Source organism: Geotrypetes seraphini, chromosome 12, assembly GCF_902459505.1.
Source record: "Geotrypetes seraphini chromosome 12, aGeoSer1.1, whole genome shotgun sequence".
NCBI classification, from domain to species: Eukaryota; Metazoa; Chordata; class Amphibia; order Gymnophiona; family Dermophiidae; genus Geotrypetes; species Geotrypetes seraphini.
In genome coordinates, this window is record NC_047095.1 from 107,793,344 (window position 1) to 107,865,432 (window position 72,089).

At 40.5% G+C, this 72,089-nt stretch overlaps 2 protein-coding genes across 2 annotated transcripts; one reads left to right on the forward strand and one right to left on the reverse strand.

The window, feature by feature from the left end:
• The first annotated feature begins 5,359 nt into the window (after window positions 1-5,359).
• On the forward strand, window positions 5,360-11,568 carry LOC117346266 (vomeronasal type-2 receptor 26-like). Its single transcript, XM_033915666.1, has 3 exons — window positions 5,360-5,536; window positions 6,493-6,619; window positions 10,673-11,568. Exons 1-3 carry the CDS (start codon window positions 5,360-5,362, stop codon window positions 11,566-11,568), a joined length of 1,200 nt encoding a protein of 399 aa, XP_033771557.1.
• A 16,572-nt stretch (window positions 11,569-28,140) lies between these two features.
• Window positions 28,141-52,361, reverse strand: LOC117346267 (vomeronasal type-2 receptor 116-like). Its single transcript, XM_033915667.1, has 5 exons — window positions 52,239-52,361; window positions 49,287-49,595; window positions 46,193-46,420; window positions 33,336-33,462; window positions 28,141-29,045 (listed from the first exon to the last, which is right to left on the reverse strand). Exons 1-5 carry the CDS (start codon window positions 52,359-52,361, stop codon window positions 28,141-28,143), a joined length of 1,692 nt encoding a protein of 563 aa, XP_033771558.1.
• Between the last annotated feature and the right edge of the window lie 19,728 nt (window positions 52,362-72,089).

The following is a 72,089-nucleotide window of genomic DNA, read 5'->3' on the forward strand; positions in this document are numbered from 1 at the left end:
GAAAGCCAGATGAGCTCCTGCTGAACTGGAACATACGCAGGCAGGGCTAGTCCCAGGGCACTGGTCTTTGACCAGAGGGCCGCTACGCAAGCGGAATGCTGGGCACGCTGGACCACTGGTCTGACCCAGCAGCAGCAAATCTTATGTTCTTTTAACTTCGGTACTAAATTAATAAATGAAAACATACATATGTGTGAAAACAATAAAAGGCAGTTGAGTGAGGAAACAAAGTTAACATGAGTCCAGATTTTTTTTTTTTTAAATCCTTAATATAGGGCTCCTTTTAGAATGTCATAGTAGAAGTTTGTACCGCGGGCCGTAGCAGCGGCGGCTTCAACTGGCCACCGGCACTGTGGCCCCACACACCTCCCAGCCATGGGGACTCTCCCTAGCCACGTGTACCATATGGTTTAAATCTGGTGCTCTGACCCTGGGACGGTAGGCCACGAGGCCGTCGCCATTCTGCAAGGCAGTCATGTGTTAGCTGCCTGTTGTATTCGGTCCTTCTTGCTGGCTGCCTCTAGCTACCCTCTCCCTGATTTTAACTGGCCGTGTATGGAAGTGAAACAGATGGCTGGTACAAACAAAACTTATTTTCAATGAGCTCAGATGCAAGCATGGAAGTATGTAATTTATCTTACCATATGCCACCCATAAGACATTGGAGCATACCAAACACGAGCCATCCCCTCTCTAGCAATCTTCAACACTCATCAAGAACTGCCCTCAAGAAGTGACCACCCTTCCTCGCCTGCTCCCCCATCCCTCGACCCTCCCAATTCTTTTTTCTTTTAAACCTCAATGTATTCCTCGAACCCTTCTTGCTCTCAGCACCCTCCGATCAATCCCACCCGCCCTGGCCAGATGGGGTGCGGCGATCAACGGTGGAGACGTCCCCCAGCTGCGTGTGCCGCTGCACCAACCCCCGTCAGCGGTGGAGATATCGGGTTGTGCCGCTTGGCGCCAGAGATCCACCGCTGGGATCGCCGCTCTCACCTAGGGCAACTGCCTCGGCAGGCCCAGGTGAACCCACCCTGCACCCGATAGCTCCCCTCCCCAGGCTTGTCTGCCATGAGTTGTTTGCCGTGCATCGAGAGTGCACACCGGTGGCTGGGCCAGTGACGCATTGCGCTGTGTGCGGCTCCGTTGCCAAAGCATGTCAGGACCACGCACACTGTGACCCACCTCCAGGCCACGTTGGGGCCAGCGGCTCATGGCACAGACTGTACCCGGCTGGCTCTCTGGGCCGGCGACGCCCCCTGGTCGTGTGTGCAGCGGCCCAACCCCCTCTCCGCGTGGACTCACCTCCCGGGGCATCGGACACCCAGCGGGCAGCTGCATCAGCGTCCCAGTGGGACACACCGGTCCCAGACACACCAGCGTGCACCCGTCGGAGAGAGGAAGCAGGAGAGGATTGTTTGCTGCTGGAGCCGGAGTCGCCTGCAAAGGTGAGGGAACAGACAGCAGTCAAGGGTAGGAGGAAGGGAAGCCGCGTCTATCTCCCGGGATCGCCGTATCGAAAGGGCGACCTCCCTTCCGCTCACCACTATCCCCTAACCCCCCCTCCTGCTTCTTCTGCTGATTGGCCCTTCCTTCTCCTCCCTTCCCCCTCCCCTTTCCCATCATTTTCGCTCCAGCTTCGGCCGATATGGCTGCGCTCCTCCCTATACGGGATCGGAGCTTGTTCTTAGTGCTTGCTAAACATGCACTAAGGGCTCCTTTTACAAAAGTGTGTTAGGGCCTTAACGCATGGAATAGCACACACTAAAATGCACGCACACTAGCCGCTTCCGCCTCCTCTTGAGCAGGCGGTACTTTTTTAGGTTGCGCACGCTATAATGCATGTTAATCCGGTGTGCACACTAAAAACGCTAGTACACCTTTGTAAAAGGAGCCTTAAATGCTAACACATGCATGTTATCCTATGGACATGTTAGCAGTTAATGCACACATTGATTTAGCATGCGCTAAAACACTTAGGGGTCCTTTTATCAAGCCGCGCTAGCGGGGTTAGCACGTCGGACATTTCATCATGCGCTAACCCCTAGGGACGGCTAAAAAACTAATGTCTGCTCAATGCAGGCATTAGCGGCTAGTGCGGCAGGTGATTTAATGCGCAGTATTACGTGCGTCAAACCCCTACCATAGCTTGATAAAAGGACCCCTTAGTGCGCCTTTGTAAAATAGGGGGGTTAGTATAAGTCACTTGTGAGAACTCATTTAGAGTACTATATCCAGTTCAAGAGATCACGCTTTCAAAAAGATATTGACAAAATGGAGTTAGTCCATAGAGCAGCTACCAAAACAGTTATATTTATATTTATAAATTGGGAGAAAAGTGTGAGCAGGAGATAGGATAGAGACATGGCATTAATGCACAGGATCCAAATTCTCATACCTCAAATAATCTGTCCTATTCAAAATGCTCTCATTTTACCCTCCTAGTTTGGAGGAAATACAAAGATGTATCAATTCAGTTAATCTAAAAAGGACTAGCACAGAGGTTATTCCCCCCTCCCTTTTAAAATGATTTTTTTCCATCTTTGGTCCCTACATTAAAGACATGATCACATCAAGTTTATCTGCTGGATCCCTACCTAAGATTTGGAAACAATCAATTAACTATCTAATCATCAAGGATCAAAACATTAGCACCCACGTTTTGTCCAACTATCATCCCATAGCAAACATACCTTTCATGGCAAAACTCACCAAAAAAATAGTTTTCCAACAAATTTCCGACTTCAACGAAAAAACTAACGTACTCCATCCCATTCAAACAGGTTTCCGTCAGTGTCATTCTACAGAACTTTCCCTGCTAGGTCTTATCACTAAAATACTATACCACCTCAACCATCATCAATCTGTGCTGCTCATTTCCTTAGATCTTTCTTCCGCTTTCGATACCATTGATCATAGTCTACTCCAAGAAATTGGCATATCTGACCAGGTCATGGACTGGTTTATCTCTTACTTTACAGACAGATCTTCAAAAGTCATCTTTAATGGCACATCTTCTGAATCCTTCTCTTCTAAACACAGAATATCGTAGGGATCCATTCTATCACCATTGCTTTTTAACATTTTCTTATCATCACTTCTGACGGTTGGCCAATCCATCAGCTTCACCACATATGCTTATGCAGACAACGTGCAACTAATTCATCCCATCGATCTCAATAATATAGAAGTAGCCTCCATCAACGATAAATTAGGAAAAATCAAAACTTGGTTAGATTTGAATAAACTGTCACTTAATATAAACAAATCAAAACTTATGATTTTTCCATTTAAAGAAAGAACATCACTCCAGGCTCCCATGAAGTTTGATTTACTCCCTATCAAAATTGTCCCAACATTAAAATTATTAGGAGTTAACCTTCGATGTTAAATTTTCTTATCATTCTCATATTAGCACAGTTGTTCAAAAATGCTTTTACTGACTTAGAATGATACGTTCTCTTGCTAAGTTGTTTGAACCGGCCTCTCTAAACACGCTGATCAATTCTTTAGTAATCTCCTGTATAGACTACTGCAATGCCCTATATAAGGGCATCAAAAAAAGGAAATCAGATGTCTTCAGTTTGTGCAAAACACAGCTATCAAGATCATTTGTAGCACAAAAAAATACGATCACGTTTCACCTCTTCTGTTTAACGCACATTGGTTACCAGTTGAACACAGAATCAGTTATAAAATTCTACTTTTAGCATTCACGACTAAATCAACCTGATTTTATTAACATACTTTTAATTCCTTATAATACATCAAAATCTCTATGTTCGTCGTTTCAGAATCTCCTTGTTATACCTTCTCTAAAACTAATTAATACATTGCGCTCCAACAACTTTGCTGTCACAGCCCCCTCTCTTTGGAATTCGATGCCTATTTGCGTAGTGAACCAGACTTAAAACAATTTAAAGCAAAACTGAAAAAATTATTGTACCAAGACGCCTTTGGATAACTACTATCCTTTTAAGGGCATATTTTAATACTCTATATTTTAATATTTTAATACTTTAATATTCTATCTTGTTAAAGTTTTATAATTTAATATTTTGAAATTTAGAAAGTTTAAAATTTTTTTAAAAATTTCAAAAAACTAAATATATAAAGTAAATTGTTAATCTTTTACCCCAGCCTATCGTACTTTCCCTTTATGTTGAATCTTTTCTATAAAAATTGTAGTTCTCTCCCACTCCCCTATTGTTGGCAGTTGGTCCATATGTCTTGTGCTTTTAATAATCAGATTGTCTTCCAGTTCCCCGTGTTTTATTTGTTTTTTATAAAGTTATATGTTTTTATGTAATTCTACATTGTAAACCGCTTAGATATTTGATTAAGCGGTCTAAACAATCTTTTAATAACATTGAAACTTGAAACTTTCTTGCAACTAGAATGAGGGAGCATAAGATGAAGGTGAATGGGGTCAGACTCAGGAATAACTTGAGGAAATACTTCTTCACAGAAAGGGGATTGTAGATGGTATGGCTGGGCAGACTGTTCATTTTCAGAGATATCTTCTCAAAGCTTCTGCTCCTTCTGAGGTATCCACTCTATTGGCTATCTTCTTGTCAACCACAAAAAGACAAATGTTTCTTACTAACCCATCAGCAATGTCTCACACAAATATATTGAACAGAATTGGCCCCATTGCTGATCCCTGTGGCATTCCACTACCCTCCTTCCTTTCCTCTAAGAAAATAAGAATAGCCTTACTGGGTCATCAAGCCCAGTAGCCCATTCTCCAGGTGGACAATCCAGGTCCCTAGTACCTGACCAAAACCCAAGGAGTAGCAACACTCCATCTGACTGTCTAGGGCAAGACATGTTTTTCTGAGTGAATTCTAATTACCACTAACCTCTATCTAACTAGTTTTGAATTCAGTTCACCGCTTTTGGTCCTAATTCAATCCTCTCAGGTAATTTCAGCTTTGTTGAAATCCAAGCAGATTACATCTGGCATATGTCCTTTATCCATTTCTTTGGACACCCTGTCAAAGAAATCAATCAGATTAATTTGCCAGAATTTTTCTTTGGTAAAATCATGTTGCCTTGGGACCTGAGACCCTTTGGATTCTAGAAAGTAAGCTATCTTTCCATTCCAAGTTTCCAAGTTTATTTAATCTTTGATATATCAAATATATGCCATTCCTATAAATGGAGAGGAAAAATGCCTTATTGGACCTACAGAAATGGTTTTGGATTTTGTTCTCCTTTGTTCTTTATAATTTGTTCTTTATAATTATAAAGAAAAGAAATTGTTTTGTAACCTGGCACTAATGAAAATTTACACCTCACTCTTTAGCTTCATCATTATTTGAGGAACCTCCACTTTAAGAATGGATTGGGGGAAGAGATGTATATGGATGAAAATGGAGATCTTGCCATTGGATACGATATTGTGAACTTGTTCTTCCTGCCTGATAAGACATGGAAATATGAAATTGTTGGAAGTTATAACCCTCTCGCTCCTCCAGGGCAGGATTTCACCATTGATGAGAAGGCAATTGTGTGGGAGAGTTCATTTATCCAGGTCAGATTTAAGTGATATTAGGACATGTTGAGAGGTGTTGTTCCACATAGGTATCAAGAATCTTGTTATAGAAAGGTCAAAAGGATGACTGTCAGTCATTGGCTGCTACAGATTTGGCCCCATCAGTAACATGTTCTCAAGTAAATTGTGTATGCTTTGTGCATTCTGACCTACTGGCCAAAAACATGGTAAGGTAGGATAGAACTGAAAGTTCAAGTTTACTATCTATTCTGCCATAGTGCAAACATGTCCCTTAAACTTCTACTCTAAAACAAAACTAGACAGTGATAATTAGCTGTTGCATGAGGATTTTTTTCAGCCAGTTTGATCAAACCATATCTCATCCCTATGTAACTGAATGTATTTTTAAAAATATCTTTTTATACGTATATCACATTGTAGTAGTGTGAATGAAGGTTGAACCTGGTCCTTTACAGATACAGATATGGAGCAAGACTCTTTATGAACTCAAAATATGGTGAAGCTCAATACTTATTCACAAGTGCAGTCATTTAGAAGTCTCTTAAGATACAGTTGCAATCTTTATACACAGTAGCATAGTAAGGTACCATCCTGGTGGGGTCACTGACATCACTCCTCCTCTATGCCCCCCAATCCTTCCATCTTTTCTCCTGCTGCACTCTCATATTCACTTATATCACTCTACCTCTTGCTCTTCACTAGTGTGAGCATCAAACCTGCTGTTCATGCTAGCATCAGCTCTCCTTCTGATGTCACTTCTGCATCCTGTGCCTAAGAAGTGATGTCATAGGGAAAGCTCTCAAGGAACAGGATTGCTATAAGATTATAAGTTTAAGTTTGGCCTATCTTAGCCAGACTGAAAATAAAGTGTTGCGGTATTCAAAGAAAATGGTAATCGGAAAAGGATCACTGCATTTTAGAAACAATCATCCAGGGTCAAATAAAGTTACATAACTTGTTTTCATAATCTTCAGACACCACCACAGCCCAGATGCAGCCCAAGATGCCATCCTGGTTACAGGAAATTACCCAGGGAAGGAGAGCCCGTCTGCTGCTATGACTGCATTCCATGTGCAGAGGGAGAATTCTCCAACCAAACTGGTGGGTGATATCATGGAAAACATGGAGTGAACATAGATATGGGTTATTCATTGTGGTGGGAAATAAAAACAAAAAAAATCAGCAAAAGAGTATATAAACCAAGAAATGGGTAACTGTGGGGGGAAAGGACTTCATATAACCAAACCGAAGACAAATTCTGAAGTGTAGTTATATTGGTTTAGTTGTCATTCATTATCCCAGAAAACCCATTTTATTATATTATTTTTTTTCTGCTTTTTGTGAAAATTTTTATCTTTAACTTGGGTCACATCTTTGAAATATCAAAAACTATGCTTTTAAATCAAAATCCTATGGGGCTCAAAATAAACCAAAAACATTCAAAAAGTGGCCTAAATTGGTACTTGGATGATCAAAAAGACAGATTATCCAAGTACCAATAATCAAAGTATCTAAATCCAGCTTAGGGCTTTATCCTGCCTCTGAATGCCTAGAGTGAAAATAGGCATTTTTGGAGGATTGGAAAGGGCAGGAGGTGGGCCCACCTAGACTTAATCATACTGCACGTATAAACAAATGTTTAATGAGATTGTAATGGGAAAGTGCAGGCCCACCATTCCGAGGATGGCAGGCCTGCTGGCCGGCTGGACAGGGGACTTGGCCGGCATGCCAACTTATAGGTTAGTGGGGTGTGTGTCTTAGGTAGTGGGAGGTCATGGTAGTGGGGGGTGTTTGGGGGGTCAGGGGTATAAGGGGTTTCACAGAGGTAGGGGTGCATCTTAGCAGGATGGCTTGGAGGCCCTCCTGCCAGTATTCAAGGGGAGTGAGGGGTTCAGGAGTATATCTTAGGCAGGAGGGTTTGGGGTCCTTCCTGCCAATTTTTATGATGGGGGTTCAGGGGTGCATCTTTGGCAGGATGGTTTGGGTTCCCTCCTGCTGATTCGGAGTTCTGGGGATGGGGAGTGCTAGCAGGAGGATTTGTAATCACTCATGCCAGTTCATGCCAGTTCAGAAGGGATCACGATCATTGCAGGATAGACTAGGCATCTCTCCTGCCACGATCATTGCAGTGGGGAGACAGTTACAGGATTCTGTAGCCAGTGTTGTTTTTTGACAGACACCGGTTACAAAATCCTGCTTTTAAATGAAGGACTAGCCTCTCCTTCACCAAAAAGGTCTGTGTTTGGGCATTTGGGACGTGGGTGATTTTTTGGGGGTTGGGAATGTAGGGATAGATGTAGTGGCAGTCTGGGTGAGCAGATTGTTGAACATGGAGGTAGGCCACTCTAAAAAAAACCCTCATTTTGGATGTTTTTTTTGAGAATGGATATATCCCTGCTACCAACATCAGCATCTACTGATTTAGGCCAAAAGGGGACTTAGACATTTTTTTTTATTATTATGTCTGTCCACATTATAAAGAGAGCAATAATTGTATATGTGTTGGAAATTTTATACTGAAAAAGGATCTACGGTTTTTAATGAAATGGGGAGAAGATACATTTTAGGGGCTCAGAAAGTGATTTAGATAGGTGTCAAGTTTGGGAAAGTTCATTAGGGGGTCTTTACGGGTTTAAAAAGACATTTGAGGCACCAGAATGAGGCTTGCAGTATACTGAGAAAGGCTATTGGAATACAAGAATGAGGCTTGGAATGCACATGACTACTGGAGCACCAGACTAAGACTTAAAAGTATATTGGAGCACTGAGAAAGATTTTATAACACAACATGAGGGAAAACACAGGAGGGAAGTTTAGTTCATAAAACCATGAGGTTGAGCTCTTCATACAAAACACACAGCTCACAAACACAAAGGAGGGAAGGTAGGTTCATAAAAGCATGATTTCAAGACACAACCTGGGTGCTTCACAAACATACAGGAGGGCAGTTATACTGTTAAAAGCATGATTTGAAGACATAATTAATAATACTTCCCCGAGTGAAGCTCAATCTTTCAGGTACTGGTCTCAAACCTCAATTGATTTGAATGTCCATATAGAAAATTCACTTAGCTTAAAGTGTAGCCAATGGGGCCCCTTTCACCATATTATTGCAAATATATTTTATTGAGCCAACAGAATAGCAATAAAGCAATGATACATAGAACCAAAACAGCTCAGCAGTTTATAGAACACCCCCCAAAGAACCCCCCACCCCCCCATCCCAACCCAAGCAACCCCCCCACCCCCGGATCCTCCCTTTCACCATATAAGTAGGCTTCATCAGGGCGGGTATAAGTGCAGATTCCAAATTTTCAACAAAATCTTTCCAAGTGTTCCTCCACAGTTTATGTGATTACATGGCTGCTCTGTCTCAGCCATTTAAGTGGTTTTCAGGACTAATGAACCAACATAACCACTAGACTTCAGATTTAGTCTATGGTTTGGTTTTCTGAAGGCTTTCCCCTCCCCACAGAGTTACCCACTTGTTGGTTTATATAAGCATTTCCTGGCTTAGTTTGTTGGTTTTTTTCACTGTTGTATAGTTTTGCACGTAGCCATTTTTTTAATCCAAGTTTCAAGTTCAAGTTTATTTAATTTTTGATGAATCGCCTATTACAATTTCTAGGCGATGTACATATTATAATTAAGATAGAAGAAACTTACAAAATAAATTAAAATATAAATTAAAACAATTCAGACATGAGTTTGAGGAATAGGGTTAAAAGTTACAATATTTGGGATTGGTTAGAAAAAGAGGAAAAAACAAAAGGAAGGGATTTATAAAACCAAAGCACAATGTAATAAAATAATCATGTTTTTTAAATTAGGTTAAAATAAACTAATGTTAAGAATCATAGGCATCTTTAAATAAGTGGGTTTTTAACAGTATTTTAAATTTTATAATATCTTGTTCAGATCGAATATACTGGGGCAGAGTATTCCACCATTGTGGTCCCATAACTGTAAACATATCCAATCATATCTGTGCAATTATGGAGGGAATCCAATCCCCAGGAAGTGTGATTGATTATTCCACAGGTTATTGGCAAAATGAGAAAAAAATAATCCATGTTCCCTATTTACAGTCAATTGGCCCACCCACTATGATGATGGCTCAGGATTATTAGTTAAAGTGATATATGGGCCTGGGTCCCCCTCTCCATAGTCCACTACACTGACCACTAGGCTACTATCCAGGAACCTACTTTCTACTCTACAAGGATAGGTCATAACATCTGGAAATACCATACAGGCAAGTATGTACTGTTTATTTCACATATTTGAGGGGTGAGGGGTTGAATGACCATGAGGGGTTGTGCCTTCACCCCATCAGTGGTCATGTGATCAGTTTCAGCATCTTTTGTTCCAGTGATTCAAGGCTACATTGGAGAAGGCTTGTTGGTGGGTGTCACACCATGTGATTTCTTTGGAGAGGGTATGGTTGGGATACTCCTTAGGAGGACTTTAGCAACCATGGAGGTGCAAAGAGAAAGATCCAATTCTTCAGGTCCTCAGGCTCTTTTTCTTTAAAGACATTAAAGATCAGAGATACAGTTTTAAATTTCCCTTATTGACTAGGCTCCTACAATGTGCCCTGTTACCAAATTGTCCTACATTTGAAGGTGTACATCAACTGAATTTTAAGGTGTCCATCATGGGTTAGTATTCAGAAGAAATGATCCCCCAAAGGATCCTGCATTTTTGCCAGCACAGATTCAAAAGAGTGATTCTGACTGAACCATCAGAGACACTCTAATAAGTACTTGGGGACCAGGATGAATGAGAAGATGGTCTAAGATCTCATCAGGGAAGGTGGTCTGGAATTTCATCAGGATTTGAGAAAAGGGTTGGGAATCTCATCAGTGGAATGAAAAGGGATAGGATTCAGATTGAGGAAAAAGTGAATGTACTTTAACAGTTGGCTGTGGCAAGTATTTGCTGTTCTTAAATGCAGTCACTTTATTTTCAGGCCTGAGTGTTAAAGTTTGAAAATACCATGTGTAAACTCTACCCATTCTGGTAGCAGGAAAATTAGAGTGTTCTGTCTTGGCTGAGTGGTGACAGTTACAAGGCTTGTGATATCTCAGTGTACTTTAGTAAACAGATCCCATGGCATTGGTAAGATAATCAGACAATAATCTTCCTTCTCAGATATGGATACCTGTACAACATGCCCAGAAGACCAATGGCCCAATAAGAAGAGAGATGCCTGTATTCCAAAAGTGAAAATATTCCTGTCTTATGAAGAGCCTCTAGGGATAGCTTTGACTTCAATTGGCCTTTTTCTCTTTCTAGTCACTGCTGTCATACTGGGAATCTTTATTTATTACCGAGACACTCCTATAGTGAGAGCCAACAACCGAGACCTCAGCTACATTTTCCTCATCTCCCTCATGCTCTGCTTCCTCTGTTCATTGTTATTCATTGGGCACCCTGAGGATGTCACCTGCATTCTCAGACAGACTACCTTTGGGATTACTTTCTCCATCACTCTGTCCTCCATACTAGCAAAAACGATTACTGTGGTCATGGCCTTTCATGCCACCAAACCTGGAAGCAAGTTCCGGAAATGGATGGGATCCAGGGTCTCTAACTCTATCATTCTTTCTAGTTCCTTTATTGAAACAGTTTTGTGTCTTTCCTGGTTTTTCTCTGCTCCCCCATTTGCATATCTTAATATGAAATCAGAAACTGGAACAATACTAATTGAATGTAATGAAGGGTCAGTAATTGCATTTTACTGTGTTCTGGGTTACCTGGGATTTCTGGCTGGTGTCAGCTTCATCATAGCTTTCCTAGCAAGAAATCTACCTGACAGTTTCAATGAGGCAAAATACATCACCTTCAGCATGCTGGTCTTCTGCAGCGTCTGGATCTCCTTCATCCCAACATACTTGAGCACCAAAGGCAAGTACATGGTAGCAGTGGAAATATTTGCTATTCTGGCCTCCAGTGCTGGACTGTTGGGTTGTATCTTATTCCCTAAATGCTATATTATTCTGCTGAGGCCTGAAAGGAACAGCAAGAAGTATCTATCAAAAACATAATAACTTAAAGGCCTAAAAATGATTGTAGTAACATTTTCTTTTAAAGGGAGAACAATAAATCCTATAGTAAAGAGAAGAATTGGAGTATTGTGTTACTGTTATATTTGATTGCATACAGAATAGAAATCCATTTGAACATGTACAGAATATATGTAAAAGTTCAAATGATTAAATGATTTCTTTGTATGAATTAAAGGAAGAGTTGGAAAATAAGAACAATTTGGCATTTTCTCTGTCTAACCGACCTATAAAATTTTGAAACATAAACACAGAACCAGAGAAAATTATGGCAGATAAATATTAATAATTATTATTATTTTATATTTATATACCGCCAAAGCCATAGTAGTTCGAGGCAGTTTACAACAGGAATTGCTGGACAGTCAGCGAGAAAAAATAACAATGAAGTCTTTGGTTACATAAAATCACAATGTAGGGATATCGAGTACATGTGATAAGAGTACAGGGGAAGGTTTAAGAGTTCTTGGTTACAAATCAGTTAAACAGGTTGGTTTTAACTAGTTTTCTGAAGTTAAGATAGGATAAGGAGTGCTTGGTGATGTTGCCTAGCCATAAAGACCATCTTGCCTATCCATTCTTCCCAAGTTGATGAAATTAAGGGGTAAGTGCCCCTACGCTGACTACCTTAAGTGACAGTGTACATTAAGTAAGCTAACTGCAGGCAGTGGCATAGTAAGGGGTGAAGGGGAGTGGTCTACCCCAGAATCATCTTCATTGGGGCAGGGCACCCATCCTCCTCTCTGTCCCCTTCTCCTTCTCTCCATTACTGTGTGCATGTACCCACTTCCCTTCCCTGTACCTCTTTAACATTCCAGGCACAAGCTGCAACAACCCCAAATTGCTGCTCATGCCAGAGTTGGCTCTTCCTCTGATATCACTTCCTGGACCCACACTTAGTGGTTCTGAGGTACATCCTTCTTCCACAGAAGTACTTTATTAATTTAAATAATTAATTAACTAAAGTAATATTTTAGCATTGCAAATACATTGAGTTTTAGAGAACATTTAAAGTTAAAGGGGGGTATTATTTTATGATTTATTTTACTGCTAAAGGGGCTAAATGATTTGCATTATTATACTGTTTAATTAAATATTCAATGCTTAATAACATTATTGGAATAGTGTTATAGTTAAATAATTGGAAATCATAACTTAGGGCTCCTTTTACAAACGTGCGCTAGTGGTTTTAGCGTGTGCTTAGCGCATGCTAAAATGTCGAACATGCTAGCCTCTACCACCTCCTTTTAAGGAGGTGGTATTTTTTTGGCTAGCGTGCGCTATAGCGCACACTAATCCTGTGCGTGTGCTAAAAACACTAGCACGCCTTTGTAAAAGGATCCCTTAGTTAATAATATGAATTATTAAATAGGAGGTTTAATTTTGGTAAAATGTCAAAGTGCCTGGGGGGTTTGTAGTTGCTAGTCATTATGCGTGCACCCAAGTTTAAGAGATGCTTCATGGGTGGGGGTAGGGGTAGGATGGGGTTAGTTTTGGGCCTGGATATGGGGTGAAATACTATATATTTATTTGTTCAAAGGGAAATGGAGGGACTATTTAATAGTATGTTATAATTATTCAGAATGGCTTTAAAAGTATATTCGTTAAATGTTAATGGACTTAACCATCCTATTAAAAGGAAAAAATTCTCAATTTTTTTAAACAACAGGAGGCAGATATTTGTCTTTTACAAGAAACACATTTATCACACATTAAGGATGCCAAGTTGGTTGGGGGTTGTTTAAGTATTGTTTTTGTGCTCCAGCGGTGGCAAAAAAGGCTGGTGTGGCTATCTTGGTCAATAAAAGATGTTCTGCGGTATTTGGTAATGTCCAAGCTGATCCTATGAGTAGATGGCTTCATGTAGATTTTACTTAAGGAAGAGCTGCCCTGACGGTATTTAATATTTATGCTCCTAATTCAGGCCGAGTTCTTTAAAAAATTCCAGCAAATAATTCTGTTACTGGCTACATCTAATTTAATTGTAGCTGGAGATTTCAATGCTGTCATGGATCCATTACTAGATAAGCAGCCTAGTAAGCAGATGAAATCACTAACTGCATCTTTTACAAAGCCGCGCTAGTGGCTGCTGCGCGACAACAGCCCTGAAGCCCTTTAAATATCTATGGGCTTCAGGGCCATTAGCGCAGGGCAGCCGCTAGCGCAGCTATGTAAAAGAGGCCCTTGGTCTAGACAATCTTGTGCAAACCTGTGGATTGACGGATATATGGTGGATTATTCATTTTAATGCTTGTGAATTTTCCTTCTGCTCACATGTTCATAAATCATTTTCAAGAATTGATTACATTTTTGTCTCAGATCATTTAATTCAACAGGTTATAAAAGCCAGCATAGATCCGATGCTTTTGACGGATCATGCTGGAATGTGGATAGAGTTTCAGTTTGCTGAAAAAGATTCTGTTAAACCTGTTTGGAGATTTAATAATATATTGCTTGCAGATTCAAACTTTTTGATGAAATTCAAATAAAAATGAGTATTTTCAGCTCAACTCCTCAGAGGAAATCTCTTTGGAAATTTTATGGGATGCTTTCAAGGCTACAATGAGAGGGCAAATAATTTCTTATTCAGCACACATTAGGAAACAACTAAAATTAAAATTTTCTAATTTGGAACAAAATATTTTGACTTTAGAGTCACAATTGGCTTCAAAATAGGAACAAAATACTTTGCAGGCCCTGTTGAAAGCTAAATATAGATATAACGAGATTTCCTCACAATTGGCTAGGAAAGATTTGTTTTCTCTGCAAGCTCTATATTATGGAAACTCGAATATAGTGGGGAGATTATTGGCTAACTATCTCAAAGCCCAAAAAAGAAAAGTAAAGATTGAAGCTATTAAAGATGAGAAAGGTAAAACTCATTCTCAAATTGGAAATATTTTAAAATAATATTTGGATTATTACAAAGCTTTATATTCTTCTGAGCTTTATTCAAATAAAGAAATTGAGGGATTAGAATTTTTAAAGTTAATTTAAGGACCAAAAATTCCAGAGCATATAAAAGAAAATCTTGAAGCACCTATATCACTTGAGGAACTCTAAGCAGCGTTGAAATCCCTCAGAGTAGGATCTGCTCTAGATAGTGACAGATTCACTGTGGAGTTTTTCAAATCATTTCAAATTACATTTTTAAATTATCTTCTAAATTTATATCAATCACAACTAACTAAAGGTTATATTTCAGGTACTATGGCAGAATCTTTAACTATTGTTTTGCCAAAGCCAAATATAGATCCCATTCTGGTTTCAAACTACAGGCCTATTTCTTTAATTACTGTGGATGGAAAACTCCTGGCTAAGCTACTGGCTCTAAGATTAGCGAAAGCTCTCTCTTATATGATCAGTATGCACCAAACAGGTTTTGTTGCTCAAAGACATTCTTCAAATAATACTAGATTGGCATTTCATATACTAAATTTATCAAAAACAATGAATGATCCAGCTTTCTCTGTCTCCTTGGATGTAGAGAAGGCCTTTGATCATGCAGAATGGACTTTCAGGTATCAAGCAATGGATTGGTTTGGGATAGGATCCGGATTTATTCAAATGATTCAAACCTTGTATAGTTCCCCTTCTGTCAGATTATATATTAACAATACTGTCTCAGAGTGTTTTTGTCTGGAAAAAGGAGTTAGACAAGAATGTTCCTTGTCTCCTTTGCTTTTTGATATTGTTCTGGAACCCTTTTTGGTTATACAGCAGGCAAAGGCGATACAAGTGATTTCTTATACAGGTTGGGAATATAAGATATCTGCTTATGTAAATGTTATCTTGCTGCAGTTGAAGAATTCTGAATCTACCATCCCATATTTACTGGAATTTATAGATCGATTTGGCAAATTTTCTGGATATAAAATAAATTGAAGGAAATCGGAGGTTCTTCTGTTAAATGTGCATCGTGTGAAAGGATTGTTTGATTCATTCCCTTTCCTTTGGAAGGAAGAAGTTATAAAATATTTAGGTATTATGATTCAGAAAACATTAGAAGACACGATGACAGTAAAAGAAAAATCTTTATTGCTGAAAATCAAAGAAATGTGTGAGCATTGGAACCCCTTACATCTTTCTTGGTGGGGGAGAGTCCAAACCATTAAAATGATGATTTTGCCTGTAGTTTGCTACCAAATGAGTATGTTGCCAGTTTATTTTCAAGGGTCCTTCTATAAAAAATTAAATAGTATTCTTACTAAAGTTATGTGGCTGGATAAAACTGCTAGAATTGCTTTAGTATGTTTGCAAAAAACAATTGTGGTGGGGGTAAATTTTACAAATTTCTATAGATACCATCAAGCTTTTATAATGTGGCAGGATATGTATTGGATCCTTCCTGAAGTCTTGGAGCATCTTCCAGATTGGCTTTATTTAGAATGGCAACTCATGTCCCCATTACGATTATGCCATGTGTTGAGTATCAAATTACCCAGAATTTATAAGGACATTAACATTCTTTTTACCACATGGAAAACCTTAAAGTTCATCAATAACCTAACATCTGTACAGGTACAACAGTCCACGTGTCAATCCTTATGGTTGAACTCCAAGTTTCAAATTGGTGAGTCTAAGATCCTCTGGAAGAATTGGCTGCATGCAGGCATACATACATTAGATGATGTATTATCAAACGGGACAATGCTTGATTTTTTATGACTGCAACAAACATTTGGCATTACAAAGTCTAAAGCATATAAGTGGTTACAGTTGAAGCAGGCCATTCAGAAAGGATTCCCTGATTGGCAAAATTTAAAGGATCAGTATAGCTAGCCGGGCCTGTGCTTCCAGACAGATGTGCTAGGGCATCAGGCAGCCAAGTGGTATAAATTAATATCTGAATATTTGCAAAAAAAAAAAAACAACAACAACCTAAAACTAGTCTTAAAGACATTTGGAGCATTGAGATAAAGCAGCAGATTCTGCATTTCAATGGTCACAAATTTAGACTTGGAGGATGAGATGTACAGCATCTGCATCTATGAGACAAACATGTTTTGTTTTTTTTGCATAGAAGTTTTTGGACCCCTGTTAGATAACAAAAGCTAGATATTTCAAAACCTAATAGATGCTGGACATGGGGTTGAACATCTTAAATGGCGAGTCATTGACTGTATAGATGAAGTTGAGCCGGAAGGAGATTGGGAGGGTAGACTTAATGTATTAGAACAACGATGGATCTACCATTTGAATACAGTGGTCCTGAATGGATTAAACAACGAGCTTGAGTGGGCCTCACTCATATAGAAGTTTGTTCCTGGGTATTCTCCATATCATCCTTGAAATTATATGAATAAATTAATTGAATATAACTTAAAAAGAAAAATTCTGCTGTACGTTCTGACGTCAGACTTCAACGTCCCTGTTTTGTCTGGGACGTTGACGTCGGGGGAGCATATGTATAAAATAGCTGATTAAGAGCGGGACCGCCATTTTGTTTCTGATGCAATGGCTAGAGTTAATGGTTTGAGAGGTAAGAAGAAAATAAGGGGTAATGTTGAAGGGTTTAAACCTTGTATAGTTGAAAAAGATATATGTTAGAGTGAGTGACATATTATGGAGACTCAGGGCTTCTTTTTCTCATTAGGGAGTGGGAACCTTGATAAAGCCCTCTGAAGTAAACGGGCGAAACATGTTGGCGACTGGTGATTCTACCCCCCCTGAATAGCGTCGGTGCACAAGCTAAGTACTTTTAGCATATATTACCTAAAAAGTTTAAATTATTTCTTAAAAATATTAAAAATATTTATAGCATTATATAATATCGGGTCCGATGACGAGTGGGAGCATAAAGCCCTGCACAATGAAATGGTTTGAGTGTGTGGTGGCCCGCTGAGGACCTGTAAAACGTGATAAGAATACAGAATGAAGTATTGCAAAACTGTGAGATAACATCTTGCAGTTGCTGTTTGAGGCACTGTCATCTTGACAAATGGACACTGGATCATCTGTTGTTCTATTGTCCTTTGATACTCAATTTTTGGAAGTCTATATGGGGACATATTAATTTGATTCTGGAGAGTGTGGTTCCGCTGTCATATGAAGCACTAATCTGTGAGATGTTGTTATCTCCTACTCCGCCAATAGATAGACACAAGAGCAGATTACTAGGTATAATGACCGGAGTAGCCATGCAAATGGTCACTAAAAATTGAAAGAATTTTGACCGATTAAATTTTATTTTTTGGTGGAATTCATTATGCTTGTGTTAGAAATACAAGAATATGAATTCTGAACTAATGGATAATAACAAGTTGTTCCCGATCCAAGATGGCTGCTGCATCTCTGCTGCAGTGAGGACGCTGTCGAGATTTACTCACAAGCAACAATGCCGAAGAGACGGGGCAGGAACGTTGGAGGAGCCTCCCGGCGACCCTTAGCCCCTGTTGTTACCATTGATGACTTTCTTTGGCGCCTACAGCAGGACAGGAAGAGTCGGGAGCAGCTCGCTAGGGACACCGCTGGAGAGTAGTGCGGTGGTGAGATCCTCTGGGCTTGATGTTACCCTTAGCCCCGACGTCAGGACGCCACCCCTTCAACCGACGCCTCAGGCAGCTAGCTCTCCACGGGACCAGAATGCACCCGAAGAGGTAGCTTCTTTGTCTCCAGAGGCTGTTATGGAAGGCTTGCTGAATAGAACAACGCAGAGTGACACGCTCTCTCTGCTAGGACCTGCGACCGGAACAACGGAGGTTGGGGGAGTACAAGACCTCACTGAGGTAAAACTAATTTCAGAACAGTCTTATACTACACCATTACAACTTTTTTCTCCTTCCAAACCCCCAAAAGTTACACTTGAAGCACTATGGGACTTGGTAGTGAATTTGGGGAATTCCTTAAATCCTCAAATAAAAAGTTTGGATAAAGAATTAAAAGAACAGAAAGGAGAAATAAAATTGATAAAACAGGACATATCTCAGTTAAAAACAGAGACACAAAATACAAATAAGAAGCTAATATCATTAAAACAAAATCAAGATTTGTTGGTTAAAGATAATATAATACTCAGGAGGAAGCTGGAAGCTCTGGAAAATAATGGCCGTGCTAACAATTTGAGATTTATAAATTTTCCTAAGATCTTATCAACTTCCCCTAGAAAAATGGTGAAAAGGTATTTTATGGAAATATTGGAAATTCCCAAAAGCTCTTTACCTCCTCTTACAAGAGTGTATTATCTTCCCGCCAAGCCCCAATCCAAAGAAGAAGAAAAAATTGAGGAATCCCGGGATAGACCATTGAACATTTCCGCAATTTTGGAACAATCGGATAGAGAATTGGCTGTTTCAGCCACTCTCTTGCTGTCTGTGGCCTTGGCTCCAGACAAGGATTGGATATTAAAAATTTTCTTTAAAAATAGGTCCAAGGACTTCCTGGGATATCATATTCAGATTTTTCCTGATGTCTCTAGAGAGACTCAAAAGAGAAGAAAAGAATTTCTACTTCTGAAACCTGGAGTGACTCAAATAGGGGGTATTTTCTTTTTGAGATATCCATGTAAATGTGTAGTTAGATATTTATCCTTGAAGTATATTTTTACAGAGCTATCTCATCTGATAAGTTTTCTCTCAGGGAAACGTCTTGAGAAAGGAATAACAGCGCCCAAGGAAGGTTAAAAGCTCCCTGCACTGTAGTAGACATGGTTTTCCTGTTACCTCATTTGACTTATTTTGTTCTACTCTTTAAATCTTGGATCCAATTATTGAGGACTAGTGTGTGATCAAATTAGATCATTATTATTTCATTTATGTATTTTTATTTTTAAATTTAACTACGTATTATGGTATATTTCAACTTTGGAAACTTAGTTTATTATGTTATTGATCTCACTTTACTGTACAAGATGCATATGCTTGGTAATATTATAAAAATCTATAAATAAATAATAATAATTAAAAAAAGATAATAACAAGTTGTTTAATCTGACATAGGGTCCATTGACCAATTTTATTAATTTTAATTAAATGGTTTATTCCTCTATTACTGGTTTGATTTGCACATCCATTGAAAGGGATTGGGTGGGAGGGAGAGGGATCTTATATTAGGATTTGTTTATTAATTACATGTATATACTGGTGTAAGGTTTTATTGAATACTTGGAATTAGGGTGGATGAGAGGGGGTGAAAATGATTTTGCATGTATTTATTGATAAATGTAAGTGCTATTTTTCAAACTACTTGTATGTATTTCTTTAGGCACTGTTTTTAGACTGAATAAAGATTAAAAAATAAAATAAAATTGTCTGAGCATGGTTATGGGCAAAGTGGGACCTCAGTGCCTTTAGGTGTGATATATCAAATAACTTAGATGTCTACAATATAGGCCAGTAAAATGCTGGACACCATGGACAACATTGCAGGTGTCATTAGCCATGATCCTCCTAATGGTGTCTAAATGTGATCGACACATGGCCGCTGTACAATTTTTGTAGGCGCTAACAGATTTAGGCGCTGTTTAAAGAATCAAGAACACATTAAGTAATTTAAGTAAATATCAGTGTGCTGTCATTCAACTCTAAAAGTGGCTTAGTAATGGGAGGGTAATGGGTGATTCGGAGAATTCCCCAAATTTTGGCACAGGATTATAGAATAAAGTCATGGACGAGCCCAGACGCCATTGGTTATTTGCCAGCCTTTACATCAAATTTCCTCAAGCATAAGCCTTCTCTCAAGGTTCATGGTGCTTAACTTTGGGCATCATTTTTAGAATTCTCCCCTAAGTGCCCTCCCCCCCCCCTGGTGTTAACTGCACAAAGAAACTATGGAGCTTTGGAGAGCAAAATTTGGACATCTGAGGCTAGACCTCTTTCTATAATGAATAAGTGCCAAAAAAAGGTGGCCAAACTGACTGGATAACCACTGGAGGAATGAAGGCATTACTCACCCCCCCTCCCATCCCCAAAAGATGTAAATGAAACAGTACATACCAGCCTGACAGCTTCAGATGTTATGGCCAGTCCTAGTAGATTTAGTAGTCAGATAGAAACTGTCCCTCTTTCTTAGGGAAGTAATGTGTGTTAACTGTAGTGTACACAGTCCAACCCCATTCTCTTCCCACAACTCACCCAGTTCCACTCCCCAAACACAGCTTGGACTTTACCCTCAAATTAAAGCGTGCTGTCTTAACAGAGCAGTAACAGTGATTAAGCTGGGCAGTATCTGTGGAGACAAATTCACTTGAAAACTACAAGTTGCACTTAAGTTCTCTAGATTGCTTTGCAAGAGAGAAAGATGAAAAGAAAAGTAGTTGTGGAGGCTGCTGATGTTATTTCAGTATAATTAGGAGGAATATGAGTACTGAAAGATCTTTCTCAAATCTAGTATTATTTTAATTAAATCAAGTCTAAAAGAAAAGAAGCACAATTTCCTTTCAATATGGGATGAATTCCCTATACACTTGTCTCTGCTAAGTGGGTCAGCAATCACATATTCCTTTGGTTTTGAGTTGACTTTCATAAATCTGGCTCTATATACAGTGGCCTTTTCTATTTTTAACTTTATTTTCTTTTTCTCGAACTTCTCACCATGCACCAAAGCTTCTGTAAAATCATATTTATATAAACAACTTGTTTTTAATATTAACTGCACAGAGAAGGGACAATATCCCTTGAGTATGATCCTTTCAGGAGTAGAGTCCTATAAAGATCACAGGGTGTCCACATAGTTGCTGGAAATTCGGTCAGATAAGGGTTCACATTAGAGAATTACATGGGGAAAAAAATTGTCCTGCGAGCACTGTCCCTGCCCTGTCCCAGTCCCCATGACTACTGTCCCCACAGCATCCATACAAGCCTCAGTAGTGCAATATTTAGTTTATTCCTTCCTTATAAATCAAAGTTCTGGCTGATGAACTAGAGAAAGAGATGTTCAGCTGGAAGGGCTTTGTATATAAATTTTTATCAACACAACTAATATATTACTTTATCCTAAAACAAAAAAAATAAATAAATATAAATTTTTTTTAACCTTTGTTGTCTGGTTTCTACTTTCCTCATCTTCTTCTCATTCAATTCCTTCCATCCACTGTCTGCCTTCTCTCTGCATCTTCCATTTGCTCTATTACTGTACCTATCCCTTCCATCTCTCTCTCCACCCCCCCCCCCCAATTGGTCTGGTACCCATATTCTTACCTCCACTCCCTCCATAGTCTGGCATCTCTGCCGTTTTCCCTTCAAGCATCTTCTCCCCAGTCTCTCTTCCCCATTTCCCTTCAACATCTTCTCCCCACTCTCTCTTCCCCATTTCCCTTCCAGTGTCTTCTCCATTCTTGAGGTCAATCTTGCTGTACCTTCAGACCTCCCACAAAGATTGAAAATTTAATGGAACAAGTTCATACAAACTTTGATGCATCACTGAGAGCACCTTAAAACAGACCCTTTGGGCCACTGGGAGCCAGTGAAACTGTTTTAGCATTGGAGTAATATGCTCTCTGTGTGGGATTCCCAAGATCAACATTGCCACAGAGTTCATCAATTGCTGCAAGGCTTTACATTTGATCGCCAATACCACTGTGTCAGGATCAATGCCTATACTACTCATTGAAAATCATATGGAAGGAGCATTGGCTTCAATCAATAAAGTTTCCACAACTGCGAATATTCCCCCCCCCCCCCCGGAAGCACCTTGAGAACCTGTTTCCCTATTGAGAGCCTATAATCTAAACATACATCCAAGATCACCATCTCCTTTTTTACTTGCAGGTTCATACCTTGGACCTGAATTTCATTTGGAAGATTCTCATTCTGCTCATCACTCACTATCATCACCTCAGATTTTCCAACATTTTATTTGTAATCCATGGTCATTCATCCAGTCATTCACTGATTTCATGTACTCATTCAATTCTTTACCAACTTCCATCATTCCTTTTCCAATAGGGAAAAATAAGAGAATATTGTCAGCATATAACCTGTAATGGACCCCTAACTCACAGAATTTCTTCCCTAATGTAGCCACATATAAATTGAACAGCAGGGCCAACAAAGCAGACCTCGTGGGGCACTCCCTTTTTGACTTATTTTATCCCATAAACCATTTGTCCTCTCCATACTACAAACAAACTATTCAGTAAATAAGATGAAATCATGACATAACCTCACCACTAATTCCCAACTTATACATTTTCAACAGCAGCAGATCTAAATTTATAGTATCGAATGCCCCTGAAATATCGAGTGATACTATATAATACAAAATATGTCTATCAAGGCCCTCTCTCAAAATTTCTACAACTGATGCTAATAATAGCTCCACACTATGGAACCTCCTAAACCCATATTGTTGTGGGTCCAATGCCCTATCCTTTGGACATATTCCTCTAGGTGTAATAAGACAATTTTCTCAAGTATATTGCCAAAAAATTGAACCACAGAAATTGGTTGATAACTGGCCATCAAATCTAAACCTTTTTTCTTCAAAACTGGCCTTACTGTTGACTGTTTACAATTGTCTGGAAAAACTCCCAACCTTAAAGATTTATTAACAGCATTAGCCAAGTAAGGAACAATTTTTCCTGCTACCTCATGCATAACACCAGTATTACAGGGGTCTAACACTGATCTTTGTGATCACCAACCCTACCTCCTCAATGCTAACTTGATCAAATTTATTCCAGGAGGATCCCATGCCCATTCCTCCAAAATCAGAGTCAGCCCTCTCTGGACCAATTATTGTTTTACCATGATCCTACTACTACTACTAGTATTTATTATTTCTATAACACAGCGCTGTACATTTTAACTTACAATAGACAGTCTCTTCTCAGAAGAGCCCACAATCTAATTTAGACAGGACATTTCAGGGTTGGGGAGGTTATAGTGGGTATGGGTATCAGACAGTAGTGAGGGGGAGTTGAAGACTTGAAAACAGTTTTTTAAAAAATGGGCCTTTAGCTTGGATTTGAACACTGCATAATATTGTACCTCCAATGGGAACACATCCACATCTCTATTATCTGTAAAATTCTGAACAACCTGGAATAATTCTCTAGGGCAGGGGTGTCCAACCTGTGGCCCAAGGGCCGCATGCGGCCCCATGAAGTATTTTGTGTAACCCCCAGTTGAGGGTGATGCAGTGTTTTCTTCTGCTGCCCCCGGGTGTTTACTGTCTTGCTGGCCTCCTCCTCTGTCTTGCTGCAGCATTTGCGTGGCCCCAGAAACAATTTTTTCGGCTAATGCGGCCCAGTGAAGCCAAAAGGTTGGACACCCCTGCTCTAGGGTGATTTGGGGCTGTTTTGATTTTATCCTGAAAATACTTATTGCAAACAATATCGCACAAAGACTTATACTCCAATAGTTTAACACTATGTGAAAAATAATCTTCAGAATCTAAAGACTTTCTCCATACGCTCTCTGATTTCTGCAACTCGCTCTGAACTTGAGAAGGAATTTCTTTCTGCCATAAAAGAAGAAAGAAATTCTTCTTCTCAACTACTAATTTCTCCAATGCAATCTTATCTAAAATAGACAAGAGTGAGGCATTCCATACCTCGATATCCTGTGCTACAGCTCTATTATTTTATACCTGGGACAATGGTAGATTAAGGGATCCTTTTACTAAGGCATGCTAGCTGTTTTAGTGCACTCTACATATTAGCGTGCACTAAACTCTAGACGTTTAGCATGCACTATTAAGCGTGCACTAAAACAGCTAGCAAGCCTTAGTAAAAGGACCCCTAAGTGAATTACTTAGGGTTACAAGGAACACTGCTGAGATTTGATTCTGCAACCTGAGAGTTCAGAGGCAGCAGCTCCAGCACTAGGGCCACTCCTCACTTCCAAGTATATCTACAAGCATAGCAGACTCATTCATATCTATTTTACACTAGTATAAAAAAAAATCAGGTTGCTTTGTGCATGCTTGAAATTACTTAGGCAATTTTATTTATTGGTTGATGTATTTGATTCTTTTTAATAACATTGATAAGCATCCTAGAAACATTTTCCTGAATGAGTAAAAGGCTAACATGTGACATAACAAAATACACTAAGGGCTCCTTTTACTAAGGTGCGCTAGCATTTTTAGTGCACGTAGCAGATTAGCGCATGCTAACCCCGTACTACACGGCTAGAACTAACACCAGCTCAATGCTGGCGTTAGCATCTAGCGCGCAGGTCCTTGTAGCATGTGCTATTCTGCACGTTAAAGCCGTAACGCAGCTTAGTAAAAGGAGCCCTAAACATTGCAAGCATTAAACTATGCAACAGCAAAAAAAGAGAATCCAAAGCATAGAAGATAGCACCAAACACAAAGAAAAAAAATGCAATGGTCCTCCCAAGAGTGAGTTTGCAGCCATCTTATAATAACAAACCCAGCATGGGCCATGTTTCAGTGGAACACCTGCATCAGGGGTAATCAGTGTTAGTAACACAGTCTCGATGACGTCCTTTGTTCTTTTTGTATAAATAGGCAATATCACCACACAAAATAATAAAAGCAATACAATCTAGTAATTCAAAGTGTTGAAATAAACATTGCCAGGGCTCAAAGCATGAAGTGCACAGGCTCTCTATCATGGTAATAAAAACCCATTAACATTATAGAAGAAATAAATAGGACATTTTATATGTGTGACTTGGAAGTAATTTTGTTTTTATCCACAAGAATTATCATAATTTCTAAGCAGCTTGATGATCTGTAGGTACTCTAAAACACTATTTTTCTGGTCACTATTAGCTCCAGATATTCAATGTTGAGCCATGTCTGGGCACCAGCAATGAACATCCAGGTTTCATTGGACTTATCCTGACCACCATAATTCATGATAATTGTGGAAAATATTTAGCCAGGACTTCTAATACACCAAATATTAATCAGAGCCACATATGTGGAGTCCACAATACCTTCATTCTTCCCTAGAACAAAGTCCAATCCACCTCCCTTTTTTTACCCTTCTGAACAAAGTCTGATTTCCCTTGCGGACCCTTCCCCAGGTCACAACAGGTCCTCTTAGGCCTGGTTGTCTAGTGCTAGTCAAGGCTGAAACAACCCCACTTGCTCCTACCTCTTGTGGCTGCTGTTCAGAATGGCCACCATGACCTCAAGGAAAGTTTCATGAGGCTACATGGATGGTTAGTGCTGATATGCAACCAGTGCCACTGATTATCAACTGATAGCTAGCTGAAGGTGATTTAACCAGTTAGGAGCCTTTGATGGTTGAGCCCTATGTTCATAGGGAAACTCCTTTTAGACTTTCCTTTTGAAAATGCTCCAGCATACAATGGTACAGGTCTGCAGATACAGACAATAAATTAAAAATGAAACAGTAGCATGTTTCTTACTCTGAAGTGTATATGATATATAACATGTATGTTTTCAAATAAATTGCCTCTACACCAGGTAACTCTAACAACCTCTCATATGGGCACAATTCCTCTGTATATGGTGGTAACCTCCAGTAATGCCAACTGAAATTACCCTTTACTATAATAAAACAGCCAGTAATAGTTTGCATCACATCCATTCTTTAATACCTAATTTCTCTTTCCACATTCCAATTACAATAAAATAGGAAAGCAAAAAATCTGGTTTAACAAATCATGATATGGATGTTATTTTTGAAAATCCTCACTTTTTCCCCTAAAGAAAAATATTTAGTTGGTCATATAAATTGGAGACCATTTTGATTAGGTGGATGTATGTCTTCATATAATTAACCTTTATTTTAATTTGGGACAGCATCAGTGATCTTCAAAGCCATAGGGTATCCTAAGACCGTGTATAAGAGCTTTTCTCTAAAGCAGAAGCTGGATTTTTCCCCTCCAAATCTTTTTTGCACTTAGATTATATATACCAACATAAACGCTTCAAATATGTATCTACTTTGTTTAGAAATGAATGCAATTGTTTTATTTAGTGTAAGATTCTTTAGTTTTTATTTAAGAAAATAATTTTAATTTTAGACTTTTTTTAAAATTTTATTTATCATTTTAATACATCCTATATACAAAGATGTTTAAAGGCAATACAGAAATATGAAACTCTCTTAGTTATAATACAAACTAAGAACTGAAAAATAAACAACAAAAACAATCATCTGATACAGTCCACAATCTACAGAGCAGAGACAAAATAAATAAAGCCCCTCAGGAAAGGGGACATATACAAAAGAAAATAAAAAAATTAGGAAATAGAGCAGTATTAAGATATTATCCTATCCAAAAATTAATACCGCATAAGTAACCTGTTTCATTCGGGCTGTGTAGAGATTCCTTTACCTTCCAGGAGAAAACCTAATTGGGCAGGTTCAAAGAAAATATATTTACTCCCTTGGTAGGATACAAAACATTTACAGGGAAATCTCAACTGGAACCCAGCCCCCAAAGCAATCACCTTTGATCTATAAAGCAAGAATTCTTTTCTCCTGGATTGTGTCCACCTCGAGACATCAGGAAATATATATACCCTTTCCCCTAAATAGGTGATCTGTTTTAAATTAAAATACAATTTCAACAACATCTCTTTATTTTGTAAGAATTCCAACGAGACCAATAATGTTGTCCTCCCCTGAACTTCAATATCAGATGATTGCAGGATAGCAGAGACATCTAATTGTGCATTTTCAACTACTACAGCTTTTTCCTTCTGCATTTGTTTTAAGTAATAGATTTTTTGTATCGGAGGGAGACTTGCTTCTGGTATGTTTAAAGCAGTCAACATGAAATTCTTAAACAGTTCTTGAGGTGGCATAAACTTAGCAACCGGAAAATTAAGAATCCTCAAATTTAAATTTTTTTGCTGGTTTTCTAAGTTTTCAATCTTCCTCAAGATCATCATTTTATCTGTCATTTGTTTAGTAAATAAATTCTTAGTCTCAGTTGTTACTTTCTCTAAACTTTTTAAGTCCACTTGGTGTTGTTGAATAGTAGTCTCTAAGGAACTTATCTTGGAGGTAGAATTCAGAGTTATAGAAACAAAGTTAGTGCATACCGAGTGAAGGTTCTCAATCGCAGACCAAATGGAGTCCAGTATTACAGCCTGTGGTCTCACCAACAGCTTGAGGAGGAAGATAACAGCCGGCTTTTGTATGGCTTCTACACCAAGAGATAAATTCTGAGCTCCTGCAAACTCACCACCGCTAGCTTCCAAAGGCTCCACACTCCCTAAACGCTGTGCCTCCAACACCAGAGTCAGCGTAGCTGTATTCAATTCCGGGTCCATCACGGCTAGAGAACGTGCCTCATCTCACACACTGGGGGAGCCCTCCTGCCAGTTCCGCTCTGCCGACGTTTCACCGGGTTTTGGAGGGGTATGCAGTCCTCATGGGCTCAGCGAGAACGACATCTTGCCATCTAGGCTGTGGGCTTCCCATCCCACAGCAGCAGAATCACCCAAAATGGAAGGTTGGACTGTAAATGCTGTAATTACAGTCTGCCTCGGCGTCGAGGATCCAGAGGTAGGTGGAGGGATACCCCTCAGTTTCCCTATTCTCTTAGGCATAGAAAAAACGTATTTCAAGAGTTTAAAAAAATAAAAAAAACTCCTTCAAGATGGGAATGCTCCTCTCAGCGTCCTGCTCAAGATGCCATCTTGCCTCCAATTTTAGACTTTTTAGGTCTTTACATGTCTTGTTAGATGCTTTTTGTTGTTCTTCTCAGGCCTCAGAAGGATCATGTAGCATTTGGGGATAAAAATACAGCCAAGTAGTCCTGCACTGGAGGCTAAGATAGCAAATATCTCCACTGCTACCATGTACTTGCCTCTAGTACTTAAGTATGTTGGGATAAAAGCCATCCAGACACTGCAGAAAACCACCATACTGAAGGTGATGTACTTGGCCTCGTTGAAACTGTCAGGTAGATTTCTTGATAAGAAAGCTACAGTGAAGCTGAGACAAGCCAGAAGTCCCAGGTAACCAAGAACACAGTATAATGCAATTATTGATCCTTCATTACATTCAATTACTATTGCTCCAATTTCTGATTCAGTGTTATGATATGGGAATGGGGGAGCAGTACACATCCAGACAAGGCACAGGAGGGTTTGAAGAAGAGAACAGCTAAGGACTATAGAATTTGACAAACTGGAGCCCATCCAATTTCGGAGCTTACTTTTGGGCTTGGTGGCTTGGAAGGCAATGACAACAGTGATGGTTTTTGCAAATATTGAGGAGAGGGAAATAGAAAATGTGATACCAAAGGCAATATGTCGAAGAATGCAGGTGAACTTAACAGGCTGACCAATGAATAGTAATGAACAGAGGAAGCAGAGCATGAGGGAAATTAAGAGAATATAGCTCAGGATACGGTTGTTTGCTTTGACTATGGGAGTATGCCGGTGTTTAATGAAGATTCCCAAAATGAAGGCACCAATGAAACAGAAGAATATACTGACAAGAGTCAAAGATATTCCCAAAGGCTCCTCATAGGACAGGAAGGTTATCACTTTTGGGATGCAGGCATCTCTCTTCTGATTGGACCAATTGTCCTCTGGGCATTTTATACAGTTATCCATATCTGAGAAAAATAATAATAATAAACCCATTTTTCCCCAATTGCATACATTTTTGGACAGTACCCCAAATACTAAATAGGTTACCCTATATTGTGTATAGATTCCAAATCCATGCATAACCCCATCTTTTTTACTAATCTGCAGTACAAGTTTCTACTGTGGCCCAGAGTGCTCAATGCTCTGATGGACATAGATCGATTGATTGCAGATATAAATTTACTGCATATAAATTTCATAGAGGCATGCTTGGGCATAATTTGGACAGGCCTTGGCAATACTAAAATCTACATGTATTCCCAAATTCACAACGGGATAACACATATTTTGAAAAATTTACATGTTGGGATTTAGACTAGAAAATGACCTGGTGAGAAGATTCATTACTGTTACCGTCTCTGTGGATAACCACGGGAAATCATCCCATGTCATTCTATAGTGCCCATCTCAACCTCAGTTCTTCTACACAAGCATTCTTCAATGCAAGGCTTCAGAGTCAGTGGTTGTGCCCCTTCATACTCTGATTCTTCTCTCTCTCCTTAAAGAATAACATGGAGATGGTTTCTTGCAGTTATCTGCAGAGACAGGAATATTGATGAATTTTCTCAATATGTCATTCTCTAATTTAGACCTGCTCAAAAGCACATATAGAGTTTTTAAAAGTGCTTGTTTTGGACAGCCCTTTATAGGGAGAATTAGGGAAACTATTCTCCTTAATTCTCCATTGCTTATATACGCCTCAAAATAGAAAAATACAAAAATCCACTTTGTATTTTATTAGCAGCATAAATTTGGGCATCATTCCTGCTATATTTGTTTGGGGGTGGGGGGGGGACTGGTGGCTGCAGCTGTAGGCACTATACTTATTGTGGCAGGGAAATCCCTTGCCACAATAAATGTAGCAGTTGTGTCTACTTACAATGTAAGCCAGCATTTTGCTGGCCTACATTGTACACGTCTCCTACTGGCCTAGGGAGATACTTACGACCACCCAGGTTCGCCTAAGGCTATGCCTAGCCTTAGGCAAGCTTAGGCAGGCTTGCAGGCCTCCCTATGCTCCTAGAGGCACCTCTAATATAGGTGGTCTGCCTGGGAAGCATTTTTTAAAAAACGTTCATCCTGATTGGCTGGTTAGACAACTGTAGGATGCCTACAGCTGCCTACAATTGGGACACAGTTTACAGAATCCAAGTTTATGTGTACAAGTTGTGCCTGGAAATTCAAAGTGATGATATAGATAGATTGGGGATGAACCTGTTATGGTTTTGAAGCAAAGGCAAGTAAACTTAAAGATGACACTTGCTTTCACAAGCAGCCAGTGTAGTTTTTTTTGTAATACGGGCTTACATGATCCGATTTCTTGAGGCCATAAATGAGAAGGACTGCGGCATTCTGGACAATTCTCAGTCATTTGATGGTTTTCTTAAAAGATCCCAAGTACATAATATTGCAAAAGTCTAAGATCAAAGATTGAACCAGCAGTCAAAAGGAGAAGAAATCTAAATAATGTTTAATGATATGAAGTTTCCATATAGTGAAAAAAACATTTTTTTAACCTGATCATTAGTGTGATCTTCAAAAGTCAGGCTTTGGTCCAGGATGACACCAAGGATTTTGATTGTAGAATTAATTGGGTAATCTGACCCTTTTAATCTCAAGGAGATATTCATGATCTTGTTATTGGGACTTGCCCCCCAAAATTTAGTTTTTTCCAAATTCAGTTTTAGTTTAGATTATGTAGTCCATTGTTCTACTTTGGTAAGGACTGTTGTGATGAATTGTTCTGTCTCTTGAGTCAGTGAGGTTATGGGAATAATAATTGTAATGTCATCTGTGTATATATATGATTTCAGTTTTAAATCAGATAAAAATAAGAAAATTATTCAACAAAGAGCAATATAGGCTCATAGTCCAATCCCTAGTCCTAGGTCTAGTGGACTATTGCAACATCCTCTACCTACCATGTCCAGGAAATATGATAAAACAATAACAGACTATACAAAACACAGCCCTCAGACTGATCTATTCACTAAGCAAATATGACCACATCACCACTGCCTACCTAGACTCTCACTGGCTACCTATACAAGCGCAAATTCAATTCAAACTATACTGTCTATTATTCAAAGCAATAAATGGCACTGCCCCCACATTTCTAAACAATCACCTAAACTGGAACAACATAACTAGAGAAAGGAGAACTCAGACCCCATTTACCTACCCTCCACTCAAAGGTACTCAGCGCAAGAAGATGTATGACAACCTACTAGCGATGCACGCATCGAAATTTGAGCACTCCATCTCCATCATGCTGACAACAATGAATGACTTCAAATCATTTCAAAAAGAAATCAAAACCCTGCTATTCAAAAAATGTATCTAGATATCAATTCTCATCCCCTTGTCCTTCCCCTTTCTTGTAAATTTCCCTCCAAAGTCTCTACAACTCTTGTAATTTTCACTCCAAAGACTCAACCATGTAAGCAGCACTCTAACTTTAACTTCAAAGACTCAACGACGTAAACAGCACCCTAACTTCCACTTCAAAGACTCAACCAAGAAAACAGCACCCTAAATTGTAATTTTCCTGGAAATGCCCAGTTAACTTCTTTTGTAATCTGCCTAGAACTGCAAGGTACTGGCGGAATAGAAGTCACTAATGTAATATTTCCCAATGATGCCATATAGATGTTGAGGATTGAAGGGGAGAGTGGGGAGCCCTGTGATACTCCACAGGCATTAGACCAAGCCTAAGAGAAAGTTCCTTCACTGTAGACCTGGTAAATATGTTTTTTTAAGAAACTCGTAAACCAATTTAGTACTTGTCCAGAAATGCCGATGGAATCAAGGCATCTAAGTAGAATGTCATGATCAACAAGGTCAAAGGCACTGCTCAAGTCAAACTGCAGTACCAATGCACTTTTTCCACAGGAGAACAAATGGAAAAGATGATCGATCATAGAAGCTAAAACTGTTTCGGTACTGTAATTTGTACGAAAGCCAGACTGAGAATCATATAGAATACTGAACTTCTCTAAGTGTTTCATGAGATCAATGTTAACTAGTCCTTCCATTAGTTTAAGAAAGAATGGTATGTTGGCAATAGGTCTGTAATTGACAGTCAAGGAAACAGACTCCTTAGAGTTTTTAATAGGAGTCACAAGGATATGACCAAGTTCCACCAGGAATTTGTCAGAACACATACATGAAGAAACCCAATTAAAAAGTTCAGCTTTGAAGGAGATGGGAGATGAATTCATAATAGTTGATGGGCAATTGTCCAATAGGCAATAGGATTTTACAAATTTTGGGTACAGCTTGAGAAATAGGTTCCAATCTGGATTTTCAAAATGATTCCAGATCATGTCAACAGCTGAACCTTCTTTTTCTGAGGCAGTTGGAGTGATTGGTAAATCTACACTTGAACCTTCGAGAGACAATCTCAATTTGTGAATTTTTGTAGCAAAAAAGTCAGCTAAATTTGCAGCAGAAGGTGGAAAGTCTGTAATAGAGCCCTTATGTAGATCAATATGAAAGAATTGACTAAAAAGTTCTTTACTATTTAAAGTAGGAGAATTAATTTTTTTGAGAGTAGTGTTTGTGGCACTTTTCTTTAAACATTCTATTATATTCTTTAACCTTTAGTCGTCAAGTAAGTCTATCCTCATCTTTCCCTGATTTGTACCATATTCTTTCCAATTTGTGTAATTTTCACTTTAAAATCATTAAATCATTATCATACCAGCTGTCTGATAAATGTTGTCTTTTCTTACGTTCTTTCAAAGGTGCAATATATAACGTACCTTTTCTCATAGCTATGAACATTTTCCTTTTGGTTAAACATCTTCATAATGTGTATCCAGGGCAGGATTAATTCATCAAGGGCCCCTAAGCACCCAAGTACACTGGGCCCCCTGCCCTGTCCCACCCCACCATGTGACCAGGTGGAAACAGGAAGCTGTGTCAGAGGGAAACTTTGGGTAAGCAGTACCGCTTGCACAATTACAGTTTCCATTGCCTTTCTTACCCACGTTGCTTGCTTGTCTTACTTTCCATCGATGGGGGGGGCCTGCATTGCCGATCAGGGTGGGGCCCGCATTGCCGATCGGGGGTCCCACGTTGCCAATCGATGCTGGTGGGGCCCATCGCTGTTTAGAAAAAAACAATGTTGATGCCCTCCTTCATCGGGCCCCCTGACCATTTTGGGCCGTAGGCACGTTCCTACTTGGCCTATTGGTTAATCCTGCCCTGTGTTTACCTATCCATAGGCAGTTGACATGCCATGCATCACTCACCACTTTGGCTGGTGATCTCTCCATCTGGACAGGGAATGCAATCATAGCAGCAGATGGGCTTTCCTTTCCTGGCCAATTTCCTGAAACCGGGAGGACAACTCAGGCTGCATTTGGACTGTGGTGGTACCTAACAATGAGAAATCAGTATAAATTTCTGGACAATGGGTTTTGAAATGCAGTATTTCATAAGGACATATGAGTTGCCATACTAGAACAGATCAAAGGCCCATCAAACACAGTACCCTAGTTCCAACAGTGGCCAATGCAGGTTACAAGTACCTGGCAAGATCCCAAAAGATATGTCCAACTTTCAAATCAATTCATATATTTCGGGCTCCTTTTACAAAGGTGCGCTAGCGTTTTTAGCGCACGCACCGGATTAGCGCACGCTAGCTGAAAAACGACCACCTGTTTTTGCACTGTTTGTATGCTTGCTTCACAATAAAAATGTGTCAAACCCCAAAAAAATAAAAAGAGGTGGCGGTAGCAGCTAGCGCGCGGGGTATTTTAGCATGTGCTATTCCGCGCGTTAAGACCCTAACGCACCTTTGTAAAAGGCGCCCTTTATCTTTTTGAATGTACAATATTATAAATCTATTCAATAAAATAAAGTACTGAGTTAAGAACCTTGTTTAAAAAACCACATAGGGCCTCTTCCATTAAACTGCGCTATCAGTTTCTAGCACAGGGAGCCATGCTGAATGGCCCATGTTGTTCCCGACGCTCATGAACATCGGGAGCAGCGCGGCTCTCTGCGCTAAAAACTGCTAGCGTGGTTTAATAGAAGAGGGGGGATAATGTTTATTAAAGTGTGCTGTTACTACTTACCTTGACCCTGGGACACCTGGAGGAAACTTTACTTTGCTGCCCCGAGTCTCCCGCAGCAGCAGCAGGCGCTCATTGGTTGAATCGGGCTGGCACTAGGAGAGACGGACCCCTGACGCTATCGTGTCCGTCTCCATAGATTTACTTTAAATTGAACACCGCTGCTGTGGTTGTGGCTGCAGGGCATGGCCGAAGGGGCGCCCTTTGGGCACGCCCCTTGAAGCAACGAGGAGCTGAGGAGCAGGAATTCAGGTCATATAAATATTAATCCGCCAGGTCATGGGGAAAAGAAAAATTAAACCTAAGAGTTCAACACCTGCTTTAACTGGTCCCATGGATAGGCATTTGACATTTTCTATTAATCCTCCACAAACTTTATCTGATATGACATCTCCCATATTGGGAGCATCAATGAGTCCCCTTGAAAGAACTCCCCCCCTTCACCCAGTATCAGGTGATAGCGGGAAAGCCATTCTCGCTATTTCCACTGAATAAGTGGGACCCTCTGCTCAGACAAGTAAATTACCTTTCTCTGAAATACCTAAACTACTTGAATTTTCAAGTGTAGTAGAGGATCAACCACCTGCAGTGGAAACACAGGATATTACTCTTAAAGATTTGTGGTTAGGTATATCTAGAGTTGAAGGGATTCTCAGAGAAATGGTGAAACAAACACTGGACTTTTCAAAGTCTGTGTCTCAAAAATTTGAAAATGTTGATTCCAATTTGAATTGTTTGGATAAAAGATTAAATGTGGTTGAAACTCAAAGTAATACTCTTCAAGCTGTCTCAGTATCTGCTGTTAAGGATTCTATGGTGTTACATTAAAAAATGGAAACGATGGAAAATGTTTATAGAGCGAGAAATCTCCACTTGGTTAATTTCCCAGTAACTCATTTATTGTCTCCTGAAATTTTGTTAAGGAAATATTTTAAAGAAATACTGGGATTACCCAATGCGGAAAATTTTCCAATAAATAATTGTTATTATGTTCCGCAAAGGAAAATACAATCTGCCCAGGAGGTGGACCACCTGGTAACTAATGAAATAAATTTAACAGAGTTTCTGGAAGATAGTCAGTGAGGATGTGATCCAGAGTAGGTCCACTCTGGTAATAACATGCATGAGTGAGATAGATAAAATGTTAATAATGAAAACTTACTTCAAAAATAGATTGACAAAATTTTGTGGAGATTTGGTTAGAATTTTCCCTGATGTCTCAAGAACTATGCAAGTAAGAAGGAAAGAATTTTTAAAATTAAAAACAAGAGTTTTAGCTCTTGAGACATCATTTTATCTAAAATTTCCATGTAAATGTCTTGTAAAATTACAAGACATTGATCATGTATTTTGGGATCCCATTCAATTGCAACAATTCTTATTAGCTAGAGAACAGAAATGAGTCTTTTTCTTTAAGGTGTTTCACAACTGAGAAAATGGAGGATGTTAGAGTCCCAAATAGTAGGGAAGGGTTTAAGATTCACAAGGATGAATCAAGAACCAATTCTTAGTTTTCTTCTTATTTTTTTGTAATTAGAAATTGTAGCATGTCTTCCCATTGTTGTGGGCTTGGAAAGGAATTTTGTTTGTATGTATAAATATTGTTAATTATGTGAAAAAAACCTTTTTTTCCTGGTATCATCTGATATTGTAATTATTAAATTTGTATAAATAAAAATAATAAAAAAATAAAAGAAGCCAAACTCAATGCACCTGTTCAAAGACTTTTACTAAAGGGCAAGTGTCCAGCATTCTCCTTGCAGCATCCACACAGACAGCTCTTATTTCAGATTGGGATGAATCCGGGTTCATCTAATATCAATTGAACTTCTTTGCCTGTACTTTACACAGAACATGCTGCCTACCATGCACTGTTTTGACCCAATTAACTCATTTTGGCTATTTCTATTTTTGAGAAAATTTTCTTCTATTTACTTCAGTCTTTGATGTGGACTATAATAGCTATTGTATTCATTTATTTCATGAAATATGTCATACTTTTCTTTCTTTTGTATTTCTTTATTTGTTACAATTACATAAAAAAATACAAGTATATCAACTTCAAACATAGCATACAAATGCTCAATAAATAAAGTCCAAGGCAATAATTTATCAATAATCAAGTCCACATTAAAAGTTTGTGAGTGCCAGAGCTTAAAAAGGAAAAAAAAAATGTTTAGCATCTTGGCAGGTAAAGAGATGTGGCACATTCTTTAAATCATCAGTTACCCTCTCCAGCAAAACAAATAATAGTTTTTAAGAGGGCTGGGTCCAGAAACACATATTTGTCACTTGCAAATGAAATAAGGCATTTACAAGGGAATTTTAAGAAGAAGGTCGCACCCACCGCTAAGGCCTTGGGCCTAAGCAATAGAAACTGCTTCCTATTTATCTGAATCTGCTTAGAAACATCTGGACATATTTACAGTCATTGGCCACAAAGCAGAGCTTGTTTCTTAGTAAAGTATAACTTCAAAATAGCTTGTTTCTCTAGTTCTGTTTTGAAAGCTACCAAGAGTGTAGCATGTTTTATAATTGTGTCCTTAGATGACTCAAGAAAATGAGACAAATCCAAACTGTCTGACGATACTAGTTTATCTATTTCCCCCTCATCTACCACCTCCTTAGAAGCCCTCGGGATGTAAAAGAGGTTATCAGGCTCAAAAGTACCCACATTAGAACATTGCAGAATCTCCCTCATGTACATTCTTCCTAGCTCAAATGGAGATAGGTAATGTGTGATAGGAAAATTTAAGAAATGAAGATTTTTAGCTCTCATATAGTTCTCAATTTTTTCCATCTTGGCATGAACCAATATAAGAATTGCCACCTCCGGATCAGACCTTTGGTCCATCAAGTCCAGCGATTTGCACACGCGGAGGCCCAGCCAGATGTACACCTGGCGTAATTTTAGTCACCCATATCCCTCTATGCCTCTCGTAAGGAGATGTGCATCTAGTTTGCTTTTAAATCCTAGAATGGTGGATTCCGCAATAACCTCCTCTGGGAGAGCATTCCAGGTGTCCACCACTCGTTGCGTGAAGCAGAACTTCCTGATATTTGGCAGAAACAGTACTCTGTACATTACTCACTGATTTATCCAATTTATCTAATGTATTTCCTAGCTCTGTTATTTGAGTTTCATGCTCATTCATTTTAACTGCTGTATCAGAGGAGAACTGGCACAATTTCAAAACATAGGGAGAACACGAAGGCTTGACTCCACAACCATTTGTACAGGAGTCTAACCTTTTGTTCCCACCATACCAGATCGATCTGAAACACTAAGGGCTCCTTTTACTAAGGTGCACTAGTGTTTTTAGTGCATGCAGGATATTACCACGTGCTACGCAGCTAGAACTAACGCCAGCTCAATGCATTAAAGCCCTAACGCAGCTTAGTAAAAGGAGCCCTAAGTCCAGTTATATCAGACAATTGTAAGGAAGAGGTTACATCCTCAACCTTGGAAGGTGTCTCTACTCTTCCAACAAAGCTTAATGGCTGGGGAGGTGGTGATGGCTCCCCTGAGGAGAGGGAAGCAGACTGTATACCTAAAGTTACCTGCTCTTCCAACCATGGCAGAGAAGAGACCATAAGGTGGCAATCCATTGGGCCCCCACCTCAGGCTAGTAGATGGATTTTCACCTTTCTTTTGCCCATGGTGGAAGGAATTGATAATAGTCCACCCCCGACTTCTCATGTTCTACCCAATTCAGGAGAAAAGTGGTCTTCCTGTAATAGTAGCAAGTGACTGCAATAGGTGTCACACAATTTTTTGTCCATCTCCCTGTTAAGGTTCTATTGCTTATAAGAGGACCCATTTCAATTATTTCTGATATTTTTGGAGTCTTAGGGCATTATTTTCAGTTCATCTCAGAAATGTGTTTTAGTAATTTAGGCTCCCTTTTAACAAGCTGTACAGTCGAGTACTGTACTGCAAATGCTCCAACGCCCATTCAGTTCCTATGGGTGTCAGAACATTTAATTATTCAAAATGTTGTGTGATTGTGGCACCAAGGTACCCCGCTCTTCAAGCCCAGCATACACCCAAAAAGAGGGAGAAAAAGCCTCAGACCAATGTAACAGTATGGAACCAAAAGGTACAAATCAAAACTGTTTTTGATACTTTCACTGGCAAGAAAACTCCCTCACAGAACAGCTCAGGTTTAGAAAAGGGCAAAATCACCCGGAGGCACGTTCAAGAACTTAGCTGACAAAAGATGATGAGCTCCAACCCTGTCATGTCTTCTGCAATCTTCCTAGAGGAACAAACAATACAGCCTTGAACGTGCCTCCGAGTGACTTTGCCCTTTTCTAAACCTGGGAGCTTTTTTTTGCCAGTGAAAGTATTAAAAGCAGTTTTGATTTGTACCTTTTGGTGCTATACTGCTACTTTAGTCTGAGATTTTTTTCTCCCTCCTTTTGTGTGTATGCTGGGTTTGAAGAGGGGGTACCTCGATGCCACAGTCATACAGCATTTTAAATTATTATATGAACTTATATGTTGTGTGTCCTCGTATAATTTGTCAGACTGTTGGGCTTATTACAAGTATGGGGGGAGGGTAGCAAATGAGATTAATTGGAACAAATCAACTAATGCCTCTCACTCCTTATATTCTTAAATATAATTTAGCAAAATTCATGTGGGAATCTAAAAAAAAAAATATGCTATATAGGAGTTTGGTTTTATATAAATATAGCTGATGCCCCGGCGTTGCACGGGTATTTAATTATAGCAATAACACTGTAAATGGATTCAAATAAAGATACTTTATAGTGGTGAATGAAATTATTTTTTTACAGCTTTATAAAAAGTACAATATTCAAATTATAATGTGAAATATTTGACAAAATGAATACAATACAACTAACACAAAACTTGATTATAAACAACATTTTTCGTTTCACCTCCATGAGCAAGAACATATAAATTCTTCGGTGAAGAGACCCCCAGAACATATCACCCCAGGTAGTGAGGGATCTGCATACCAAGTTTCGTTCAAATCGGTCAAGCCGTTTTTGAATTACTGTGAGAATGACAGCTTTTTACTTTTTTTCCATTGACATGAATGGGTGAAATCTGATGTTCTGTTTGTAGCTCCGCCCACGTGTGCAGGTGGGCCGAGAGACCCCCAGAACATATCACCCCAAGTAGTGAGGGATCTGCATACCAAGTTTCGTTCAAATCGGTCAAGCCGTTTTTGAATTACTGTGAGAATGACAGCTTTTTACTTTTTTTCCATTGACATGAATGGGTGAAATCTGATGTTCTGTTTGTAGCTCCGCCCACGTGTGCAGGTGGGCCGCGAGACCCCCAGAACATATCACCCCAGGTAGTGAGGGATCTGCATACCAAGTTTCGTTCAAATCGGTCAAGCCGTTTTTGCGTGATCGCGGCACATACACACACACACACATACATACACACATACATACCTCCGATTTTATATATTGTCACGACCCTAGCCCTAAAGCTGGACTCGTGCCTAGCCGTGCTAGGACTAAGGTCACCCCTAAAATACAAAACACTAATGGAAGAGGCAAGGTAGTGAGCAGTAAGAAAGAAATTACTGACTGCCCCTTTAAGTCTGAAAAAATCCAGTTGCAGGGAGTGGAGGTTGATAAGAGGAACAGCCTGGAACAGCCTCTGAGACATACCTCTCCCTCTGCTAGTCCCCAGCTGAAGGTGATAAGCAAGAATTCAGGCAAACCTAAGCAGGCAGGACAGATAACTCCTCCCCCTCTGAAAACAGGGCGTGGGAAGTTGTGCAATATAGAGGCTGCCCTCAGAAGGAGAAAGGCAGTCTTTCCTGGGCCAGCTGGAGGAGAAGATCCTCCTGAGGGAGCACTGGAGTCCCAGGATATAGAAATGACTGAAGCTGATACTGACCTTGGGACCAGCCAGCAGACAGTACCTGAACCCATGGACTGGACACAGACAGAAGGATTGCCTGAAGATTCCTGCATGGACTTGAGTTAAGTGGCAGTTCTGTATGAACTATAAGATAGCAGTGATAAGCTAATGGGATGCTGTTCAAGGTAAACTGCCTTGGGAAAAGAAAGAGGCTAGTACTGCTATGTTCATTTGGAACAGAGAAAAAAAAAACGTTTGTTTTGTTCCAAACTTTAAGTGACTGAATACCTGAAGTTTATGAGCTATGTTTTGGCTGGGTTAAGGTACCTGAGGGAAGTAAGTAACTTTGGGGAGAATCCACTTACCATTTGGGTGAGTTAGTGGAGCCATTCGTGGCATTCTGTTTTGCAGAAAAGTTTAAAAGGTGGATTCACTTACTCCCCTCCTCCCACATCAGCTTAGCTAAGCTGATTGGGAACAAGCCAGCAGAACTACAAGGCTTGGATATAGCACTAGTAAGAGTGCTAGCTTTATTGTTGCAAGCCTATTGGAGTTTTATGGCAGCAGCATTTTTGTGCGAACGTTATTGGGACCAGCTAACAACAATGACTTTTGGACTATGTAATATTTTCTTTACTTACCTGAATTAAGGTGATAATTGAGCTCTTTTTCCTTGAGCTCTATTGAACTTTGTTTAGTGGCTGGACTTTCCTTATTAACGGTGGAGTCAGGACTAGCTGTACATAGACTCCCCCATGCCACAATAAAGTGCTTTATTTTTGAACTAGGATTTGAGTTTCTTTTGTGACAATTATGGTTCCAGTATTATCAAAGCTGTTCCAGCAGGACTTCCTACTTGAAGGAAGCACGCGAAGGTGGAGTTGAAGTGAGCAGAGTCCGGGGAATTCTGAAGATACAGGTACCGGCTCCGCTACAATATATAGATTAGTCAAATGTTTTAAAATTAAATGAAGAACACATATTATAAATGACCCACAAAACAGCTGGTCTCTTTTACACCTATTTTGGAGGGGTCATATTGAAGCTATCAAGATGGTAATTGACCCCAAAATTAGTTCTATTGTAAGTATGATCTCAAATACCTTATTCACTGTCTTTATATTAAACAATAGAAACTATCATTTCCAAATTTCTATGAAATAATAAACTACTGTGCATAGCCTTCCAGAACCTGCATCTGAGCAAAGATAAAGGGAGAGTTAAACCTCTTGACTTTTCTCTTATATCTTCAGGCACTTCAGATGTCCATGGAAACTCAATAGTTGCAAGATAATAATTCTATGGATGCTCCAAGAGGAGCTAATTTAGAAATAGCCCAGATCTCTTCTTTTGCATGTTCCCTTCTTCCTTCAATCTATAGATTTTGTTTTCTTCAGATAGGACTATATTAAGACTTATATCACATACAATAACCAGTGTTCCCTCTAAGCGGGCGGGTGTTGTGAGCAAACTTTTTTCACTGTGAGCTAAAAATATCGGGCGCCAGCAAGTTATGAGCCAAATAAATATGTTGTCAAAGTTGCTGATACATGAGGACGAGGTATTCAAAGGAATTTTAGGCCTACACGCTAAATTAAATAACGTTGTTCAGGGATGGGCGATACAACACACAGGCCACAGCTAAACCAAAGTAGGCTCCGAAAGCATGAATTGCCATTGATGCACCTATATCACTGACCTGAAAAAAAACAAAACAAAACCCCATACACTGCACATAAACATTTGCTTCTATTGCATACATAGAGGACCCTCTTTTCATGAGGATAAAATATCTCAAAAAGGATCACCATGCTTTAATTGAGGCATTAAGGCCCATGGTGCCTTAAGTTAGGCCAGTGTTTTTCAACCTTTTTTGGGCAAAGGCACACTTGTTTCATGAAAAAAATCACGAGGCACACCACCATTAGAAAATGTTAAAAAATTTAACTCTGCCTATATTGACTATATATAAAGTAATTCTCTTGAATAGGAATCAAATAAACACAAAGAAAGTATTTTATAATTACTTTATTACAAAATAAAAATTATAAAAATTATAAAATACTTTATTCAGTGCGAAACCTGGGCCTGTTTAGCTGAACACAAAGCTGATATTCTGGCTGGAATCGAAGAAAGACACACACGTAGCTCTTCGTCAACAGCTCTCAGTCTCTCTCTGTATTTGGTTTTTATAGCATACAAAAATAGACAAATATACCCTCCATCCTTTTTATTAAACCACAATAGCAGTTTTTAGCGCAGGGAGCTGCGCTGAATGCCCAGCGCTGCTCTTGACGCTCATAGGCTCCCTGCGCTAAAAACCACTATTGCGGTTTAGTAAAAGGTGACCATATTGTAAAATATAGACAGCAGATATAAATTCAGAACTGTGCATAGTAAGTGAAGGGAAGTTTTCATCTCTGGGAATTTACCCAGTTAACTATTAAGTTATTTGGGCAAATTCCTTTGAAAACTGTGGTAATACTGCCTCCACTTTGCTAAATTTAAAATAAAATCATTTTTCCTACCTTGTCTGGTGATTTCTGGTTGCACTTTCTTCTTCTGACTGTGCATCCAATCTTTCTTCCCTTCTATCAGCCTGTATGCTTTCTCTCCTCCACACCTCATTCCCTCCCCCAACTTTTTCTTCCTCTCTCCCTGACCTTTCTTTCTTTTTTTCTGTTTCTCTTCTTTCCTTCTGTTTCCCTGCCTGCCCCCTTTCTTTCTTTCTCCCTGCTGTTCCCCAAGCCACTGCCACTGCCGCTGCCATCGGGGAACAGGACCCACCAATGGATAACAGGCCCCAAAGCCGACGCCGACGCATGCTCTCCCTGCTTCGGGCTGATCAGCATTCCTCTCCCCGACGTCAATTCTGCCATTGGAGAGGAAGCTCCGCCCAGCCAGGCAGCGATTGGCTGGCCCGAACTTCCACTCTATAAATGGTGTATTACTCCTAGGTGTCATTCAATGTAGTTGTTAATCAACCACTAGGCACTCTTTAAAGAATCATGCCTAGTGGTACCTAACCATCCTTATCTACCAGTAGGTGTTAAAATCTTACGTGCAATGCCGTTTAGGTCGTGGTTTTCTTGGCCTAAACGAGTAAGCTTAACGTAGGTGCATACTGGTGCCTAACTTAATCTCATGCCCAAACTCTACCCCAAATCTGCCCCTAACCATGCCTGCTTCTCAGGAGGCACTGGTAGGCTCCTCAGTGTAGATGTCATTCAAAGTGGTAGGGTTCTAATTGGCAAATTCATTTTTCAGAATCTTTTAAAATTGGCTTTTCATCTTGCTTTCAATTATCAGCACTGATTCAATTAAAAAATTAAGTTAGGCACCTGGATCAGCTAGGCATGCTGATTTAGGCACCTAACTATAGGCATCTTTTTATAGAATCAGGGCCTAAATGTTTTTATGCAGTGCTGAGATATTAACTGGACTGAATCCATTGATATTTCTATATGGTTTAATACTATGGGATCCTTATTATCAAGCTGAGCTAGCGGAGTTAGCACGTCGGACATTTCATCACATGCCCCCGTGGCCGGCTAAAATCTAATGCCTGCTCAATGCAGCCATTAGTGGCTAGTGTGGCAGGCGGTTTAACGTGCGGTATTACGTGCTTTAAACCCCTACCGCAGCTTGATAAAAGGACCCCTATATTTCAAATAAACAAAATTGATTAGATTCAGTAAATGGCACTCAAGATGGTGGAAAAAGCAGTGATCAATGCTGTTCGATAATAGGCACTCAAAGATGAGCACCCATTATAGAATTAATATTTGCGTACTAATTTTTACACCCAAATTTGAGCACCATGACATACTCCTGCTGAAACTAGGGGCTCCTTTTACTAAGCTGCGCTAGCGGTTTTAGTTTGGGTACACATCTCCAGTATTCTATAGCACTGAATATAGAATTTGGGAATGCCCCAGATCCATCCAAGCATTTCCCATGACCACGCCTCCTTCTGTGTTTTACAGTATGGGATTTGGGTGCACATTGCTATAGAATAGTGGATAGCACAATGTATGCACTTATTCAAATTTGGTGCCAATTAGCGCCATATAGCAGGCAATTATTTGAACTGTCTTTTAGCAATTTAGTTGGGCACACATAAGAACATAAGCAATGCCTCCACTGGGTCAGACCCAAGGTCCATCGTGCCCAGCAGTCCGCTCACGCGGCAGCCCAACAGGTCCAGGACCTGTGCAGTAGCCCTCTATCTATACCCCTCTATCCCTTTTTCCAGTAGGAAATTGTCCAATCCTTTCTTGAACTCCAGTACCGTACTCTGTCCTATTACGTCCTCTGGAAGCGCATTCCAGGTGTCCACCACACGGTGGGTAAAGAAAAACTTCCTAGCATTCGTTCTGAATCTGTCTCCTTCCAACTTTTCCGAATGCCCTCTTGTTCTTTTATGTTTTGAAAGTTTGAAGAATCTGTCCCTCTCTACCCTCTCTATGCCCTTCATGATCTTGTAGGTCTCTATCGTGTCTCCTCTGAGTCCATCCATCTTGGATCACTGACAACATTGGTTGTAATGTATAGAATCCAGAGAAAATATATAAATGGGATATTGTTACAAATAGGAATCTGGGGAAATTCTATAAATGGTGCCAAAACTTAGGAGCATCCTACCAGTTCCTAAGTTAATTGAGAAAAGCCATTCAAAACAGCAAAAATGGTAAGAAAAAAGTACCTAATGGCACCTAAATAGAAGGAGGAAGGGATTTGTTTAGAATTTTTTGGCTTCTTGCCAGAAGTACAGATGGAAGCTGCACATGAGCCTGGAAACTGAGTTATTTGTTTAAGAAGGAGATGTGTGCCCTCAGTGGTTTGAAGCCTTCCAGGGATCTGAGAACTGTGAATTTGTTTGTTTAAAGAGAGAACGCTAGAGATTTGCAACTGTGAACTGTGAATTATGATCAAAAGGAGATAACATCAGTGTTTGCAGAACTGCAGTGTGAAAACTTTGTTTCTGTTGAAGTCCCGGGATTGAGCAGCTAAGTACTTGGCTTGTCTATGTGTTTGTTTTGTTAAATGTATGTTCTTTGTATTACCACACGCTTAGACACTGGGGAGTTTAGTGCTTTTGGTTTGATTTTGTCTCTACAGCTAGCAATACCTTAGGTTTTTTTCTCCCATGGGTGGAGTTTTTTCCTGGGTAAGTGCAGGCTGTAAGAGGAGCTGATGATTATAGCAGGTCAGCTGTATAGCTGAATACAGAGGCTCTGGCATTCCTAGCCGGGCCTGTAGCTCTGAGGCTCGTTTTGGATAAAAGGATTGTTTAACTTAGATGAAGCCTTCTCTTCCGAGTGTCTAAGTTATTTTGTCAGAGTAGATTTTTGACCTAAATAGAAGGTGCCAGAACCATGTCTACATAGGCACTTTAGGCCACCAAATGCCAAAGTAGGCATAGCCAATACTGGAAGTGGTATAGGGCAACCTAAAGTGCCTTTGTAGGCACAATTCATGCAAAGATAGGTGTTGGAAAACCCTGGCCTACATTTCCACTGCCTATCTTTGCTGGGTGATCCTGAAAATAGTGCACAGCTTTCTGGTTCAGCTGATCATGGCAGGGGAAAACCCTGGTCATCTCAGATAATATGAGTACCCCAAACCAAGGCTTTGGGGAATCCTGATGGATCAGCTGATTGGGGATTGCCCTGATGTGATCAACTGAACTGACAAGGTGATTCCCATTTTCTCTCTCCCTCTCTCCCACCCACTGATCCACAGCCCTTCACAAAAGAGGATCCCCAGCCCTTCACAAAAGAGTCCTCTCTCACTATTCCCAACACCCCACACACTCCTACATAGCCCCTGATACCCCTCCATATTATCAACATTCCTCATCCCTCTACTGACATCCCCACACACTCCATCATACCTTTTGTTGAAACATCTGTACCAGTATGGCAATTCATATGTTATGTTACTTCCCCCACTTCTAGGAGGGATAGTAGATGGAGCTACCTTTTTCAGGGGTTTGGATGTAGCTGTATTATTGCTCTGAAAAAGGGGAGCTATTGAATTCAATCCTATTTGCAGGTTTACTGCTCTATTGTATTAATATAAATCTGTAGTTGTAACTCACATTACAAAATATCTCACAACATACATGATATGTTTTGATGTCTTTCATCATGATTTCATATCAATTATATCTGACCTGAGTAAATGAATTCTCCCACACGATTGCCCTCTCATTGATGGTGAAATACTGCCCTGAGAGAGCATATGGGTTATAACTTCCAACAACTTCATTCCTCCGTGTCCCATTGGGTAGATAGACTGAATTTATGATTTCATAACCATTGGAGAAATCACCATTCTCATCAAAAAAGATCTCTTCATCCAGAATGTTCTTGAAGTGGACACTCTTCAAATGATGATGAAGCTAAATAATGAGGGATATATGTTCAGTAGTGTCCCTAAATGCCAGGTTACTCATAACAAACTCATATAAAACCAAATTAATTTTCTTTGTTTTTTAAGTTATGAAATGTGGACAAAGACTATATTATAATAAAATAGCTCATCTACAAAGAGAAATAAAGAAAATGATATAGAAACTAAAGAAAATACTGTCTCAATTGAGAGATTCCAGGTTTAAAGGTATATTTTTCTGACGCACAACATTTTTTGAGAATATATATTGAGAGGCTGGAGTTTATGTATACTAATGTGTGGCTTTTCGCTTTAGCCGTCGATTGGAACCATTACACCCTGAGGCAGCAGTTATGTGAAACATTGGCCATTGTTGGTATACCGGTCGGTCCTGTGAGATAAGCTGATGGTTTTCATCTATCTTTGAAGCTTTAGTGTGTATTTTGCACCACACAGAGCCTTTTATTTGCATTGTCAGGGGTGTGTTCTTATCCTATGAGGTTTAGCCTGATCACCTTAAATCCCTTATGTGGATGGTGGGAGAGTCTGTCGTCTGAGGCTTTTTCCACCTTTGATTATTATTTTGGGCCTGTGTGTGAGCACTGTTTCATTGCCTTGCATTGTCTATGTTGATATTATTGGATTTTCACTTCATTTGTGTTATTTTTGCTATCTTCCTATGACATGACCACCTATAGTGACTGATGCTTCTCTCTCCCCTTACCTCCCCTCCCCAGCAGTTTTAAGCATGTCTCTCTCTTCTCTCACAAACTCCCTGAAGTCCAGGGCCTTGAACATCTGTTCATGCTCAAGGTCTGCCAGATCCCTGAACATATACAGATGCTCAAGGATCTGATCAGCCCTGAAGTTATTACCATGTCTACATCAGCATCAGCATTCAATATTTTGGTAAGTAGAAATATCAGTCACTGCAGATGGGGAGATGGGGAGGACAAATGTGGCAACTTGACTTTAAGACAAGATCATAATTTTGGTCCCCAAAAGCTCAATTTCTTTGTATGGTTATCCAGATTTATTCAATAGCACTCACTATTCATATATAGCTATGAAATATGCAATTAATTTGAAACATCCAGATACAATACTTCAAATTTTCTCCATATATTTCATTCAAAAGTAAGCTTAGAAATTATCTTAAAGTGATTTTACCTTCCATGGCAAATAATTTGAAACTTCCTGACTTCCTTTACTCCATGTGATATTTTTTCCAGATTCTGACATGACCATGCTATGCAAAGCATGTGTCAGGGTGTACACTGCATTGTATATGCTATAGCTGCTTCCAAAGTACTTCATCTGACAGTGTTGAAACAAGTCTGGTACTTCCACAGTTCTGCAGGATCTTCTGATGATTTGGGGACATTGGTTGTCACACAGATTCCTCCACCAATTCTGAATAAATTTATTACTTGGAAACAGAGTAGAATTCACCTTCTGAATAAATTTTAACACACTTGGAATATTTTTATTTACTATTGTAAATGCCAAAGTATTGTTCTTCATGCTAAACTCCAATGAATAGGTTGATATTGTGACAAACCCAGCACCAGCACTAGCCCAGTCCCTGATAGGATTAAGTGCAGAAGAATGGACCAGATTGATTCTGGCGCTCAACTTGAGGCTGACCTCCCTTGCCCCTGTAATCAAAGTGATAGTGAGCTGGAACAGAGGCAGGCAGGTTGGCAACAGCAGCTTCCGGGCTTTAGAACAGCTAAAGAAGCCACAAGGAAAGTAGCTGCAGTTGAAAACCCCAGGCAGAGGAAAACTGCTGTTGAGCCAAAACCCATCCCCCGCTACAGGCTGAAGGGGATTGGCTCTGGTCTGTTTAAAAGCAGGCAGAGACAAACAGGAGGGAGGAGCGAGTGACGAGGGCAAGTCACTCCCACAGCCCAAGGCAGGAGAGGAGCTGTGGAACAGGGCAGCAGAGGAAAACATGCTGGATTATCCCATGCAGGATTTGGAGGAAGTCTTAACCCCTTCAAACTATCCAGTGCCAGACCAGGTAGAAGGCATGGAGATAGAAGTAGCTGGCCCTAGGGTAGAAGGCCAGTTAGAAGGTATGGAATTCTGAATGAAAGAATGCAGCAACAGGGAAACTGTGCTTTGTGTTTTCTTTTTGGCATTTCGTTTTTTTTTCCTCTCTGCTGCCCAAGTTAAACCTGAAGAAGGGGATATATATTGAGCTGTATAAGCATGAGAAGTTGGAGAATAATACTTGCCTGAAGTCTGAATCAAGTAATGCATTCAAAGACAAGTTTAGGAACCAGAGGCAGGCTGCACTGTTTTAGAGTGTAGTTGGAACTGTAAGAAAGTTACTGTGACTCCCGTTGCAGGGAGCTAATTAGATTAACCGTCTCAGCTGTGTGATTTGTGCCTGCACGTAGGAGCTGAGAGAGAAGCTGTGCTGCTAACAGAGTGTGCTGTGACGATTTTTGCCTACTGAGTTCTTGTCTGTTTGAAAATGTACTGTAAGTTTGATTTTTGCCAATTTACTATTTTTGTTCAAAGATATTGTTTTGCGGTTGCATATCTTTTGACCTGGAGGTCAGAATAAACCATTTATGTTTTCCTAAAGAACTCGTTTGCTTGGTGATATAGTGAAACCTTGTACTTACCCTATATCTCGAGGGGCCTAGACCGTTGTCTGGGGTCGCCTAAAAATCCTGAAGGTACCCCTAGTTGAAGGGGACGCGCCCGAATCTGTGTGTTTGTCACACGCCAGCCCTGGACTGCAAGGGGGTTTGTGACAATATAAAATCCCATTCAACTGTGGTGATCCATGTTTTTCCAGGTATCTGCATAATGTCGCTATATAAATTAAGGACATATTTTCTATTAGAATAGAGAATGATCACACTAGCTGATGATGAATGAATGGTATCTTTAATTTGATTTAACTTATCTGGTGGCAAGAAAATGACATGAGCAAAAGTTTCTATGAATTCAATGCAGCCATCGTTCTGTTCAATACCTTCTTTCAGAATCTGGACAGCCTTCACACTACTTTCATCATCAAATGCAATGATACCAACCCAGCTCCAGTTGAAATGGTTTAATAAACTAAGGATCCCAGCACAGAGGTGGAGCTCACTTGGGACACTCCGGTAGAAATAAGGAAACTGAAGAACATCACTCATAGCAAGATTTTGTGATGTGTAGCTGATCTGTGGAGAAAAGATAATTCCATCACCATTTATGTTGCTGTTACATTTTATACTAGTCATTAAGCCCGTTACATTAACGGGTGCTAGAATATGTCTATCTGTCTTTCTTTCTTTCTGTGTCTCTCCCTGCCCCTGTCTCTTTCTTCCTTTCTTTGTCTCTCTCCCTCCCACTGTCTGTCTGTCTTTCTGCCTGTTTCTCTTCCTGGCCCCCTTTGCCTGTCTGTGTTTCTTTCTGTTTCTCTCCCTGCCTGCTGTCTTTCTGTGTGTCTGTTTTTCATTCTCGTGCACTGCCTGCCTATCTTTCTGTCTCGCTCCATGGCCCCCTTTTGTTTCCCCCCAAAGTAATCCAAGATTGCTCCCTGGCCCCCTTTCCCTTACCCCCTCCCCACTTCCCTGTGCAGCATTCCCCCTTCTGTGTAGCAGCAACAGCATTCCCCCCTTCCCTGTACAGCAGTATTCACCCACACTTCCCTGTACAGCAGCAACATTCCCTCCTTCCCTGTGCAGCAGCATTCCCCCTTTCCCTGTGTAGCAGCAGCATTCCCCCTCTTTCCTGTGCACCCACCCCTTGCCTGCTCCCCCTGTTCCCTTCCTTTTCCCTCCCCCGTCCAGCAGCATTCATTTCCTGCTCCCCCTGTGCATATGCCCCACAGAAATTTACTTGCCTCACAGAAAAGCGCTGCACCGCGCTGTTGCTGGCCTCGGTGTCTTCTATACAGTGCGGCCAACCCTAGCGGAAACAGGAAGTTGTGAGAGGGCGGGCTGCAGTGGAGAGGAGATGTTGAGGCCAGTGGCAGCACAGCGCAGCGCTTTTCATTTAAACGCTGTGAGCATGCGAGATGGAGGAGGAGGAAAAATAGATGCCGGCAGGGGGGTTTGGAGGTCAGGGCGTGTGCGGCAAGCTGCCACTCGCGCCTGAAGATTTTAAAAGGGCGCTTGGCATTGGGAAGTTGGGGCACGTGCGGCAAGCCGTCGCTTGCGGCTGAAGATTTTAAAAGCGAGTATTTTATTTTTGAGTTGAAAGATGCGGCGGTGGCTCCTCTCATGATCCCCCATCTGCGTCGGAAGTCCGACGCAGGCGAGGATCGTGAGAGTAGCCACCGCTGCGTCTTTGAAAGAACCATAAGCCAAGCATGCGCACTTCCTATGTGTGCTACAGCTCACGGAAAACGGACGCACGCTTAGGAAGTGCTGTCGTGGCTCGTGGCTAGCGTGCTGTTTATGGTACGATGAAATGGATGTCAGAAGCATGATAGTGCAGTATTTTTGTAGCACCAGTTTTTCGTATGATTCGGGGTAATTCTAGTTAGACAAACATCTGTGTTAGTTAAGGACCGCGCCCAAATAGAAGCGTACGGAAAAACAGGTGAATAAAACATTTAAATATAATGTAGCTAAGGCCAGAAGAAAAAACACACTAAAGATTAATATAAGGAAAAGAATGGTGTTTTCTTGTGTACTTTGCTGTTGAGCTAAATCATGGTGGAAATCATGATTACATGATTACATGGAGTCCAGTTTAGGTTCTTTTGTATGTGCTATAACTGTCCTGTCTTAGGTCACCATCTTGTGCCAGTGAATAGTTTCTGTTCTTTGTTCAGCTTCCCGCCTTTAGCCTCATGGTTCTAATTGAAAACAGATGTGCTTAGGCCAGTAGGAAGAGCATATTAGACTCCATATTCCAAACTGAGATATAAAATGTATGAAGTATGAATGGCCAAGATATGAATGAAATTATGAATGTTTGGGGCCCCTGAATGTGATATGTGGTGATATAAATGATTTATAAGAAGAAACACTAAGGAAAATCCTAAAAGTAACATCTGGAAGTAGTTAAGTTAGAATTTGAGATGCTGTATCAGTCTCCAGCAGAGGGGAGGGGGATTTAACCCCCCCTTTTTCTCCAGAGTAAGCTTTCTGTGTAAGGCCATGCAATTTGAATCTGTCAGCTTAGGAGTTTTTTTTTCCTCTAAGACTCAGAACTTGTCAGCATGGAAGGGCTGAGAATTTATCAGCACCATGTTAATAATTATAGATTCTCTTGAATGTTATAATGTTAATTCAGAAATCAAAAGTAATTTTCTGAAAACTTTGTATAACTTTTAAACATGGAGGAATGTTTCTTTGTCTAAACTTTAAGACCACCCATAGAAATGTTATTGGTCGTTAAACTTGATGATGTCACTAAACCAAAAGTTATATAATAGAATGTAATGAGATAGAGAGACGAGACCATTGTGAGAAGGCCAGCCTTTGGCCACGATGATGATCTCCCATGAGCGCAACGTAAGCAATTATGCTGTTCTTTTGATCTAATAATGGGAAAATAGAACCAATAATTCAATAAATCCTGGTTATAATTTTAAAACCTTGCGCTGGTGTCATTTTGCATGTAGAATTATTTTCAAACCTGAAGCTTTCACAAATGGCGTCAATGCCCCATGCTCAGTGCGCATGTGCGGCTTACCATTTTATTATATTAGATTCCTGTACTTATGAAAATTAAATTGGAACTAGAAGTTTAGAAGACTAAAAGTGTGAATTGACAAAGTTACCATTTAGTGAGTGTCATTACAGCTTTGCTGACCTTGTAAAGATATCTGGGTAACTTACAATATATATATATTTTTAGTTCAGCCATACTCTCTTATAAGACTGCTTGTTATGCAGTTCATTTATAGGGATAAAATTATCAAGATCAGGCTTGTCTTTGTGGTTCTTCCTGGATCTCAGAAACTCAACAATTTTCTGAATCTTCTCTACCATGACTTGGATCTCTGAACGTTTGAGCTGCACAAAAGTTCAGGTTGTTCTTCTTGTTTCAAGTCTCACCAGACTTGAAACACAGAGACTAACCCTAACTTCCAGCACAGCATGGCTCAAGCTTTCAGGGATCTGAGTCTTAGTACTGGAAGTTCAGGTTGGTTTTGTGGTTCCAAGTCTCATGAGATTTGAAATAGTGAGGCTAACCTGAACTTCAGACACAGCCTGGCTCAAGCTTACAAGGAGTGCAAGCTTGCAGAGTGCAAGAATCCCACTATTTCTTCTTTTGAAGCCAGGTAAAGGGACAAACTGGTGAAGGCTGGAGGGGAGAGATTGGGTAAAGACTGGTGGGGGGTACATGGTAGAAATTGTATGAAGACTGGTGGAGTTACATGGAAGAGAGATGGGGTGAAGGCTGGTGGGGGATACATGGGAGAATGAAAAGTATGAAGTATGTGGGGTTACATGGGACAGATAAAGAGACTGTGGGGGTGTATATTTGAGAAAGTGTGAATATGCATTATTGTGCACACATACTCATCTTAGCCCTCTGTATGCAATGAAATATAAAAAGTGGCCCAAAAGCACCCCCAGCGGTCCGTGGTCAGAGGCAAATTGAAAATTTGTTGTTGTAGTATTACATTCCTGAAGAAGGGAGTTATCACCTTTGAAAACGGAGCCCATTTAGACTGCTTCATTTATTACATGCAGCTTCATGGAATTTCAGCCTGGTACCCGTTGTCCAGCATTTTTTCTTCCACTGCACTTTAGCAGATAAGTACTATGTTTTTTGCCTTTTCAGTATAGGCATTTCATTTGAACTTTGCTTTGCTGTACTCCCTGCTCTGTTTAGGAATGGGGCAACAGATTGATGTGATTATTGCACGTAGAGCATTTTTGTTGTGCACTATTGAACACTGTCACTCAGGGCAAAGTCCAGGGATATTGCTCAGTTGATACCCTTTTGGGTTATTATTGAGGCAGCTCGCCTAGTGGCTGGCATCCCCAGGCTGCTGTGTTGACTGAGGACCTGCCCTTCACATTAAACAAATTAATATTTAACATTTTATATTATCCTTTTCGTCTGTTGCTCCTAATTTTCCTTTTCAGTGCTAGGGGTAGGAAGACCTTCTTTTTGTAAATATCTGATTCTGCATTTCCTTAATAATTTGTGTATATAAGATATATACTCAAATATACGCCCATTTGAATATAAGCCAAGCTATTTTCCCCCCTAAAATAGAGGGAAAATGTTAACTCAAATATAAGCTGGGGGTTTATATTCAAGTAAATCGTCCCAATATTATAGTGACCAACAGTTCTCTTATTATTCAGTGTCCATCCTCCTCTTCCCCCTCCCATGGTGACTGGCATATCTCTTTCCTACCTCCCACATTCCCATGGTAACTGGTACATCCAGTGCATTCAATAAAATGCTGTAATAAGAAAGATATATCATAGGTACAGATTCAGAGAAGTTGATAGCAAACACAACTGTGTACAATAAATAACACAAAATTTAATATATATAGATACCTTCAGTGCAATAGTTAAAGCTAGCAGGGCACTGGAAAAACCAGTGTTCCAGGCTTAAAACATTAGTAGCGGGCTATTTCTCAAGCACCACTGTGTACCATCATAGGCGTACATACGTGCACCAAATTAATATTGTGAAACCCTAATAAGGTGAAATTTACCAATGTGTATATTCACTAATAAAGTCAGAGTGCTATCAATTAATCTGAATGTTCTCAAAACCAGCATGTTCCTCAGTACTTATCACCAGTTAAGTCCATGAAAGACTCCAGCGTTCTTCAAGTCAGCTTCTCTCCAATTCCAACCATGGCATAAATTAAGCCTTGTTGTCAAGATCAACAGCGCCCAGTTTCAGGTCATGTACCCTTCATCAGGAGCTCTGTTCTGTGGCAAAATCAAGTGTTGTTCAAAGAAATACCGGGAGAATGTAATAGATGCCACCGGCGAGTCAGAGGGGAAGAAGCACTGTGTGCTTTTTAATCAGCTGACATGATGTAATTGTTGAAGAACTTTATTGTAAAACCACTCCACTAATCCATTCACAGTAAGGCACTCCACTCAATACTATCATTGAGCCCTCCAGGCATTACAGTGTCTACTTCAAGGATCCAATATTGCTCCTGTAGGTGAAGGTAGGCTTTCTTGTCACCAAGAAAATCAGCAGGAATATGCTCCAACACCATCCATCGTAGATCTTGAAACTTATGAGCTTTCCCCATTCAATGGGTCACTATAGGAGCAGTCATCATTGTGGTATGCAGTCTGTTTTTATGCTCACTTAAACTTGTGCAAACTTGCCAAAAAGTGTACCCCATGTGTACTAGCGGGCAGGGACAGACAATAATATATACAACCTCAGTGGACCTGCATGTAGTAAAGCCTTGTAAGTTTGTATGCTTTGCTATTCCCCGGATTAATAAAGGTATCCCCGCTGAGACAGGTGTCACACATAATATATCCATTACAAGCCTTGTGACCAACTTGAGTGGTCCCTTTGGCAGCTCGAATCTGAGGGTAAACAGATGCAAGTTGGTTGGCAAAATTTTTTGATCTTGCAAATGCCATGCACGGTCCCTCTTTAAACACCTCATGCATGGACAAAATGTGCCAATGTTTCCATATAATCTGGGCCACTTGAGAAGCCTTGTCAGAATATGTTAAAATGCAAACTTGTTTTTCCATGAGGAGCCTCAATTGGGGTTGCAACAACAAAGATGGATTAGCATACAGTGCCCTAAAGTAAACCTGCTATAAAGCCCATTCTGGATAAGATCTCGCATGAAACCATTGGATAAGGCTTTTAGCTTGTCTATTGTATTCTTGATCGGTGGAGCAGATACGCTTGATCCTCAGGAATTGACCTATAGGCAATGCCTATTTAAGGGCTCCTTTTACTAAGGTGCGCTAGCATTTTTAAGCGCAAGCACAAAATTACCGAGCGCTAAAGGGCACGCTACGCGTCTAGAATAATGCCAGCTCAATGTTGGTATTAAGGTCTAGCACGTACAGCAATTTAGCGTGCGCTATTCTGCGTGTTAAGGCCCTAACACATAAAAGGAGCCCTAAGTCTAGAAGGATGGCAGCTGTCATACGATAAATATGTATTTTTGTCCGTGGGTTTACGGAATACTGTAGTATTAAGTTGTTGATCCATTTTGATGATTTTCACATCTAAAAAGGTAACTACTTTGGAATCATACGACACGGTGAATTTCAAGTTATTATCCTTAGTATTTAACCATGCAAGAAAATCCATCAAATCAGATTGAGTAACCGTCCAGATGCAAAAAAATATCATCAATGAAGCGGATCCAGGATGTTAATGTACTTGAACCACTCAGATTTATATAGAATATAGATTTACTGTATATTGACCTTCACAGACTTAACCGGAGAAACACACTGGTTTTGAGAGCATTCAGATTAGTTGATAGCACTCTGACTTTATTAATGAATATGCACATTGGTAAATTTCACCTTATTAGGGTTTCACAATATTAATTTGGTGCACGTATGTACGCCTGTGATGATGTCACAGTGGGGCTTGAGAAATAGCCCACTACTAATGTTTTAAGCCTGGAACACTGTTTTTATCCAGTGCCCCGCTAGCTTTAACTATTGCACTGAGGGTACATATATATATATATATATATATATATATATATATATATATATATATATATATATATATATATATATATATATATATACAATTTTGTGTTATTTACTGTACACAGTTGTGTTTTAATCTGTACCTAAGGGATTCTATGATATTTATTCTACTGCTGGTATATTGTGTAATAAGGAAGATGACATCCTTAACAAATAACTCCTATTTGCTCCCCTCATGTTTGGAGCTTGTTTAGCAATTGAAGATTTATCCTCATCAGGGACTTCCATTTTCACTGCTGACAAACATCAGGCTGCTTCCTACTCTCTGTTTTAGGCCAACCTCTGATCATGTTATCTTCCTATTAAATAACCACCTGTAGTGACTGATACTTTTCTCTTCCCTTACCTCCCCTCCCCAGATTTCAACATGCCTCTCTCTTCTCTCACAAACTTCCTGAAGTCCAGGGCCTTGAACATTTGTTCATGCTCAAGGTCTACCAGCTCCCTGAGCATATGAAGATGTGATGTTCAAGGCTCTGATCAGCCTTGATTGAAGTTATTACTGTGTCTATGTCAGCATCAGTATCTAATGTTTTGGTAAGTAGAAATCTCAGTCACTGCAGATAGGGAGATGGAGAGGACAAATGGGACAAGATCATAATTTTGATCCCCAATAGCTCAGCTTATAGTTTAGTATTTATAGTATATTGTATGGATAAAATATGTCTGTTTTGCTTCTGCCAAGTATTAAAAGCAAATGGGCCAATGTTTAAAGAGATATTACATTATATTACATTAGTGATTTCTATTCTGCCTTTACCTTGTGGTTCAAGGTGGATTACATAAGAATTGATATGATATTAAGAAGTACATATTGTTGACATTAAGAAGTACTTAAGGAATAGTTTGAACATTTTCTAATTTGCTAAGGAGTAGTTGGTAATGCAGGAGGAATTTGAAACATGTTTTGGTTGTGTTATATTGGTTTTATGTATTTTTTGAAAAGTAGGGTTTTCGTTTCTTTTTTGAAGGTTTTGTAGTCTGTGGTCGAAGTCAGCAGATTGGTGAGTTGTCGGTCCAGTTTCACTGCTCTGGTGGCCAGTAGGTTGTCATACATTTTTCTTTGTTTGACATTTTTGGTTGGTGGGTGGATGGATATCGTATGGGTTCTCCTGTGTCTGGTTGAGGTGGATTGAGTTAATCGATTGTTCTAGTAGGTAGGGCTGTCTCTGTTTATAGCTTTGAAAAGTAGGCAGTGGAATTTGAAGTGTACTCTGGCTTGTATTGGGAGCCAGTATGAGTCGTGGTATGCCTATCTAGATAACTGCTGAAAATCTGAAGATATTCAATGGAACTATTAGGGTCAATTATATAACATAAATGTGATGAAGATCTCAATTTTTAGCCAGTAACTATCAGTAATTTGCAGACCAGCACAGGAAGGCTCTTGAATATAATTTACAGGTTTCAAAGTCAGCTAACACATAACCAGTTAAGTCCACTGCACTGACCACTATGATGGACTTTGTTCTGCAGGGAGATTGTGCAGCCATTTTTGCATGAATGCTGCCAGACAGACATTTTTGTGCCTGCTTTTTTGGCATTCATAATTTGGACATTTCATTTTGTTAAATGGCTGTTCATTTTTGATGTTTTCAGTGCAAGAACATCCTCCTCATGTATTTTCAAACAGGAAATCCTAATGTTTTCCTGTACAAAAATGGCTATTTGATGAGAATGGGTATTTTTTTTCATGTTATGAGCAGGACTCCCCAGTTCTGTTCTTTTAACAATGTCCTGCAATGCTACAATGTTACTTTTAGACATGAGAACTTACACCACTCATTGAGCTAGTGAAACAATTCCATGTTAGTCTATAAAATAATCTAAAACTTGGAGAACTAACATAAACGATTAAGATAATAAGCTAGGACTACTGACTTTTTGGTGGGAGTCTCTGTGTCATATCTTTAAAATGGAACGTATTATGGCTATAGAATGGGGGCATTATAAGAAGTTTCTGGATATTTGGGAACCATTGACAACATTTTGCAAAGAGTGATTGATGAATTTGGCCCTTGATCATGCACATTCAGGGTGGGGCTGGAAAATATTTTTAATTTTTAATTTGAGTGCAATTTTTTTAATATGAAGATGGGGTGATATATGTATTTGTCATGGATTACAATTTTGATTGAATTTAGGTGCTATTGTAGTGTAATATGATTGTATAATATTGTTGCACTTATTTTTGGCTTCAAAATGAATAAAGATATTTAAAAAACATATTTATAAATTATCTAAAGATGGGAACAATTAATGAGGTAAATTTGCTGATGACACAAAGTAGTCCTTTTACTAAGGTGTGGTAGATGATTTACCTTGTACTAAATGCTAACATATCCATAAGATATAATGGACATGTTAGCATGCATTAGCATTTAGAGTGTGGTAATTTTTAACGTGCGCTAAAATGGCTACTGCACCTTAGTAAAAAAAAACCCCAAAGTTATTCAAAGTTGTTAAATCACAAAAGGATATAGAAAATTACAAGATGACTTTACAAGACTGTGCATTCAAATGGCAGATGATGTTTAATGTGAGCAAGTGCAAAGTGATACATGTGGGAAAGAGGAACCCAAACCATAGCTATGTGATTCAAGGGTCCTCATTAGAAGTCACTGTCCAGGAAAATGATCTGGATTCATCATTGGCAATAGGTTAAAACCCTTTGTGCAGAAGTGCTTAAGAAAACAAATAGAATGTTATGAATTTAATTGGGAAGGAATGGAAAACAAATATGTGAATGTTATCATGTCTTTGTATCACTCCATGATGCAACAACACCTCAAATACCGTGTACAGTAAATGACAATGGAAATGATAAAGGGGATACATCAACTTCCCTATGAGGAAAAGTTAAAACATCTAGGGCTCTTCAGCTTGGAGAAGAGATAAAATACTTGGAGATGTCAATAAAATACTGAGTGGAGTGGAAAGGGTAGATGTGAGTGACTTGTATACTCTTTCCAATAATACTAGGACTAGAGGGCCTGTGATGAAGCTACTAAGTAGTAAATTTAAAACAAATTGGAGAAAATATGTTTCTCTCAATATCTAATTAAACTCTGGAATTCACTGCCAGAGAATGTGGTAAAAGCAGTTAAATTAGCAGGGTTTAAAAAGGTTTGGATACATTTATTAAAGACAAATGCATATGCCATCATTAAGATAGACATGGAAAAATCCACCGCTTATTTCTAGGATAAGCAGCATAAAATCTATTTTACTCTTTTGGTATCTTGCCAGTTAATTATTAGAAACAGGACACTGGGCTTGATGGACCCTTGGTCTGTCTCAATTTGGCAACTCTTATGTTTTTATATTCTAAATCTATTAGAAGAGCTTAGTGAAAGCACCCCAATATTTTTTCTTCCCAGTTTGTTCATTTTCAGTGTTTCTGAATAAATTGGTCTAAAATCAGGGACTATATTATATAAATATTGATTAAGTGATGATATACAAAGTAAAATAGAGATCATTACCTGTGGATAGTGGTATATCCTGAATATATTGGATATCTGACTTGATAGCTCAGCTGAAAGTCCTTCAATTACAGCAGCAAGGATGCCAGATGTTTTGCATCTGTAATTACATATCAAGGTTGGCCTTCCTGAAAATATATTTATGGCAGCTTGAAATACAAACCTAGGATTGCTGTAGGAGTCATAAATGTGAAAGCCCAGAGTGAGGTTGGGTAAGAGTTCTGAGCTATTGTTAATTTCCTCCACTGTGGACACAAAGGCCAGGAAGTCATAGTAGTTTTCATAATAAAAGCTGCAATGACATTTAAGTGTTCATTTGATAATGATGGTGACGATAATGAAGTTGATGTTAATTTTATTATTTTGGCTTTTGCTCACAGCTTTTACATCAATCTAGAGATATGCAGCTCAAGATATTGACATTTCCCCCTGAATTTTACAAAAGGATCTGTCAAACAAGGAGCTGTTTGTAAAATGTGTATAATGACATGCAAGGGTGCACAGTTATTTACCAGTATGGACAGCAGAAGCAGACATTTAACTAATTTACAGGGTCACAAAAACTCAGCAGATTCCTTGGCCCTCAGGTGCACTAAAAAGTGGACTATGCAATGCTTAGTGCATACGTTATCCTCTATGCTGAGGCTATTTCTAATATGGCTGTAAATTGACCACCATTTCCCTTTTTGTATTAATGGCCACAAGCTAATTTCTTAATTAGTGCATGGCCTTTAGCGCAAAAGCCCTTACTGTCACCTATTTTGAAGGTGGCATGGTTTCTGTATTAATCTATTAGTGTACAGCAATGCTCACATGCTAACTGATTAGCCAGGGCTTACCTTCTCTCAGCCTCTAAACCCATCCCCAAGCTAAAAAAATAAATTCTAATTTATTAGTGCATTTCTAGGTCTCACCCATCCTGGAATTACTGTCGGACACCAGAGCATGCCCTGCTGTAGTGTCTTATTAATCTGCTACAAAGACATGCAAGTGTTTACCCTAGCTTAGTAAAAAGATCCCTCCAGGTGGAAAAGGCAATTTTGCAACACCATCTGATGTAGTGGTTAGAGCTGTAGCCTTAACACCCTGAGGTGGTGGGTTCAAACCTCATGCTGCCCCTTGTAACCCTGGGCAAGTCACTTAACCCTCCACTGCCTCAATCAGATTCTTAGGCCACTCCCACAAAATCTCATCATAAATTTTGATACCTCTACTGTTGACATTATTAAACAGGATCTTCCATTTTGGTGGGCTCACACCTATGCACATTACTTGGGGGTTGAGGTGTCGGGAATCCTCTCTTCTCTTTTTCAGCTTAATCTAGGGAAAAATGCTTGCTAATTTCTCTATAGCTTTGGGTAGATGGTATGGCTATAGCTGTTCCTGGGGAGAATAGCTATTTCCAAATGATGTTACTACCTACATTTTTGTATCCCTGTCAGTTTCTACTGGTGAGTTTACCCAGATCAAAAATAAGGGTTCTTCAGAAAAAGGTGTTTGATTACATCTGGAGAAAGTGTCCACCATGTATTACTAAAAAGATTTTGATTATGAAAAGGGCTGAGGGCAGGGGCTCCAGAACTCTATTAATATTATTTAGTTGCTCAATTGCAAAATTTATTGGATTGGTTTTCTTCGGAGCCTAAGGTTTGGGTTTGTATTCAACATGTTTACCTACCATCCCATCAGTGGGCTAATGTGCTTTGGGAACCGGTCTCAACCAAGTTGAATATAAAGGCAAAATCAGTTAGGCAATAGTGTACCCTTTAGAATCTCTGTTAGGGTTTAATATAAAACAATGTTTTGGCCTAGATTAGTGTTTTAGGTTGCATTTCAGGACATAATATCATTTTAGGGCACAAATAGCTGTTGAAGAAAGGCTCTGGTGTTAATTTAATTCCCTCTCACCCACCCCAAGGTAGAGATTTTTGATTTATAGGATCTTCAGCAAACCAGTATCAGGGCATTACTTTGGTATGATTTTTCTGTTCTTTCTTTATTCTTTCAGTAGGTACTTCTGCACTGCAGTATGTCTGGGAAACATCATATTAACAAAGCTGCTGATCAGGTTACAACTTTTGTCTCTGTGCAGATAGAAAATGTTACCTAGGCAGAGGGAGTGGTTCCATGTGCAAGCTGTCTTCAGCTTGAATCTCTCATAGAAACAGAAACATGATGGCAGATAAAGGTGAAATGGCCCATCCAGTCTGCCCAACAAAAGTAACCATTATCCCGTCCTCTCTCTAAGAGATCCAAACTTCTGTATCATAGGCAAAAAAAACCTCTAGAGTTATCAAAAATGTAATTTTCAAAATGGGATATCACCCCACCACCAAACATTGTACAGCTTGTTCATTGATTTGTGAAAGAGATAAGGTCTACATTCCTGGAAGAAAAGTATGGACAATGTGAGATGATTGGTGTGGTGTATGCAATAGTCTGCCTGTGTGATCTTTGCTATATAGGTCACACTGCACAGAGTTTGAAAACACGTTTGTTTGAGCACCGCTCCAATATCACCCACAGAAGACAGGTGGATGTGTTGACTTGCCATTGTGCTGAGGAATAGCACTACTTTGAAGAGTTTTGGTGTTTCATGTTGGATCATTGACACCACGGAGGGGGGTTGTGAAGACCAGTTTACACCAGAATGAACAAAGATTCATTTTCTTTTTGGATACTATCTGGCCTAAAGAACTGAACCAGAAAATTGAATGGTGCACATTTTATTATGTTTTTTGGTTTTGATTTCTGATTTTTTGGTCCAGGAGGAAGTGACGTCATGAGTTGTGGGGGCTTTAACCTGGGTGCCATTTTGGAGCCAAGCAGTGTGCAGAGCTGGAGAGAGTGAGAGATTTTTGGAAATTTCCCTGACGCAGCACTCATGGGTGAAACAAAAGCCTTGTTGGAATTTAGATCCACTTGTCTTCATTCCAATGCTGTGAATGCTATAGCAGGAAGATCAATGCGTTGGATTTGAGCAGTATGCTTTGAGAGTGACATCATGATGTAAAGATAAGTGTAACAGTGTCTCTTGTTCTTTTTTTCCTTTTTCCCTGTGCACAGTGGTGGGGGTGATATCCCATTTTGAAAATTACATTTTTGATAACTGTGGAGTTTTTTTTTGCCTATGATACAGACGTTGAATATAAGAACAGAACATAAGAACATAAGAGTTGCCTCTGCCAGGTCAGACCGGAGGTCCATCGCGCCCAGCAGCCCGTGCCCATGGCGGCCCATCAGGTCCATGACCTGTTAAGTGACCCTGTCTTTCCTGTACCTATCTCTATGTTTATCTGTACCCCTCAATCCCCTTATCCTGTAGGTATTTATCCAAACCTTCTTTGAACCCCTGTAGCGTGCCCTGCCCTACCACAGCCTCCGGGAGCGCGTTCCATGTGTCCACCACCCTCATTGGGTTGCCATCTAAATATTAAATAAGGTTGAGGCTTTTTCTCCACTTTAAGTAAATGCTTTTTCAGTGGGTACCTCCATCACTTGGCTAATAACATTTTTCATTTCTTGATTTGAATATCTCTATCGTATCTCCCCTCTTCCACCGTTCCTCCCAAAGTATACAGATTGAGATCTTTAAGTCTGTCCCCATACACCTTATGATGAAAACCAGGCACCATTTTAGCAGCCTCCCTATGGACTGACTCCATCCTTTTCTATCTTTTTGAATGTGTGGATATACCCCAAATCCCCTACTCCCCTATTTGGTTTCAAGTTTATTAAGTTTATTAGGTATTTATATACTGCCTATCTAGGTTATCTAAGCCACAGGTGTCAAAGTCGGTCCTTGAGGGTCGGAATCCAGTCGGGTTTTCAGGATTTCCCCAATGAATATGCATGAGATCTATGTGCATGCACTGCTTTCAATGCATATTCATTGGGGAAATCCTGAAAACCCGACTGGATTACGGCCCTCGAGGAGGGACTTTGACACCGGTTTTACAATCAGGTACTCAAGCATTTTCCCTATCTGTCCCAATGAGCTCACAATCTATCTAACGTACCTGGGGCTATAGAGGACTGAGTGACTTGCCCAGGGTCACAAGGAGCAGCATAGGGTTTGAGCTCACAACCTCAGGGTGCTGAGGCTGTAGCTCCAACTACCGTGCCACATGCTGGTAATGACAGTAGCTCAACCTTCTTATCAACCCCCCCTGCCCCTTCAACAATAGCATGTCCCATGGTATCATCAGGCTATCCTCCCCCAACTCATGATGGTGACACCCATGAGTGATCCATATTAATTCCCACCTCATGGCAGTGTTGCCCTTGAGTAATTCATTACAATTCCCCCTTTAACATGTACATTAATACATTTCCCCCAGCTGCATTTCACAATATGTTCTTCAAATTCAGTCCAAGCACCCATTATAGCTTTGACCATCCCTAACCTCCCTGTGCACCCTTCCACACTTCATATTTCAGCACCAAAAAAAACCCAAAATCCAAATGCATACTACCCTAAAGGATGGAAGAGAGGGACTCCCCACAAAGCACACTGGCTTCCCATCGAACACTGAATCACCTATAAGATCATACTGTTGACATTTAAAACTAAATTTGCAAGTCAGCCTGAATTTATAAACAGACTCCTGATTCTACACTCTACCCAGTGTTCCCTTCGATCCTCTAACCAAAATTTGCTTTCAATTCCCTTGTTAAAGTATATAAATACTAGTGCTGCCCGATCCAGGAAAAAAAATTTTGATTCGATTCGATTTTCCTGCCCAATTGGGTTTGTTATTTTATAGCCTCTTCACCCCCTTTGCCTTCTCCTAACCACACTGGCGCTATGGTGTAAACAAAATAAACAAACAAAAAAGACTTTTCCTCTCTCTGTTAAATCCTAGCTCATGTTTGTGGTCTAATAAAAGCTCTGGCAGGATACACGTTTCAAATCTGACATATTGTAATCACAAAACAGAAAATAAAATTATTTTTTCTACCTTTTGTTGTCTGGTCATTGTTCAGATCTTGTTGGTCCCATGCTCTGGTTGTCTTCTGATAGCTTGCTTGCCAGGGTCTCCTTCTTTCTCCTTGCTAACATCCATCTGCCATCTCTGTCCTCCCCTTCCATTTCCCTTCCCTCTCCTGAAGGTCTGGCTTCTTTCCTTTTTTTCATCTCCATCTACAGATCCACCTTTTCTCAACTACCCTTTCATCCAGCATCTCTCCCTTTCTATAACTTTCATCCCTAAATCCCATTGTCCACCATCTCTTTCCCTCTTCTCTGTTTTTAGACCCCTTATTTCTTCCCCCCAAAGACCGGTATATGCACGTCTCTTTGAACCCCCTTCCCTCCCTCCCTCCATGTACTTCAACACCAGGGCCCCCTCCCCTAAATGTCTGCATCCCCCTGAAGGCCTGCTTATTCAATTTACCTAATTTCAGCAGCCTGCCCTGCAGAAGATCGCTAGCTCTAGCGTTCTTTGCAAGCTGCCATACGTCGTCTGAGTTGTCCTCTCTGCCGCAGTCCCGCCCCTCCTCTGATGTCAGAGAAAGGACGGGACTACGGCAGAGAGAAGATAACTCAGCCGACGTATGGCAGCTTGCAAAGATTGCTAGAGCCAGTGATCTGCAGGGCAGGCTGCTGAAATTAGGTAAATTGATGTGGGGAAGCCGGACTCCAGCGGGAAAGCCTTTTCCCGACTGACCCTCCCCACTCACCCTCTAAAGCAGGGCTAGGGGCCAGCAAGAGGCAGCGCTGCCGCTCCTGCTTTAGGGGTAAGGGGGGAGGGTCAGTCAATGAATCGGGAGGCCAATTTTTTGTTGTGGTAAATCGATTTGAATCGTGAATCGGGCAGCCTGATTCTAAGCTTCCCCAACCCCCCTTCCTGATTCTCAGCTTCCATCCCCAGCCCTCAAGATCATCAGCCCCCCTTCCTGATTCTCAGCTTCCATTCCCCAGCCCTTAAGACTCATCAGTCCCCTTGCCAATTTCAGCTTCAATCCCCATTCCCCAAGACTCACCAGCCCCCCTGCCAAATCCCAGCTTCCATCCCTAGCCCCCAAGACTCACCAAACCCCCCTGCTGATTCACAGCTTCCATCCCCAGCCCTCAAGATCACCAGCCCCCCTTCCTGATTCTCAGCTTCCATCCCCAGCCCTTAAGACTCACCAGCCCCCCTGCCAATTCCCAGCTTCCATCCCCAGCCCCCAAGACTCACCAGCTCCCTGCTAATTTTAGCTTCCATCTCCAGCCCCCAAGACTCATCAGTCCCCCTGCCAATTTCAGCTTCAATTCCCATCCCCCAAGACTCACCAGCCCCCCTGCCAAATCCCAGCTTCCATCCCTAGCCCCCAAGACTCACCAAACCCCCCTGCTGATTCACAGCTTCCATCCTGAGCCCCAAGACTCACCAGCCCCCCTGCTGATTCCCAGCTTCCATCCCCAGCCCCCAAGACTCACCATCCCCCCTGCCAATTTCAGCTTCCATCCCCAGCCCCCTGCCAATTTCAGCTTCCATCCCTAGCCCCCAAGACTCACCAGCCATCCTGCTGATTCTCAGCCTCCATCCCCAGCCACCAAGACTCACCAGCCCCCTGCCAATTTCAGCTTCCATCCACAGCCCCTCTGCTGATTTCAGCTTCTATCTCCAGCTCCCTGCCAATTTCAGCTTCCAACCCCATCCCCCTGCTGATTTCAGCTTCCATCCCCAGCCCACAAGACTCACCAGCCCCCTGCCAATTTCAGCTTCCATTCCCAGTCCGCCTGCCGATTTCAGCTTCCATCCCCAGCCCCCAAGACTCACCAGGCCCCCTACTGATTTCAGCTTCCATCCCCTGCCCCCTACCGATTTCAGCTTCCATCCCCAGCCCCCAAGATTCACCAACCCCCCTGCCGATGTACTTATTTACTGCCTGAACTGGATATTAAATCAAGGGAAAGAGAGGAGAAATGCGGGAACAGAGCCAGCCAAAGCTAGTATTTGTTGCTGCTGACTCGCTCACCGCTTGACTCTCCCACTCCTTTCGTTTCTTCCGATGTAACTTCCGGTTTTGCAAAATCGGACGTTACATTAGATGGGAAGAGTCCGGCGTCCGGTGGCGTGAAATAGCCCAAACTCGTCTTGCGGCTGAATCGGTGAGTCCGGTTTTTAATAAAAATGAACCAATTCAAATCGATTCACCTGATTTGAATCAGTGAACCGATTCGAATCATGAATTGGGCAGCACTAATAAATGCCATTACATTACATTAGAGATTTCTCTTCTGCCATTGCGGTTCAAGGCAGATTACAAAAGAATTACAAAAAACGTATTACAAGAAGAAGATATCTGGTAATTTCTAGAGGAGATAAAGAGTAGATGAGGTTGCTTTGGGGAATCGGGAAGATATTGGGAAGTGGTATTGGGAAGTGGGAAGGAGCTAGTGGTATTAAGTCATTTGCAGTGATGGCCACCTCATTTTGGAATTCTACTCCCAGGTATTTAAGAGGGATTACATACCTAGATAAATTTAAATCCAGTTTAAAAACATTTCTTTTCAAAGATGCCTTTGAGGTTTGATCATCCTTTTAAGGATGCTTTGAATTTTATACTAGTTTGGCCATTCTGGCCTTTCTATTTCGTTTTCCCCTCCTTTTCTTTTTTCCCATTTTCTGTTCTTTACTATCCAAACATTGTAGTTCTTCCCCATCTCCTCTTGTTCCAGTATGTTATGTATATTTGTGTGTCTTTGTTCAATGTCTTTGTCCTGTACTTTAATATATATCATTTTTAGTTGTTGTAAAAACTACTTTAAATTCTGATAAGATGGTATATCAAAATTTTAATAAACTTGAAACTTGACACACATTCACACCACCTCCCAACCATCCACCTGCTCCCCTCACACTGACTAAAATAAATACTCTCCCACCCAAATTCACACACAATTCTAGCCAATCCTCCTCCCCTCCTCTCAACCAATCAGAATTCTCTTACCATCCATGCTACTTTTTCCCTTCCAAATAGGCCCTTAGCCAATCAATTCCTATCCTTATTTTTCTAGCTCCTTCGTACCTTCTCTCATCTCTTACTCCCCTCCCTCCCCCCCCCTAAGATCTTTTTCAACCTATGGTGACTGGCTCATCTAATGTTATTTTCCTAACAGTCTTAATACTGTCGGGACCCTCTAATAAAAAAACCACAAAAAGAAAAAAATGAAAAATTATGTTTGACACTTAAATAGAAAAACACATTGCTACATATAAATCAGCAAGTAGACTGAAGAATCAAATACACTGCAGATCTCCAAAATGCACTACAAAGTTTGTGGAGAAAAAAGACCTTTGTTAAAGCTTCATGGATCTTACCAAAAATACCTCCACATGCTAAATACTTCCAATCAGTGCAAAAAAAGTAAAGCAATGAAAATAAATCCTATCACATTCCAAAATTTAAAGTAGCAGTTGGCTTTCATAGCACACATTTACCTAACTGTGGACGCGATTAAAAAAAAAAACTCCTAACACAGCTTCATAAAAGGAGGATATTGAATTCATTTAAAAAAAGATGTAAAACCTTTCCAGTAATCTTTTTATTTTATTTTATATATATTTTTTCTCTTTACTTTTATTTCAAATGTCTCTTATAATAACAAGCGAAACAAACTCTTCACTGCCTTGGCACAGTGGTTAATGCTACAGACTCAGCCCCCCTGAGGTTGTGAGTTCAAACCCATGCTGCTCCTTGTGACCCTGGGCAAGTCTATTTATATACCGCATAAAACTATGGCCCTCTTTTACAAAGGTGCGCTAAGCGTTTATGCGTACCTTTAGCGCATGCTAAATCAATGTGTGCGCTAACCGCTAACGTGTCCATAGGATAACATGCATGCATTAGCATTTAGTGCGTGTTTAGCATGTGCTAATATTTAGCATGAGCTAAAAAGCATATTGCACCTTTGTAAAATAGTGGGTATGTGGTTTATACATTGGCTACATACATATCCTGATCACCCTTTAGTCGCTAAACATATGATAAAAACAAGAGAGAAACATAAATTTCCCATCCCCCCCAAAAAAATAATACAATATCAAAACAAACATTATCAAATCATATCAATACAAATATTATCAAATCATAATTCCATCAAATACAATACAGAAAAGCATTGAATATTACATTCAAGGCATAAATATTCTTAACACTATATCTTGAAACTGAAGAGACTACTGAAACATTAGCATATGAAGGCATTGACAAAAATCTGTTTATAACTTGTTCTTAAAATTGATCTACCCCGCACAGAATCGCAGAATGCCAGGCAAGGCTTTCCAAAGTTTCACACCAGCCACAGACATCATTGATGCTTCAATCCTGACATGCACAATAGACATCTGGACCTCCATACTTAATCCCCCAATTGCCTCAGGTGCATTAGAATAGATTGTATGACTACTGGGACAGACAGGGAAAAATACTTGACTACCTGAATAAATTCATGTAAAGTGTTGTGAGCTCCTCCAGTAGAATGGTGTTGAAAAATGAATTTAAAAAAATTTATATATTTTGATTAAATGATTAATATAGGCTCCCTTTTACTAGGTGACATTAGTGAGTGCCACTTGGCAACCACATTGAAGCCTATTGGGATTTAAAGGGACATGTATTAAAAGAACTAAGAGAATTATTTATGTTTGAATAATTGTATTACATCATCATAATACCAACAATATTACAAGATATCCAAGAAAATACATAAATTGAAAGAAAAGTCTACAAGTGCCATCACAAAAATCTCAATTACATTTGATAATCTGAATGTTTTATTTTTTTTGATAAGGTAACCCCCTCCTCATTATCTAAATACCCCTAATTCCCTCCTCTCATAAACCCCAAACCAAGTCCTCCTCTCTAACTACATATCCAATCTAGGAATCAAGGAAACAAAATCTCTCAACTCCCTCAGATAGGAGGATTTGTCCCACTGACCAAAAAAATTACAAATATCAATTTGACCAAACAACAAATGAGAAATAGGAAACTCATGCTTTCCACCCTTATGTATAATCCAGTGAAACAAGCAGGAGAAATTATAATCTGGTACCCATATCCAAAATAACTAATAATAATAATTACAAGGAGGGGAGAATGGGGCAGTGAAAATTCAGCTATACGTAAGGAATAGCATTTCCAGCATTTCCTAAGATTCTAAAGCATATTTAGAATCAAACTTCTAGCTCATGGTAATAATACATTTCTTATAAACTAAACTAAACTAAACTAAACTAAACCTTATGGAGGTAATAATAATAAAAAAAAAAAAATCTGAAAAGTGTCCAACTACCCATAACCAAAGCTGGTTTTTAGACGTATTTAAAACCAGCTTAGGCCTTTCCCCTGCCTCTAAACGCACAGAGAGAAAAGAGGCGTGTTTAGAGGAGGGGAAAGGGCGGGCAGTGGGCTGGAAGTGGGCCGACCTACACCTAGGTATACAACAGGTATAACCAATACAGTTTAGTTGGCACTTAGACGAAATAAAACCAGGTCTAAGTGCCGAAAAAGGGGCCGCTGAGCTGATGGCTGCTGGAGCCATCAGTTCAGCGGCCTGGCAACCTAACCATCATGGCAGGAGAGATGCATCATCAACCCTACCACGATGCCATCACTCCTCTACCCGAACTGCCGCGGGTCGCGGCAGTTCGGGTAGAGGAGTGATGGCATCGCGGTAGGGGAGATGAGGCAACTCTCCTGCCACGATGCATCACTCCCCCCCACACACTACATCGGGGCAAGAGGGAGCTCAAGCCCTCTTGCCCCAGCCAACTGCGGCAGACCTGACATAACGGTGCAAGAGGGATCCCAAGCCCTCTTGCCCCCCCCCCGACTCCCCGACTCCATCAGGGCAAGAGGGAGCCCAAGCCCTCTTGCCCCGCTGATCCTGCCACCCCCCGACTCGTTCAGGCCAGCAGGGAGCCCAAGCCCTCCTGGCCCAGCCGATCCTGCCCCCCTGACTCATTCGGGCCAGGAGGGAGCCCAAGCCCTCCTGGCCCAGCCGATCCTCTACCCCCACCCCTCACTACATTACAGGAAGGAGGGATCCCAGGCCCTCCTGCCCTCGACGAACCCCCTTCCCCCAACGTTTGCCCCCCCAGAACCCACGATTGGCCCCCCTCCCAGCCGACCAGCGACCCCCCGGCTGACCCCATGATCCCCCACCCCCACCCCTCTTCCCCGTACCTTTAGGTAAGTTGGCCAGACAGACGGGTGCCAAACCCATCCGTCCGGCAGGCAGTCCTCCGACGAATGCAGCCAGATTGGCCCAGACTAACCAAAGCCCCGCCTACTGGTGGGGCCTAAGGTGCCTGGGCCAATCAGACTAGGCCCGGAAGCCTTAGGTCCCTCCTGTCGGGGGTCATGGGTCGGCTGGGAGGGGGGCTGATCGGGGGTTCTGGGGGGGTGGACGTTGGGGGGAGGGGGGTTCATCGATGGCAGGAGGGCCTGGGATCCCTCCTGCCCATAATGTAGTGGGGGGTGGGGGTAGAGGATCGGCTGGGCCAGGAGGGCTTGGGCTCCCTCCTGGCCCAAACGAGTCTGGGGGGGCAGGATCGGCTGGGCCAGGAGGGCTTGGGCTCCCTCCTGGCCCGAACGAGTCAGGTGGGGCAGGATCGGCTGGGCCAGGAGGGCTTGGGCTCCCTCCTGGATCGGCGGGGCAAGAGGGCTTGGGCTCCCTCTTGTCCCGATATGTCGGGGGTGCCGCAGTTGGCTGGGGCAAGAGGGCTTGGGCTCCCTCTTGCCCTGATGTTGTCGGGAGGGGGGGTCTTGGTTTTACATGGCAGGAGGGCTTGGACACCCTCCTGCCTGGATCGTTGTGAGGGGGATTTTGTATCCGGTGTTGTTTTTGACAGACACCGGTTATAGAATCCAGCTTTTAGGCGAAGGACTGGCTCCTCCTTCGCCTAAAAGCCCTTCTGTTGGACGTTTTTGGCTTAGGCGTTTTTTTGTTTCATTATGGCTAAAAAGTGTAGACGTGCTGTGGGGGTACTTTTAGACGTAGTGGAGATTGGGCGTTTAGGCAGAGTAAGGCCATAATCAAAACATGGACGTTTGTTTTGGTTATGGACACTTTCCCTGCTTCTGGGTTAAACGTTTAGGGACTTAGGCCAAAAGGGGACTTAGACGTTTTTTTTATTTTGCCCCTCTAAGTTTGTGTAATGCATCATCTCCATAAAGATACTCGGCATGGTTTACAGGTAAATTCAATGAGGGAAGAACATAATAAGAAATTAGAGGTTATGAAGTGGATAGCTAGCTTTACATTTTAAATAGCTTTATGTTTTGGAGAAAAGCCAGGTTTTCAGATGCTTTCGGAATGATTGGAATGAGCCTAGGTTCAGCAGCGGGGCAGGGAGGTTGTTCCAAAGCTCAGTGAATTTGAAGAAAAGGGATTTCCTTAATTTACTTGCATACATGACGCCTTTTAACGAGGGGAAAAATAGTTTAAGTTTCTGGGTGGACCTGATAATGTCAGGTCTCAAAGAATTCCAGGATAGTGGAATTAGGGGAGGAAGAATGCCATGTAGAATCTTGAATATTA

Coding starts and splice junctions, on each gene's coding strand:
- LOC117346266 (XM_033915666.1), top strand. CDS start 5,360: ATGTATATGGATGAAAATGGAGATCTTGCCATTGGATACGATATTGTG. Junction 5,537..6,492: donor GGGAGAGTTCATTTATCCAG/GTCAGATTTAAG, acceptor CATAATCTTCAG/ACACCACCACAGCCCAGATG. Junction 6,620..10,672: donor AGAATTCTCCAACCAAACTG/GTGGGTGATATC, acceptor CTTCCTTCTCAG/ATATGGATACCTGTACAACA.
- LOC117346267 (XM_033915667.1), bottom strand. CDS start 52,361: ATGGTAGAGAAGATTCAGAAAATTGTTGAGTTTCTGAGATCCAGGAAG. Junction 49,596..52,238: donor ACAAGCAGTCTTATAAGAGA/GTATGGCTGAAC, acceptor TTTTCTCCACAG/ATCAGCTACACATCACAAAA. Junction 46,421..49,286: donor TTCATTCATCATCAGCTAGT/GTGATCATTCTC, acceptor CTCATTATTTAG/CTTCATCATCATTTGAAGAG.